Source organism: Megalobrama amblycephala, linkage group LG4, assembly GCF_018812025.1.
Source record: "Megalobrama amblycephala isolate DHTTF-2021 linkage group LG4, ASM1881202v1, whole genome shotgun sequence".
NCBI lineage: Eukaryota > Metazoa > Chordata > Actinopteri > Cypriniformes > Xenocyprididae > Megalobrama > Megalobrama amblycephala.
This window is the reverse complement of record NC_063047.1, coordinates 22,902,825-22,974,913: the sequence shown is the minus strand read 5'-3', so window position 1 is coordinate 22,974,913 and position 72,089 is coordinate 22,902,825. Positions and strand designations below refer to the sequence as shown.

The 72,089-nt window shown below is 38.8% G+C and overlaps 1 protein-coding gene across 5 annotated transcripts; it reads right to left on the bottom strand.

The window, feature by feature from the left end:
* Window positions 1–13,900: 13,900 nt before the first annotated feature.
* On the bottom strand, window positions 13,901–59,075 carry LOC125267076. 5 transcript variants are annotated; one of them, XM_048188377.1, is made up of 11 exons: window positions 27,475–28,454; window positions 25,244–27,185; window positions 24,734–24,930; window positions 24,501–24,614; window positions 23,767–23,844; window positions 23,466–23,603; window positions 21,388–21,537; window positions 18,569–18,750; window positions 17,808–17,872; window positions 14,802–14,897; window positions 13,901–14,147 (listed from the first exon to the last, which is right to left on the bottom strand). In XM_048188377.1, exons 2-11 carry the CDS (start codon window positions 25,651–25,653, stop codon window positions 14,033–14,035), a joined length of 1,545 nt encoding a protein of 514 aa, XP_048044334.1. In that variant the 5' UTR covers window positions 25,654–27,185; window positions 27,475–28,454; the 3' UTR covers window positions 13,901–14,032. The 5 variants fall into 5 exon arrangements, with proteins under 5 accessions (XP_048044334.1, XP_048044335.1, XP_048044337.1 ...); XM_048188378.1 differs by having other exon boundaries at window positions 23,466–23,600; XM_048188380.1 differs by lacking the exon at window positions 25,244–27,185 and having other exon boundaries at window positions 27,475–27,492; window positions 28,177–28,454.
* Between the last annotated feature and the right edge of the window lie 13,014 nt (window positions 59,076–72,089).

Sequence of the window (72,089 nt, the reverse complement as noted above, 5' to 3'; positions counted from 1 at the left end):
TCATTTTTAAACTGGTAATGACAGTTAATATTCATAATGAATAATCCTAGTACTTTTTTCTTCAAAGATCGCTCTCTTTATAATGACTGAAGCTGTCAACCATACAGCACGACATTTGCCAAAACTCCCGTTATAGTGACGCTCTTACACTACACAATGAATCTCTTGCTGTATTTAAATTGACTTTGCATTGTTAGTTATGGTGAAAGCAATTTGTGAGAGTTGCTTTGCAATGACGAGATCACAGCATTCATGTGATCAACAGACTGTCATCTGCTCAATGTTAATCACTGCAACCTTCCATGTGATAGGAATAGATCTAAATATAATGCAATAATCAACATTTTTCACGATTCATTAAAGGTGCCATCGAACGTTTTTTTACAAGATGTAATATTAGTCTAAGGTGTCCCCTGAATGTGTCTGTGAAGTTTCAGCTCAAATACCCCATAGATTTTTTTAATTGATTTTTTTTAAGCAATTTTGGGGCATTGTAATTAGAGTGTGAGAGTCAGGCTGCAACCCCTTTGCATTGCTTGCGCTCTCCGCCCCCTCCCGAGCTCTGACGAGATCTATCATTGCATAAACAAAGTTCACACAGTTCACACAACTAATATAACCCTCAAAATGGATCTTTACAAAGTGTTCGTCATGCATGCTGCATGCATACATCGGATTATGTGAGTATTGTATTTATTTGGATGTTTACATTTGATTCTGAATGAGTTTGAGGCTATGCTCCATGGCTAACGGCTAATACTACACTGTTGGAGAGATTTATAAAGAATGAAGTTGTGTTTATGAATTATACAGACTGCAAGTGTTTAAATAATGAAAATAACGACAGCTCGTCTCCGTGAATACAGTAAGAAACGATGGTAACTTTAACCACATTTAACAGTACATTAGCAACATGCTAACGAAACATTTAGAAAGACAGTTTACAAATATCACTAAAAATATCATGTTATCATGGATCATGTCAGTTATTATTGCTCCATCTGCCATTTTTCGCTATTGTCCTTGCTTGCTTACCTAGTCTGATGATTCAGCTGTACACATCCAGACGTCCTGCCCTTGTGTAAGTGCCTTGAACATGAGCTGGCATATGCAAATATTGGGGGCAGTACATATTAATGAGCACGACTGTTACGTAACAGTCGGTGTTATGTTGAGATTTGCCTGTTCTTCGGAGGTCTTTTAAACAAATGAGACTTATATAAGAAGGAGGAAACAATGGAGTTTGAGACTCACTGTATGTCATTTCCATGTACTGAACTCTTGTTATTTAACTATGCCAAGGTAAATTCAATTTTTAATTCTTAGGGCACCTTTAATCTCGACAGCTGTAATAGTAAATATGTAATAAAAATATTCGAAAGGATTCCACATGTTTCATTTGCAAAAATGTCAGCCAATCACAGCAGTGGGCATTTACACCGAAGTCTCACAGCAGACACGCCCCTTCAAATAGAGCGTTCAAATCAGAGGCCTAAAATCAGGGTAGAAAATTGCCATTTATTTCTAAATTATACTAATTATACTACAATTATTTGATGTAAAAATCATATTAACATTATTAGTGCACCTCAGCAAACATTATAAAATAATAATAACAATAATAATAATACATTTCCTGACCCCTTTAAATTGTGAAAATTGACTGACTTGATTATTGAAATCAATTCATATTGCTAATTGGAGCATATTGCTTTTTTATTTGCAGTGCTAAATACACATTTAAAAAAGATTAAGATTTAATATTAAGGTATATACCAATTAAAGAAAGATATTAATTTAGAGAGAGAAAACTTACCTCTGGTGCACATTTAGTTTCATCTATGTGTCATTGTTCCCCTTTCTAAAAAGATGCCTCGACCTCAAGTTTTGCATAGTACACTCTTATTAAAAAAAATGTTATTTCCTACACACGTTCTGAGTGTGCTCAGGGATGACATATACTGAGTTCAGTTCAACTCTTAAAGGGTAAGTTCACCCAAAAATGAAAATAATGTAATTTATTTCTCACCCTCATGTCGTTCTACACCCGTAAGACCTTCGTTCATATTCGGAACACAAATTAAGATATTTTTGATGAAATCTGATGGCTCAGTGAGGCCTCTATAGCCAGCAAGTTAATTTACACTTTCAGTGTCCAGAAGGGTACTAAAAACATATTTAAAACAGTTCATGTGAGTTCAGTGGTTCTACCTTAATTTTATAAAGCGACAGGAATACTTTTTGTGTGCCAAAAAACAAAACAATGACATTTCAGCAATATCTAGTGATGGCCGATTTTGAAAATACACGATATTGCCAAAAGTTTTGGGACGCCTGCCTTTACATGCACATGAACTTTGACATCCCATTCTTAATCCATATGGTTTAATATGCAGTTGGCCCACCCTTTGCAACTATAACAGCCTCAATTCTTCTGGGAAGACTTTACACAAGGTTTAGGAGTGTATTTATGGGAATTTTTGACCATTCTTCTATAAGCACATTTGTGAGGTCAGGCAGTGATTTTGGCAAAAAGGCCTGGCTTGCAGTCTCCGCTCTAATTCATCCCAAAGGTGTTCTATCGGGTTGAGGTCAGGACTCTGTGCAGGCCAGTCAGGTTCCTCCACACCAAACTCGCTCATCCATGTCTTTATGGACCTTGCTTTGTGCACTGGTGTGCAGTCCTGTTGGAACAAGAAGGGGCCATCCCCAATCTGTTTCACAAAGTTGGGAGCATGAAATTAAGAGATGGGGAAGCATTAAGAGTTCCTTTCACTGGAACTAAGGGGCCAAGCCCAACCCCTGTAAAACAACACCACACCATAATCCAGTCAGGCAAGTACTGTTCTCCTGGCAACCACCAAACCCAGACTCATCCATCAGATTGGCAGACAGAGAAGCATGATTCATCACTCCAGAGAACATGTCTCCACTGCTCTAGAGTCCAGTGGCAGCGTGCTTTACATTGCACTTGGTGATGTAAGGCTTGGATGGAGCTGCTCGGCCATGGAAACCCATTCAGCTCTCTATGCACTGTTCTTGAGCTACTCTGAATGCCACACAAAGCTTGGAGGTCGTAGCAGTTGACTCTGCAGAAAGTTGGGGATTTCTGCGCACTGTGTATCTCAGCATGCGCTGACCCCGCTCTGTGATTTTACGTAGCCTACCACTTCGTGGCTGAGTTGCTGTTGTTCGCAATTGCTTCCACTTTGTTATGATACCACAAACAGTTGACCGTGGAATATTTAGTATTGAGGAAATTTCACGAATGGACTTATTGCACAGGTGGCAACCTATCACTGTACCATGCTTGAATTCACTGAGCTCCTGAGAGCAACCCATTCCTTGTAGAATGTTTTTAGAAGCAGTCTGCATGCCTAGGTGCTTGATTTTATACACCTGTGGCCATGGAAGTGATTGGAACATGAGCCAGGTGTAGGTGGAGCCAGGGGATCCATTTGCCCAAGTGATGCTGGAAACTGAAAAACCTGAGGCTTATCCATACAACAACAGAATGGTGATAGAGGAGAAGTCGAGGAGCTGAAGGGAACCAGCAGAGGCAGAGCTGGTGGACTGGCTGAATCATTAAGTGGAGGTGGGAAAGGGAGGCTGGGTGGGATCAGTGATGATGACACCAGCTTTGTATAGGGCGACGAAACAGGCTTTCTGCTGGGCAGGACCAACATCGACGAAGACGCAGAATATTTCGAACTGGGCAGGACCAGCAGCGATGATTAAGAGACAGGAATCTTGGTGCTGGGCAGGACTAGCGATGATGCCAACACAGAAGACTTAATGCTGGGCGGGACCAGCGGGGATGGGAGATTTAGCAGAACATCAATATTCAAATCCTTATAATATTTATATTCTGCATAGTCAATCTTCTTTTGCGGTTGGGTATTCTGTAACATTTAGTCCTCAGGATGAAAAAGTTTCTAATAACAAAAACGTATTTATTTAAACAAAATGAACACAGGTAATCCACTGAGAAGGCAACGTGACAGCGTGAACACAACAACACGATAATACCCAACAAAGGAATAGAAAACCAAGAGGAACTTAAATACACAGTGCCTATGAACTACAGACTACAGACAGTGTGCTCGTTAATGAATGTCCATGGTAAGAGATGACTGGTGGTAAACTAGAACAAAGGAAATGGTAACAAACTAAAAGTCCATGAAAAGGAAACTAAAAACAAACAGAACATGACAATTATAATATATTAATGTAAAAATTACAACCTATACAGTGCTACTGAAAACCAGGGGGAAAAAAAAAACGTAATGCAGTAATGTTTTTGGAATAACAATGCAGTAAGCACACCCCTGAACTAGTTGAAGCACACTTTGGTTTTATTACAGCACTCAGTCTATTTAGATAGGAGTCTTTTAGCTTGGAACATCTTGACTTATTTTTCCTACTTTTGTTTGCAAAAATGTTACAGATCTGTTAAATTGTGAGGGCATCTCCTGCAAACTGCCTTCAGGTCCCACAGTTTTTCTATAGGATTCAAGTCTGGGCTCTGGCTGGGCCATTCCAAAGCACTGATTTTTCTTTGCTGAAGCCATTCTTTTGTTGATTTGTCTCTGCCCCATAGCCCCGACAGATGGAGAATATGGGTGATAGTTGTCACATGTATGGAGCAACCATGCATGCTTCATAAGCTCTTTGAGGCCCATGACTCTTGTAGTAGCATACAACCAATCTAATGTTTATGAACCAGAGTTTTGGAAATATTTGGTTGCATTTTACTTGGGCCTGTGGTTTAAAGGGGTTTTGTTTTGCTTCCAACCTTATGCAACACAACATGGAAAGAGCTCAAAATGAAGTCAAAATACTCTGGAAATGTGTCATCAAATGATATTTAAGAATTAGATTCCTATCAGGATAAAGAAATGTAAAATGTGTGTAGCGATCTATTTTCAGTTGTTTAAAGGGCCTCTATTAAGCCAACCTACAGGTTCATCATTTTGTTTATGGGGTCTACTAGAAGATGTTTATGTCACGGAAATAAAAATGGGATCCACAAGCAAATGCAATCAAGGAGTTTATTAAAAGTAGAAAATATTGCTCGGGTAATATGTCATCAAATGATGTTTAAGAATTAGATTCCTATCAAGATAAAGATCTTTAAAATGTGTGTAGCAATCTATTTTCAGTTGTTTAAAGGGCCCCTATTACGCCAACTTAAGCCCGGGATACACTGCACGATTTTTTGCTGTCCCAGACGAAACATTGCCATCGTGAACCAATCATGGCGATTTCTGTGATCGTGGCTCTTAATCTGTGGTCCTATGCCATACAGTGAAAGAGGTTCAAAGACGGCCGTATTCCCTGTCTTGCGACCAAAGATAGCCTACGATAATTTTCTGACAGTGTCAGAAATTCAGCATGATCATCGCACAGTGGTGTTTGCTGCTACGACCTACATCTATTGACCAGCCAATAAAAATGCGACATGAAATCAATACGACATGGTGCTAAAACTTAAAACTGCTTAACTCAAGTTCTTTTCCCTTCTTATTTTGCCGCTTCCTGTTTTTTCAGCACATAAAAACGTCTCGGTTACGTATGTAACCCTCGTTCCCTGAAGGAGGGAACGGAGACGTACGTCAGTAGTGACCGACGAATTGGGATATCGCTTAGAGAGCCCTATCAGCTTCGTGTGAACTAAAACAAGCCAATGGAATTGGCGTGCGATATTTGCATAATGCGCACCGCGCCCGACAGGTGTATATAAATAGGAAGCGGATGCAATCGCACTCTGTTTTTCGCTGAGGAGACAACTGGTGTCCGCACTACAGCGAGGGTACAGGAACTGTGGCGACGGGACGTACGTCTCCGTTCCCTCCTTCAGGGAACGAGGGTTACATACGTAACCGAGACGTTCCCTTTCAGTCGGTCACGTTCGACGTACGTCAGTAGTGACCGACGAATTGGGATCCCAACTAAAGCGCCACAGTTACGAAACCCCTTCCAGTGCCCAGCACAAGCTCGGCTACCCATAGCACCAGCTGGAACGGTGAAGGGGCGAGCTTACGCCGAGAGAGTTTACTGCTGTCTTACCGAATACCCACTAAGTAAACTAGACTACACTGGGGAAGCGAACCCGTAAGGGACGCTGCGGAGGCCACTACCTACCCAATGGGGGAGGAGTTTACGTGGAGAATACACATATGGACTGGCCCGGGGGGCAGTACGCATATGGGGTCCCTGGGATGGCTCCACCTGGGTAGGGGGAGACTCATCTGACAGGTGACAGCAGAGCTGGCTCTGCTAAGGGAAAGACACGGGCTCGCCGTAGGGAGTTTAGACCCGTGGACAATTACACATATGGGACCGCTCACGTAGAGGAGTCACGACATATGGGCCCCAGCCAACAGACAGCGTCAGCGACGGATGTAGGCCTGGCATCAGACACTCCGCAATGTCCGAGCCGAAGGGGGAGGCGGAGGAACTCGACAGGGTTCGCCAAGCGGGGAACACGACTGGAGTAAAAGTATGCACGTATCCGGCCCAGGGGGCGGGAATGGCATTGCAAGCCGACACTTAGAGCGGGTACAACACGTCTACCGACTAGTGGCTGCAAGTACACGTGAAGATACCGGCTCTACACGTAGGCTATAAAACCTAGCGAACGTGTTAGGTGTCGCCCAGCCCGCAGCTCTACAGATATCTGTCAGCGAGGCGCCATGAGCCAGCGCCCAGGAAGAGGCCACCCCTCTGGTGGAGTGGGCTCTCAACCCGAGCGGGCAAGGCACGCCCTGGGATTCATACGCCAAGGCGATGGCATCCACTATCCAGTGGGCCATCCTCTGCTTGGAGACAGCCTTTCCCTTCTGCTGGCCTCCGTAACAGACAAAGAGCTGGTCTGAGGTCCTGAAGCTTCGCGTTCTGTCCACGTACACACGCAGAGCGCGGACGGGACAGAGCAAAGCTAGGGCTGGGTCTGCCTCCTCCGAGGGCAGCGCTTGCAGGTTCACTACCTGATCTCTGAAGGGAGTGGTAGGAACCTTGGGCACGTATCCAGGCCGGGGTCTCAGGATGACGTGAGAATCACCGGGCCCGAATTCTAGGCACGCTTCGTCGACCGAAAACGCATGCAGGTCCCCTACCCTCTTCAGGGAAGCCAATGCGACCAGAAGGACAGTTTTTAGAGACATTACTTTCAGGTCGACTGATCGCAAAGGGCTCAAAGGGATGACCCCGGAGAGCTGTGAGAGAACCAGGGTCAGATCCCAAGAGGGTACGGAGGAAGGGCGAGGAGGAATTCAGTCTCCTCGCCCCCCTCAGGAACCTGACGATCAGATCGTGTTTCCCCAGGGACTTACCCTCAACTGCGTGGTGATGTGCAGCGATAGCGGCAACATACACCTTCAGGGTGGAGGGAGACAGCCTTCGCTCCAACCCTTCTTGCAGGAAGGAAAGCACAGATCTGACCGAGCATGATCGGGGGTCCTCTCGGCGAGAGGCGCACCATTCGACGAACAGGTTCCACTTCAAGCGCGTAGAGACTCCTAGTGGAAGGAGCTCTAGCGGAAGTGATGGTGTCTACGACCGCTTGCGGGAGATCACTCAGAACCTCCGCATCCCGTCCAGGGACCACACGTGGAGGTTCCACAGATCGGGACGCGGGTGCCACAGGGTGCCCCGTCTCTGAGTCAGGAGGTCCTTCCTCAGAGGAATCGGCCAGGGAGGGGCTGTCGCGAGGAGAATGAGGTCTGAGAACCAGGTCCGAGTGGGCCAGTACGGAGCCACTAACAGAACCTGCTCCCCGTCCTCCCTGACCTTGCACAGGAGTTGTGCGAGAAGGCTCACTGGGGGAAACGCATATTTGCGTAGACCCGGGGGCCAAGCTGTGTGCCAGGGCATCCGAGCCGAGCGTGCCGCCGGTCAGGGAATAAGAACCACTGGCAGTGGGCAGTTGTCCGGGGAGGCAAACAGGTCTACCTGGGCCTCGCCGAAACGCTGCCAAATCAGCTGGAACCGCCTGGGGGTGGAGCCGCCACTCGCCCGCAAGTGGAGGCTGCCGTGACAGCTCGTCGGCCGCACGGTTGAGCACACCTGGGACATGAGTGGCCCGAAGGGACCTCAGATGCTTCTGACTCCACAACAAGAGATGGCGGGCGAGTTGCGACATGCGACGGGAGCGTAGACCACCTTGATGGTTGATGTACGCAACGGCCGCAGTGCTGTCCGAACGGACCAGTACATGCTTGTCTGACAACAGCTTCCTTGAAGCGGGCCAGAGCAAGACGTACCTGCTAGCAACTCGAGGCAATTGATATGCCAATGCAGCTGAGGCCCCGTCCAAAGACCCGACACTGCATGCCCGTTGTACGTGGCCCCCCATCCCGTGGCAGAGGCATCTGTGGAGACCACAGCATGCCTGGACACTTGTTCCAGGGGTACTCCGGCCCGCAGGAACGAAGGGTCCGACCACCGGACAAGGGTGCGGCGGCAGCTCGGTGTCACGGGGACACGGAGCGTGCCGCGCTGCCACGCCCATCTCGGGACCCGGCCGCGGAGCCAGTGTTGAAGCGGTCTCATATGGAGCAATCCGAGCGGCGTGACCGCGGCTACAGATGCCATATGCCCCAGGAGCCTCTGAAAATCTTTCAGTGGAGCCGCTGTCCTGCGCTTGAGCGAGCTCAGGCAGTTCAACACCGACTGGACGCGCGTCTCACCGAGGCGCAGTCCGTGCGACCGAGTCTAGCTCGAGACCGAGATAAGAGATCCTCTGCCCGGGGGCGAGTTTGCTCTTGTCCCAGTTGACCCGAAGACCCAACCGGCTGAGGTGAGCTAAAACCATGTCCCTGTGTTCGCACAACTGCTCTCGCGAGCTGGCCAGGATCAGCCAGTCGTCGAGATAGTTGAGGATACGAACGCCCTGTTCCTTGAGGGGAACAATGGCCGCCTCCGCAACCTTCGTAAAGACGCGGGGGGACAGGGCCAGCCCGAAGGGTAGGACTTTGTACTGATATGCCCGACCCTCGAACGCAAACCGCAGGAAGGGTCTGTGTCGAGGCAGAATCGAGACATGAAAGTACGCGTCCTTCAGGTCGATTGCTGCAAACCAATCCCGGGGACGGACGCATTCGAAAATGCGCTTCTGCGTGAGCATCTTGAACGGCATCTTGTGGAGATACCGGTTCAGGACGCGCAGATCCAGGATTGGCCGTAGCCCACCGCCCTTTTTCGGTACAATGAAGTAGGGGCTGTAAAACCCCGACTTCATATCGGCTGGAGGGACCGGCTCGATTGCATCCTTCGCCAGGAGGACAGCAATCTCCGCCCGGAGAACAGGTGCACTGTCCAACGACACCTGAGTGAAGTGGACACCCCTGAAGACCGGGGGACGCCGGGCGAACTGAATCGCATAGCCGAGTCTGATAGTGCGAATGAGCCAGCGGGACGGGCTGGGAAGCGTGATCCACGCCTCCAGACTCCGAGCCAGCGGGACCAAAGGCACCACAGACGCACCGGGGGTGGGGCAGCAAGGTAGAGTGGGACCCAACTCGGACGGCATGGGAGCGGCCCGGAGTGTGGTCGAACTCTGGGAGGCAGCAGTGCGTATGGGAGACGGCGCACGGGGCGCGGGCTGCACCATCACACTGCCACCTGCTGGCGAAATGGGAGGGGGCTGCGAGTGGCGAGGCGGGGCCTGGCACACTGGCAGGCGCACCCTGTTGTGACCTGGAGTTTGAGGAAACTGCTCTTTTTGTGATAAAGTGGGTACCGCTGGACTCCGGGGAGCCAGCGGCGGTAGATGGACAGACATCACAAATTCCCCCCGGCCCTCCTCCGGGGGTGGGAGAGAAGGTGGAAAACTCTCCCGAAGAGCAAGATCCTTCCCCTCCAGGTTGCCCGTCTCAGGGCCTGTGACTTCCTTTTGCGTTTGCCACCTGGCTTGGCTGAGACGGGCTGGGCACCACGTCCGCGACCGGCACCCTGCTGCTTGGCTGGTGTAGGCTGCTGCTTTGCCGAACCTTAGCAGGGGCGGAGGACGACGCAGGCGGGCGCCCTCGGCGACGGGCGGGCTGAGGCTGAGCCACGGGCGGGTGGGTGGAGGCAGCAGCGGACCGCCGTGGCATGACGTGTTTGATAGCCTCAGCCTGCTTCTGTGCGGCGGAGAACTGTTGGGCGAAGCTCTCCACCGCGTCGCCGAAGAGGCCGACCGGGGACACGGGGGAATTCAGGAACCGCTGCTTGTCGGTTTCCCGCATGTCCGCCAAGGTCAGCCAGAGGATGGCGTTGCTGGACTACCAAGGGTAGACATCGCATGACCAACAGCGCGTGCTGTCACCTTCGTTCGCCCGGAGGGCAAGGTCGGTGGCAGCGCGCAGCTCCCCAAGCAGTTGTTGGTCAGGCCCTTCCTGGGGCATCTCCGACAGCGCTTTTGCCTGGTAAACCTGCAAAAGGGCCATCGCGTGCAGGGCTGAGGCAGCCTGCCCACAGGCGCTGTAAGCCTTCTCAGTCAGACCGGCTGAGAACTTACAGGCCCGGGACGGGAGACGCGGCTCACCACGCCAGCCAGTGGCCGTTGGACACAAGCTGCATCGCAACGGACCGCTCGACTGGCGGGATCCTCGCATACCCCCTGGCTTCCCCGCCGTCCAGGGAGGTGAAGGCGGACGAGGGACCAGGCCTTGCACGAGCACTATACGGTGTTTGCCAAGACCTGGTCACCTCATCGTGCACTTCCGGGAAGAAATGGCATTGGGGCAGGACGCTGGACATGACCAGCGCGACCCCCCCCAAGTACCAATCATCCAGCCGAGATGGGCCGGGACAGGGTGGAGGGTTCCACTCGAGCCCGACACACAAGGCGGCCCGGGAAAGCACAGCCGTCAACTCGGGATCCGACTCGGCCACCGCTACCGTCCCGGAGGGCGGCAGCGCGTCCGGATCTTCCTCCCCCGAGGACCCTGGCTCACCTTCCGATGCAGAGATCGACATCCGGTCCGCCGCAGGTGCACCAAAGGTAACGGCTGGACAGTCCGTAGAGGGCCCAGCGGAAACCAACGGCGGCACGACGGGTTGCGGTGCTGATGAGGCGGCAGGGGCCCGCGGAGCGTTTCCGCTCGGCGGGGAAGCCCTGACCGTAATCCTCAGGTCACCCTTCCCATACACCGCCGAACCGTCATTCCGGCCCGGGCCGGAAAAAACGGTCGAACGGGGCATAGGAGAGGGGACCCCCGCTTCCTGAGACCTCAGGAAGGAGAGTCTAGACCTCAGCACCGCGATAGTCATATTCCCGCAATGGGAACATGAACCATCCACAAAAGCTGCTTCAGCGTGCTGAACGCCCAAACACGAGATGCAGCAATTGTGCCCATCAGCAGGGACCAGGGAACGACCGCACCCAGTAACGCACAGACGAAATGACATACTGTCAGGGTTCGTCTGTAAAGCTCTTTTAGAAGGGGAAAGATCAGCTCACTTGTGCTGAAGCACACAGGGAGTGACGCGATGTGCTCAGGTACACCACTCCCTGAACACACCGAGGAACCGGCCCAAATCGCAACACGCACACACACTTTTAGAGTGTTGCTGTGAACAACAGCAGTTGAGAGCTTATAGCTCGGCTCCTCGGAAGCTCGCGACCTCGCTGGAGTGCCTTCACTACCAACACAAACAGCGCGCTGTTAATCCTCTTCTGAGGCAGTTTTAGTTTCAGTTTAAACGAAGAAAAGTCTTGAAGCAGGACACCAGTGTATGGCTCCGAAGCGAAAGACAGAGTGCGATTGCATCCGCTTCCTATTTATATACACCTGACGGGGGCGGTGCGCATTATGCAAATATCGCACGCCAATTCCATTGGCTTGTTTTAGTTCACACAAAGCTGATAGGGCTCTCTAAGCGATATCCCAATTCGTCGGTCACTACTGACGTACGTCGAACGTGACCGACTGAAAGGGAACTACAACTGCCAAAGTGTGATTCAACATGTTCTTTTTGTTTACCACTAGCGCATGCTGATGAGGTTTTATTCTTCTATAGAAACTTGCATCATAGCCTATGAGTCAATAGGTGTCTTCATTGTACAGTCTACAAGTATGTCATACCCAAGTTTAATAGATCCATGTCACATAGTGTGATTTGTAATGATCTTATAGGATTGCTAAAATCATGCAGTGTATCCCAGGCTTTACAGGTTCATCATTTTGTTTATGGGGTCTGCTAGAAGATGTTTATGTCACGGAAATAAAAATGGGATCCACAAGCAAATTCAATCAATGAGTTTATTAATAATAGAAAATATGAACACAGTAGAGAGATGGTGCAGATTGCAGGTGGGAGCTGACAGGCTTTGGCAGCGAGGAACATTCTGCAGTGGGCTGGATATCAAACGGCAAATCCAAAGAGAATCCAAGAGGTGCAGGTAATCCAACAAACACGAGAGGCTAAACAAAGCTGGAACAGGAACTAGACAGGACAGCAACAGAAATGGCAGACATGAACCAAAAAATGATCTGACAAAGACCGACTGCAACACAAGGGATTGTAGCTGTCACAGGTAAAGGTGTATTTTCTTTATAAATATTTCAGTTATTTACTTTGTTAAAGGGTGTTTTTTGTATTACTAGTGTTGTGTAATGTATTATGAATGTTCATTTGGAAATTGTATTTTGAGTATTGCGATACTTTGGTAATGGCAACACCTACAGGTGAACATTGTGTAGAGTTGTAACCTTTCATGTAATATAGCTAACTGGGTGAATATCAGAACCATCCCAGCAGGCACCGGACGTCAATATAACGTCAGAATGACGTTGGACCACTACGTCAGAAAGACGTTGCATTTTGGTTGAAAATGAAAATCTGGTTGACGTTATAACCAAACGTCAGACAGACGTCAATCTCCAACGTTGTTCAGACGTTGCATTTTGGTTGAAAATGAAAATCTGGTTGACGTCATAACCAAACGTCAGACAGACGTCAATCTCCAACGTTGGTAAGACGTTGCATTTTGGTTGAAAATGAAAATCTGGTTGACGTCATAACCAAACGTCATACAGACGTCAATCTCCAACGTTGGTAAGACGTTGCATTTTGGTTGAAAATGAAAATCTGGTTGACGTCATAACCAAACGTCAGACTGACGTCGATCTCCTACGTTGGTAAGACGTTGCATTTTGGTTGAAAATGAAAATCTGGTTGACGTCCTAACCAAACGTCAGACTGACGTCAATCTCCTACGTTGGTAAGACGTTGCATTTTGGTTGAAAATGAAAATCTGGTTGACGTCATAACCAAACGTCAGACAGACGTCAATCTCCAACGTTGGTAAGACGTTGCATTTTGGTTGAAAATGAAAATTTGGTTGACGTCATAACCAAACGTCAGACAGACGTCAATCTCCAACGTTGGTAAGACGTTGCATTTTGGTGGAAAATGACAAATTGATTAATGTCAGAAACCAACGTCAGACTGACGTCAATCTGCTACGTCCAAAATATGTTGCATTTTGGTTGAAAATTTAAATCTGGTTGATGTCAGAACCCAACGACAGACTAACATCAATCTCCTACATCGGAGACATTGTGCTTTGATGGAAAATAAAATCAAAATCGGTATCTGTCAAAAACCAACAACAAATTGTCAAGCTGTCAAATTCTAACTTTAAAGAAAGATATGGTTAGTATGGATTTTGTTGGCATGACATTAAACCTTCAATTTTGTTGTAAAATAAAAATCAACATTCAGAGAGAAAAAACAACAACAAAAAAAACATACCAAGAAACTCTAACAATAAGATCAGAGAGAGATCAAGATCCAAATTATGAAATTTTAAGACATTAGCAAAAAGAATATTTTAACTTAATTTGAAAATGGAATTTACAAATGTTTGGTGGTTTTATCAGAAAAATGACAAAGAGATGAACTGGATTATAACAAATATGATTTATTTATGTTTTATTATTAACATTATTGGAACAGAACATTTTAAAATAATTTAACACCATTATTTTAACACCAACCTTATTGGACCTGAATATTTTTCAAAACATATTAACATCAGTATTCACAGCTTTTTTTTCTGCCACCTCCACCCACCCTGTCTGGGGCATATTTTAAACAAAAGGCGATGGCCGCTGCAATATTTGCCTCCGTCTCTTTTGTTGTTTTCTGGACACTCTCTGTAAGAAATATTTGAAAATGAAAATTCATAAGAAATATAGGATATGATGCACTACAGTAAACATTGAATTTAAGCATTAACTACTTCTATGCCTTCCACAGAGTATATTTAGACCACATAAATTTATTGGATTGGCTTTAAATCAGTTCCCTGAGAAAACAAAGAAATATCTACCTTAGCTTTAAGAGCCATGCATATTTAACATTCCTGAATTGTACATGCAAGTCATCAACATATCAGTATGGATGCAAAAACAATTGTTAGAGTTCTGAACAATAAAGATTTCAAACAGAAAGGTAGGCTGGCAACAGGAATGACCTGCCAGTTAACAAATAGCATATATACAGCTATGGAAAAAAATAAGAGACCACTTAACATTGATTTCTGAACCTGAAGTGGTCTCTTAATTTTTTCCATAGCTGTATATGAACGTTTGTGTGATTTCTGTGCGACAGATGAGTAACTCTGAAAAATTGTTTAGACAAGCCCACAGAGTTACCACAGTTTCACTAGAAAACAATAAAAAACATTACGCTAAAACAGTGCAGTGTTGATCACAGCTGACTACAATATGTGGTTACTGGTTTCACAGTGATGCGACACTAATATTTGTATTATTTATTTATTTATTTATTTATTTATTCATTTTTACCTGTGACAACAGTGTACAGATTGAGCTTGGTGAAAGCAAGCTTCCCCTTCCCCCCCTTCATATTGAAACGGGCCATGACCATCGTTTGTCATCAACCTGTGGATACAAGAGTAATGCCCAAATAATTAATTATACATGAGAACATTATGAGGCAGATGTTATTGTTTGTGTAATGGTTCATCATATCTAGTATAATGCAGATATCATAAAGGCCCTCCGTTTGGTGCTAGATTAAAAGTCATGGGCTCAACCCAAACTGGCAGGTTTTTATCTTATTGCAGAACAACTGATATTGTGCAATTTCAAAATTTCAACAACTTGGCCTGGAGTTAATGCTAGAAGTCAGTAAGAATGTGTATAGAAAAATCTCAAAACATTTAATTAGGTTTGTTATATATACACAAATAGAGAAGTAAAACAAAAAAGGCAAACTAACAACAATCAGGTGAGCAATATATGGCTATTAGATGGTCCCAAAAGCAATGTGCTGGGATATATTTTACACTATGAAATCTGTTATATTACCAGTCTTCAATAATTGTATAAGGAGTTGGCAACACAAGCACATATTTGCAAACAGGGCTTGACATTAATACAGCGTTGTCCTGTATGTAAGCATTCTGAATCACGTTCTGTATTAAATCAATATAAGCAGTGTTTGTCCCAAATTGTAGCCTTTTACAACTGTAAGTTATTTTTTTAAATTAACTTGAGCATAAAGTTAATGAATATCATATCATTTAATGAATTTGAATCAGCTTTGCATATTTGACAAATGTGCTCAAAATAGCAGATTAGGAAAAGAGGTAGGGAAAAAATAAATGTGAAAAAGTTGTGTGCGCAACTGTTATGGTTGCTATGTAACATGGCAGAGAGATGGTCAAGGTGGATAGGTCCAATAGATTCAACAAAGAATGAAATTTGAATCAACATCAATGGATAATATGGATGGATTATTTAATAAATGTTTATCTGAGCAGATGATCATCTCACATCAGGTCTTGTAGTTTCTTTCTCACTTGCAGCATGCAGAACAGTATACTGACAAGTATTGGTGGGCGGTATGACCAAAATTCTTTTTCACAGTATGAGTAATTTTATTTCACGGTAACGATATACATTACAGTATAGTTATTAAGTAGGCTTTTCTTTTTCTTTTTCTTTTTAAAGCTTATTACATAATGTGGAGATTAGTTAACTGAAAATTGATCTGAGAAATAACCCCCAAAACAAAATTTAATGCAATTATAGTGTTAAATGAGAAAAGCACCAAACATACATTACAAAAAGTAGTTTTAGAAATATGCTTTATAGTTTGATTACCATCATTCTTCAATACATATATTTTTTTGTGTGAACTTTATTTTGATACCTTAATTTTTTTTTTTTTTGAAGACATAGTACTCCATAATAAACTAGAACTGCCACAAGGTGGTGGTAAATGCCTTATTGCGCAAGTCAACTCAGTCATTCATTCATTCCTTTATTTGATTATTTCAAACGACTGATTCATTCAGGAATGAAGTAATTACTCTTATTTGACCAGTTAATCACTAGTTCAGTCGATTCAAACAAAACAGATTCATTCAGAAACGAAACAGCATTATATGTTTGAAAATATAAAACAATTTTTCCCTGCTCAGGATTTCTTTGTGGGTCCTCCTCATCTGCTCCTTCACCTTTCTTCATGTTTCTTTAATAAACTCACAGTATGTGCCACACCCACTTATTTACATGTTGCGCTATACATGTTATGGTGGACATGTTATACTATGATTACCTCATACCACTTAGCCATACTGACAAGAAAATTATTTTGGACATAATGCAGACCTGTATCATTTTCCTATCCTAGACTAGTTTGGCATTTGGCAAAACATAACGTGCTTTTCCAAATTAAATCATGAATGACTGACAAGCAGAAGTCTGCAGTATCAGGTGCTCAGTTTTTATTCATTCTCAGCATTGAGAAACTAGCCTACATGTGTTACATTACAGTGTTCACAACTAAAGTATCTAATTATGTTACGTTAATTTTTTTATGAAAAGTAGAATGTTAGTTATGGATTAAAAGTAGCTACCGTTGGCTCATAAGACTCAAATATAAATTATAACTGTAAAATAAAAAGTACTAGGTTTAAATTTTGTTATAGATAGATAGATCCAGAGTGTTTTTTGCTACTATCAAATTCAATGTGGACCAGCAACTGTTTGGCTACATTCTTCAAAATATCTTATTTTGTTGTTCAGCACAAGAAAGAAATTAATACAGGTTTAGGACAACATGACAGTGAGTAAATAATGACAGAAATTACAATTTTAGGGTGATCTATCCCTTGACAGTAATGACAGAAGGCTGCATGTTTAATAGACCTACTGTCCCTTTAAGACATGCATGCATCTAATATACAGGCATATATATGTTTTTCTCTCAACTGTTTACTTCCATTTTAGACCTAACAAACTTGTCTACATGTAAACCTTGTGTTTTGACAGTATTAGTGCAAAAGATAAATTAGTTCAATAATCAGGCGCTGTTTGACAGTCTTTGACAGATTCGGGTGAATGTGGCACTCAGAAAAAGCACAGGTCAGACCAGCGTGCGAATGAAACATTTAAAAGCACATGCAAATAATGAGAGAGTAACTCCTGTGAGAGTAACTCTACCGCTGAGTCAACACTGATGTGAATGCATGTGGTGTTGTATAGTATACGACGGAGGCGCCAGAACTACAGCTGATTGAATGTGCGCTGTAGCACGATTCAACGACATTTCTTCAAAAGCAGATCGTGGAAACATTTTTTATTGTCCGCGATCAAAAATCATCATATAGCACACCCCTGATAGACAGATAGGTAAGTAGGTAGATAGATAGAAAACTGCCAAGCAGTGTTTCCTCCATAACACTTGATAAAAGATAGTTAACTTCAACTTATCTGACAATATCAAGTGGCAAGATGTAATAAGACATGATTCTGCTGAGGACTGCTAATATAACAACTTACTTCTCCATGACCCTCTTGACATTGTCCTTCAGGTGCATCCCTCCAACATTGGACAAGCTATCAATCTGAAATCATAGGTTAAGTATTTTAGTTTAACCACAAAAAAGGTTAACAGTGTTCAGTACTCTATGTCTCAACACATCACATTATAAAAATTACGGTATGCAGATATTGTCATGGTTTCCTTCTGTGGCAAAACGAGGAACAAGGAGACAAGGGTAAAAGTCAAAGAAACAGTCTTTAATCTTCTCAAATTGAGTAACACAAGCAGTGTTGCCAACTGCTTTCAATTGAAAGTAGCTAAAACTGGTAGATAAATGTCACTAGATGACATCATAATGGTAAATTCACTGATCTATGATGAATATAGATTAATGGGCAAGATAAAAACTTAAATAAGGTTTGTTCAAGAAGTTGCTATATTTGTCCCTAAACTTTTGAGAAAAAACAAAAAACTCAAAAGGGGTTGAGAAGTAGCTAAATAGGCAACACTGAACACAAGACAGGCAGAGAAACACAACATCGACATTAACACCAGACGCTGGACAGTGGAAACACAAGGTTTAAATAACAAACTAAACGAGGTTATTAATCAAACACCGGTGGAACTGAATTAACTAAATGAGGACTTAACTGGAAAAGGAAAACCAAATACGGGCATAAGGGAACAAGAGGGAGAACTAAGTCATGGGGAGCACAAAGACAGAAATCACACACAGACAGTCCTAAGGCATGACAGATATGAAAAGGTATAATCTTACCAGTCTCAGCTTCTCATCCAAGCAGTTGAGGGATTTATCAAGGATGTTAAGTTCCTCAACAGTTGAGGACTGGGCAGGAATCTTTGAGACAGTATGCATTTCTGCATCCCCCACACTTTTCTTTAATGTGCGGATGTCTTCACGGATTTCAACAAGCATCTCCATTACTTTTCTCTGGAATTCTAAGACACAGAAGCCAATGATAATCATAATAAGAAACATTATCAATGCACAATTTCACCACTACAATTACAACTAGAGCCCTATGAAATCTGTGATGTGGATAATGAAACATTAAGCTGAAAACCTTGTTTTCACCTGTATTTAGCGTTGACCACTTGTGATCTGTTGTGTTGATTTAAATCCTGTCCCAGAGAACAATGGATGCACTTGATCCAAATGATTGATCATGGTGTTTGTTGTTGTATTATATTTTAATACACACAAAGTTTGAAATCAACATGATCTCCATTTGAAATAAAATGATCACAAACAAAACTTTTGCATGCTCTCTTCTTTTTTTTTTCACATCAGCCATATGTGTTTTGGTGTAAGCTGCACATGTGTCTTAAATTATGCATGTCATGATGACCGTGCTTAATCGAATAAGGTCTATTGATGAAAAGATTATATTTACATTTACATTTAGTCATTTAGCAGACGCTTTTATCCAAAGCGACTTACAAATGAGGACAATGGAAGCAATCAAAAACAACAAAAGAGCAATGATATATAAGTGCTTTAACAAGTCTCAGTTAGCCTAAACGCAGTATACGTAGCAAGGGCTTTTAAATAATATAATAAATAAAAAGAAAACAGATAGAATATAAAAAGAATAGAGCAAGCTAATGTTAGAGGTCTTTTTTATAATTGTATAATAAATGAAAAGAAAATAGAATACAAAAGATTAGAAAGGTAAGTTTTTTTTTTTTTTTTTTAAATAGAATTAGTGAGTGCAAAAGTTAGAAGGTCAAATAAAGATGGAAGAGATGTGTTTTAAGCCGATTCTTGAAGATGGCTAAGGACTCAGCTGCTGGGATTGAGTTGGGCAGGTCATTCCACCAGGAGGGAACATTTAATTTAAAAGTCCATAAAAGTGACTTTGTGCTTCTTTGGGATGGCACAATCAAGCGATGTTCACTTGCAGAACGCAAGCTTCTAGAGGGCTCATAAGTCTGAAGTAATGAATTTAGGTAAAGGGGTGCAGAGCCAGTGGTGGTTCCCTTTCAGTCGGTCACGTTCGACGTACGTCAGTAGTAACCGACGATTTGGGATATCGCTAGAGAGCCCTATCAACTTCGAGAGAATAAAAACAAGACAATGGAATTGGCGTGCGATATTTGCATAATGCGCACCGCCTCCGACAGGTGTATATAAATAGGAAGCAGATACAATCGCACTCTGTCTTTCGCTGAGGAGCCAGACTGTTGGTGTCCTGCTGAAAAGGAAAAACCTTCTAACTGAGAGAGAAGAGAGAAGCCTGTGAAGAGGATCGGCTGTCTCTGTTGGCGTTACGGCATAGCAGCGAGGTCGCGAGTCTTCAGGAGCCGAGTGTTTCCATTTGAACCCTACAGCGGCCATTCTAGAGCTGGGCCCTCTTCCGCCTTCACCTCCCTTGATGGCGGAGAGGCCAGGGGTTATGCGAGAATCCCACCAGTCGAGAGGTCTGTCGCGATGCAGCTGTGTCCGACGGCCTCTGGCTGGCGCGGTGAACCGCGTCTCCCGTCCCGGGCCTGTAAATTCTAATTAATTCCTAATTCCTAATAATTTACTAACCCCAATGCCATCCAAGATATCCATGTCTTTCTTTCTTCAGTGGAAAAGAAATTAGTTTTTTTGAGGAAACAATAGCAACTGAGTTGGTTGCCATTGAAGTCCATTATATGAAGAAAAAATCCTGAAATGTTTTCCTCAAAAAACTTAATTTCTTTTCCACTGAAGAAAGAAAGACATGGATATCTTGGATGGCATTGGGGGTGCGCTAATGATTAAAAATGTTCATTTTGGGGTGAACTAATCCTTTAACCTTCCACTGATTCATAGGTGTGATTAGACAAAAAAGCAGGAAAACATAAGGCGCAGACAGCATGTGTGATTATCCGGTAGTTAGGACATCGCACAAGTTTTATGTCAACACAGAAAACATTTCATCACTGGATAGGTTTATGTCTGCTGAATGTGCTGAACGCTTTTCAGAGAAGATAAGGCAACGTTATTTTAGTACAATTCTCACCCAGCGGTAATTCAGGAAAAAAATCTCTGATTGCTTAATGTGAAACATCGGTCTTCCGACCAATCATCGTGTCAATTCTCAATTGATTTTGATGGTAATATCAATTTTGATTAATATGCGTGAGGGCGGGAGGGAGAGCAAGACAGTTTGTAGACTGTGAGAGTGTGCACGCGAGGCCGGAGGAGGATCTCTCTCTCGCTCTCTCTCAGTAACATGCGCGGATGTCTGTCAGAATTGGCGCAGCAGTCAGTCATCTTATCTACATCACTCACTGAACAAATAAGGTTTTCCACTTATCACTCCACGCCGGTTCTGTTACTGAAGAATCCAACACGAGACAACGATATGGCGCAACCAAACTGTTTCATGATTGGCTGGTTGCGCATCACTCCCTAAGTTGCTAGGTTACCAGAGGGCGAGTGCCTTTGTTCATGCAACCAAACCTGCTTCGCAACCTCTGGTTTCTTCCGACGAAGAAAAAAAATAATTGAACGTTTTATCGAACACTTTTTTTATTGACACCGATTACATGTCTATCGCGATACATATTGTTATCGTTTTATCGCCCAGCCCTAACTATACTTACTTGCTTCTTGCATTGGGTATGGGGAGCGTTTTTCATCTTGTTTGGAGCTGCTGGACTGTCGATCAACAGGTGACCCAGATTGTCTGGGTTCTCCATCAGAATGTTGTCTGGTCTGGTTTTTTGATATGGCCTCCTTAGTTTGCACAGGGGCTACAAGAATCAGAAAGTAAGTTTACATGTTAAGACAAATGCTTCAGCTAACTTCAGGTAATTTTTTTGGATAAATCATTTATCTAATTGATTAATAATAATTAATAATGAGACAAGTTCGAGTTTCTTAAAACTCTGAATATGTGCAAGTCTGACTCTTCAAGTCTTTACTTTAGCAAGAACTGTGGTGGTGTTCTTTTCTAAAATTAAGTAAATATAGACCTGCAAACAACAACGTTTTGGAGAACATACAGCTTTTTCTCATCAAAGGGAAGGAGCTGATGGGTCAAAATTACTCAATACACAATATTTCACTATGGGTATGAACAGGGCTCCAAACAAAAAAATTGGCTCCTATAAGAAAAAACAATAATTTTTTTTTAGGTGCCACAGAATAAACGTGTTTTATTTATTTTATGATTATTATTATTTATTTATTTACATTTTAACATTTCAATCATACTGTCATGTGTTTATGTCTCATCTTTTCTTGACTTTATAAGCATTTTAATCCATCTCGTAGATGACCTGGGAACTATGGGTTCACTTAAAGTGGGAACTAAATGTCTTTTCCAGCTTGAAATTTACAGTCACAAAGAATTGTTCATTACACAGAATCTGTACCAGTATCATGGAGCATAAGCATCACTTGGCCACCGAGTGTAGCTTGGGCTCCTCCTACCTGAGACATTTCAGTAAGTTGTACTGTAGGCTCTCTTATAAAATAGCCTACCTTTTGATGTTAAATCATGTTCACTATGTACTATATTAGTAAAGAGAAAGATTAAATGGGTTCCCTTTCCCTTGAACTGAGGCGCTAAAGCGACCGCGCCTGCCCCATTAAGGAGCGCCAAAACTGTATTGTTTGAATTTCGTTACGAATTCTGAATAATTTTAAAGCTGGTACTTTTTATTAAAAAGTGACAAAGCACAGAGCTTTTTGCGATTACTGGACGGCAGCTGCACTTCAAATAATGAAGTTCATGCATTAAAAGAACACAGACCAAGATCTTGTTTAGAAGAAGCCATACTAGTAATTATTATAAACAAGAATTGTTAACGATATTGCCAATATCCACACAGCTGACAGCTTTACCTGTTCTAGTTTGTTCAAGTTGTGCATGAAATAGACGCTGTATTTTCTGCACTTTCCCTTCTTATGTCTCCGTCATTTCTCTCTCGCTGCACAGCGGAGCTGCGTTTATCAGACTGTGTGCGTCAGCACTGATGTGCGGCACAGAAGAGGACTGTCTGAACCTCTCTTTTTCCACTAAAACTTTGATGTGCATTGTCTCAGTTTAATACGTGAACATAACTTTTATAACATAAAAGATTTGATCTCAAAACAATTAGGAAAAAAGGCATTACTTTCAAATTGTTAAGTTATAACTGTAAATATATACCAAGATAGCAATAACACTCGGGCTGATTCTGGCTGAAATGCGTCTCTGTCGGTTCAGTCTCGGCATCGGTGAGAAGATAATGGGCCAGAGCCACACCGACTCTACAAAACACTTCTGTCTGACAGACGGCTTTTTCCCTATGGGCTGATCTCGGCTGAAAGCTGTTGTACACGCGCCAGGTCCACACTCGGTGTAGTTGTGTGTATTAACCTTCGGCCCGAGTTCGTTTTATCACAGACGGGGCGCTGCTAGAATTAAGCAAATCATCCGCCTGAGAAAACTTTTTTTAGCGGTTAAATCCTGAGGAGCTTTTGGTGAGTAGTCGCCACTGGCGACCTAAGCAAAAACGTCACTCGCAAATTAATATTTATGGTCGCAAATGCGACTGTTTTAGTCTCAGTTTGGAGCCATGAATCACTTTCAAACTAAATATTTCTGAAATTGAATTTAGGACTTAAATAAGGACCTGAAGAAACCTTTTTTGTCTAAGATTAGACTGAGGTTGGAAGTAATAGGATTGCCAACCCTGTGCTGTTGAAGTCTGCTTTTTTTGAAGTGGCAATGGAGAGCCAGAGCTTGATCCACTGGATGAAACAGAAGATGTAGAGCTTGCATTGGAGAGCTTGCACACCTTCCTTGGAGCAACAGGAAGTTCTAGCTCTGCTGACAAAATATTTTACTGCTTATTTAATGTAATAAACTTTTAAAGCAAAGATAATGCATAAGAAAGATAAAAAGATCATCTTTTTTTACTGCCCCCCCATACTCTATTGACAAGTAGTTACCCTGTTACATGTATAAAAAAAAAAAAAATAGAAATACTAACCTTCATTACTGTTAGGAAGCTGACGATTTCCAAGGTTATCTTCTTCTTCGAATTGTGGATCAGTGTCACAACTATGATCTGATTCAAGAGACAGATATAAACAGAAATTGTGTTCAAGCAAGAAAAATATACATTTTCAGTGATTGTGACTGCTAACATGGTGCGTGATAAGAAGGAAAGTTGTGGGAATGTATAGTTATGTACGCATCCTTTCTACTGCTAAATTTCCATCATCCCTTACTCTCCTACCAGAAAGAACATTGGAGGAAGCAAGTGGTGGAAAAGTAGAAAAGTTAATAACAGAATAAAGAGAAAAAAACAAAAAACAGAAATATTCCAGTCACTGGAATACTGGAGCACTTTCAATTAAACTGATAATTTTAAATGGACAAATTGAAACCATATCAGCTTTTGCAAGAGTTTGAAACAAGAAATCTGAACTTGACATGCTTATGGCCATCTTTACACTTTAGGTATACAAGGACCACAAAAGATGTGTTAAATAACTTTGAGGCGCACAGCGGTATACTATATATATATTCACATCGCTGCCTTTCATTTACATTAACTGCAATGTAAACCTACAGAGCCTGAGCATTTGAGATTGAGGATCATGGGAATCATTTTCAGCCTCCAATTCACAGGCTTTCAAGCAGAAAAAAAAAATCAACCAGCAATATAGCATATTTTTCTCAAATTGTAAATGACTGATAACTGCAAAGTAAAAGGCATACCTGTCAAACAGTCTTCAAATTTCTTTGATATTTTTCTTCTTTTTGCTTCCAGTGAACCTTCTTCAGCTTCTGTACTACTTGTGAGTTCACAGTTGTCACACTCTTCAAAGTAATCTATAAATCAAAAATAATGTAAAGAATGGCAAAGCAAAAATGTTGTCAGTGAATAACATTCATATGGCAGGTCAATTATTAACATGCACATAATAGATGTAATGTGTAAAATTACCTACCAGATCTCATCTTCTCTTTCACAAGTGGAAACTTTCTCCAACTATCAGATGGTGGCCGTCGTTCCTTCAAATATCTTGTTGCATTTGCAACATTTGGCCAGTACAATAACATGTTCTTTGGGTCCACCCAGCTGTCCGGCACCGTCCCTTCCTCTTGCCTTTTCTTCTCTTGCCACACTGCCCTTACCCAAGCCATCCTGAAACAAATACTACTGACATAAATAAAAAATAAATTTAAAAAATAAATATAAATAAATATATAGATAAATAAAAATTAATATCAAGTTATAATATTAAGGCACCTATAAAGTAAAACAGTAACTTTATACATTTTAAATAACACATATAAAATAGGGATGTGCACAAGAAGTTAAACCTTTCTGTTATTAATCACAGGTGAAACAAATGTTATATATTTCACAATAAATTTATTACATAAGGAAAACTAATGTAAATTAAAAATGCTTTTTATACAGTAATTATTGTTAATTCACACTATATAGTAATTACCCTTTTTTAGTCTTTTCGCTCCATGCTGTGCAATAAAGGCATAAGTACATATCCTGTTTTGAAGGGTAGACAAGCCACTTTACGGTTAATTTCATCAACATCAAGAAGCCTGCGACGTTTCTGGACTCTCTCCAAGTTTCTAATATATACAACGTTAATAAGCTTGGAGTCACAAGGCACTGTAAAAAAGCTTTCCATGTTTTTTTGGGAAATGACATCACATAACAAATTGCCATCATCACGTTTTTCTTTAACAAAGGCAAAGTCTTCATTGTGCAAGAGGAAGCATCCATTTCTCTTCTTTTCCGAAACAAAATGCCAACTTTTGTTTGACACCTTGTTTCTGTGGCTTTCTGCCCTCTCTTGTTCACAAAGTCTCTTTGCGACTTGACTGATGGGATTTTTGGCATTTCTCACTAGTTTCTTCAGAATTTGCAGATGATTTTCAAAAGGAAATGCAGATATGTCATTGAGAGAACACATGAAATGTCTAGAGTCATCTGACAGATGTTTCAAGTTATGAACATTATGCACCAAAAAAATTGGTGTGTAAATGTGCTTCGATTTTTCAACAAAATAATCTAAAAGTTGTTTAGCATAGTCCATGTAAGCAGAACGCTTCGTCTCACAGGTGTCCAAAAGGATTGATACAGCTACTGTTAGGCAGAGAAAGTGTTCATAAACATCCTTGTGTAACACTTTTTTCAGAACTACAGGTCCAGTGTATAGAAGGAATTGCCGCAGCTCTGTGGCTTTCCACCGATCTAAATCTGTTAAGGGTCTTGGTTGGCGAGCAAATTCACTGGGTAGCTTTCCAGATAAAGACACAAGAAGATTTGAAATCTCTCCCACTTTTCTATGTGACAGTCTACATTCAGGTGGTCCTTTTCTTAAAAAGCACAGCAGTCTTTTTACAACTCCAAGACATACAAGATGCATATAATCAAGAGGAAAACCTGTTACACATCTTATTCCCACATTAAGTAAAGGGGATACTCCAACATGATGATTAACATAAAGTCCATTAGAGAAATCCCTATCGGTTCTTAATGGGTAGTCTTCCAGGAGCACGACTCTTTTGTTCTTATACTCTCCCTTAATTGTGTATCTTTCACAACAATCATATCCAGTGTGTCCTTTTATACATTTTAAGAATGCTCGAGCTGGAGCATCACAAACAAAGGCTTTGATGCACACATGGATTTCTTGGCCATTCAGAGTGATAGGCTTTCTCTGTAGTTCTTTGTATTCAGCTAAAAAGTCTTCAAGATAATCATCAACAGAGTTAGGTTTATGTTCACCACAAAAAATGGCAACTATAAATGGTTCAAAGTCACTGAAACGACAGATGATTGGCCATAACTGGGAATTAGATGACTTGAAAAGAGGGATTCCATCTATGTTCACTAACAGGTCCACAGAGTTTGAACTTTCTAAATACTTGATGTTCCGATCAAGAATTTTCACAACAGAGCATTCAATGCCAAAGTAGGCATACTGTCCACCACACCTGTCTTCTATCTGGATTTGACGAGGTGTTTTCAATAATGTCCTAGAATCCTTCGGTACTTCTAAACCTTCATCCTTCAAAATACCAAGCAATTCATTAATTTGGCTTCTTCCACATTTACTTCTTGTAGCCCAGGAAGCAAGCTTTTCTTGAAAGGTTACTTCATCCTCTTTTGCAGATTCTACACCTTGTTCAGAATCAGTTGACACATAATCTTTGTATCCAAAATCTGAATCTGTATCACCAAGTTCATCTGATTCCTGTGAAGTACTGTTTTCCTCTGCTGCCAAATTTTCACCACCATTTACATCACACTCATTTGGATTATCCAAATTGTCATGGCTATCATCTTCGCTAGTACATTCCAGTGCAATTTTAGCAGCTTCTGAGCGAATTTTTCCCCAACGTTTAAGATAAGACATGCAAAATGTTCTGCACAAAAAGACAAGCCCAATGTCAAACACCAGATTACATTAAATATTAATTTCATTAAATTCAATTAAATTCAACTGCTAGCTAGCAACTGGACAGTGCAAAATGATAGGCTAACAGAAGAGCACACAAGAAAACCCACTATGAGTGATAAGGTTACAGAAGAATCAGATTAACTACCTTCAATCTATTAATATTTTTAATTTAATTAATGTAATATATTAATTTATATTAAAACATCGGTGTTCTAGCGGCTCATTTATAAGTGAACAAAAAAATATAACGTTACCTTACAACGATATGGCTTCTTCAGACCATGGCAAGGAGATAAATGCAAAACAAAGCAAAAACAAAACAAATGTTATAACCTCATATTTCATAGCTCCACAACATCTAAAATCACACAATATCAAATACTAATAATAGATCTCAGTGATAAACTTGAACCCTAAATATGAAACTAGATCTTAGTAGAAAAAGCTGTTTTTGCTTAAAATGTATTTTTTTTAAAAAGGAGAATGTGTACAAATCTGACAGCTATAACGGAGATAGCTTACTCCAAAATTAATCAAATGTTTGATTGGAAGTGGATGTCTTGGATTAAACGACTTGAACGTTACAGCAGAATATTCTGCATAACTAATGCGCTTGAAAAAATAGAAAGGAAAAAAGCATCAAATCGAACGAATTTCATGAAGCTTACATTATCGGAAGAATTGTTAAAACAAACAAATATAATAATGAAAACCCTCGGTTTTAAGTTTAAACTTTATTTAAAATGTTTTTCAGGGCTAACGTTAGATGGCTGTAATGACTTAATGTGGATTTTTATTTCAGGAATATCCCATTTTCTATTTAATTAGCTTTACCCATCGTCTTACAAACACGTCGATGTATTCTTTTCAATAACGTTGATGTATTACATGTAATATCATTAGGGTGTAATAAACACTTTTACATCATACATAATCAAATTTCCAGATATACTCACCACAGTTGAAGCTGGCTAAGTGCACTGCAGGCCTCCTGATAAATTGATTCCCCCAAAAAGACCGCCAAGAGTCGCAAAATGGCGCAATAGCGCGGCATCACCGCGTTTACGTGATGGCTTGGGCATGGGGTCATGGGGGTTTGCAATTTATAAAAAAAAAAAAAACTATATATATGAGATGATAACAATTTATAAAATTCAATTTGAATATGTGGCTATCCACAAAATCCATACACTGCAAAGTTTAACCATCATCATTGATGGATAAGATCGATATGAAATGATTTCTAATTTTACATTTTTAACTAAAATGTACTTATACATATATATATATATATATATATATATATATATATACACATTTATATATATATATACAGGTCCTCCTCAAAAAATTAGCACATTTCTAATTTTACATTTTTAACTAAAATGTACTTGTGTATATATATATATATATATATATATATATATATATATATATATATATATATATACAGGTCCTTCTCAAAAAATTAGCACATTGTGAAAAAGTTCATTATTTTCCATAATGTAATGATAAAAATTAAACTTTCATATATTTTAGATTCATTGCACACCAACTGAAATATTTCAGGTCTTTTATTGTTTTAATACTGATGATTTTGGCATACAGCTCATGAAAACCCAAAATCTCAAAAAATTAGCATATTTCATCCGACCAATAAAAGAAAAGTGTTTTTAATACAAAAAAAGTCAACCTTCAAATAATTATGTTCAGTTATGCACTCAATACTTGGTCGTGAATCCTTTTGCTGAAATGACTGCTTCAATGCGGCGTGGCATGGAGGCAATCAGCCTGTGGCACTGCTGAGGTGTTATGGAGGCCCAGGATGCTTCGATAGCGGCCTTAAGCTCATCCAGAGTGTTGGATGAGCAGAGCGTCTCTCAACTTTCTCTTCACAATATCCCACAGATTCTCTATGGGGTTCAGGTCAGGAGAGTTGGCAGGCCAATTGAGCACAGTAATACCATGGTCAGTAAACCATTTACCAGTGGTTTTGGCACTGTGAGCAGGTGCCAGGTCGTGCTGAAAAACGAAATCTTCATCTCCATAAAGCTTTTCAGCAGATGGAAGCATGAAGTGCTCCAAAATCTCCTGATAGCTAGCTGCATTGACCCTGCCCTTGATAAAACACAGTGGACCAACACCAGCAGCTGACATGGCACCCCAGACCATCACTGACTGTGGGTACTTGACACTGGACTTCAGGCATTTTGGCATTTCCTTCTCCCCAGTCTTCCTCCAGACTCTGGCACCTTGATTTCCGAATGACATGCAAAATTTGCTTTCATCCGAAAAAAGTACTTTGGACCACTGAGCAACAGTCCAGTGCTGCTTCTCTGTAGCCCAGGTCAGGCGCTTCTGCCGCTGTTTCTGGTTCAAAAGTGGCTTGACCTGGGGAATGCGGCACCTGTAGCCCATTTCCTGCACACGCCTGTGCACGGTGGCTCTGGATGTTTCTACACCAAGGTCTGGAATCGGTCCTTCTCCACAATCTTCCTCAGGGTCCGGTCACCTCTTCTCGTTGTGCAGCGTTTTTTGCCACACTTTTTCCTTCCCACAGACTTCCCACTGAGGTGCCTTGATACAGCACTCTGGGAACAGCCTATTCGTTCAGAAATGTCTTTCTGTGTCTTAGCCTCTCGCTTGAGGGTGTCAATGATGGCCTTCTGGACAGCAGTCAGGTCGGCAGTCTTACCCATGATTGCGGTTTTGAGTAATGAACCAGGCTGGGAGTTTTTAAAAGCCTCAGGAATCGTTTGCAGGTGTTTAGAGTTAATTAGTTGATTCAGATGATTAGGTTAATAGCTTGTTTAGAGAACCTTTTCATGATATGCTAATTTTTTGAATTTTGGGTTTTCATGAGCTGTATGACAAAATCATCAGTATTAAAACAATAAAAGACCTGAAATATTTCAGTTGGTGTGCAATGAATCTAAAATATATGAAAGTTTAATTTTTATCATTACATTATGGAAAATAATTAACTTTTTCACAATATGCTAATTTTTTGAGAAGGACCTGTATATATAAATTCCAAGTAAAAAGCAGCAATCAATCTGATTAGCTATTTTATTTAAAAAAAAATAATAATAATATAAAGAACAGACCAAATTAAAGAGCAAAAAAATTAGTTATACATTGCATTAAACATTAATTACAAGACTCTACAATAAACAGTAGTAATGTTTGCATTGTCTTCATGCACTTACTGTACTTTCCAACACATATATCAACAAGTTTATGTTGTTATAAGCAATGTTTCCAGCCCAGAATCGACTAATCAATAATAACTGTTTTGATCATCTTGTCTTAACAGGTTTGGGCTAAGTGTTTGAATTGCATTATATTGTAAACAAGATTGGATATTAATTAATAATAAACATTATGGGTCAAAATAAAGTCATAACACAAGATTACAAACACATTGTAGGGTATAGTGTCAGACAAAAAAAAAAAAAAAAAACCCTTCTGTTTACTGTCAAAACTGCCAAGTGCCAATCCATTGACAACAACACAGTTGGAAATTCATGTATGTATTTCATTCCTGATAGCTGTTGTCAGCTATGACCATTGAAAATGACAAATGAATGATGTAATATTCACTTATCACTAAAACAACCTCTGTTTTGTTTTAGATGACCTAACCTTTATGCCCGATCAGAATTCGGTCTGCAATCCTTTTTGTGAATTTCCTTTGTGCATAAATGCTGCCTCCAGAATCATTACCTGAAAGGTGAGGCTGTCCACAATTACAAATGTGATATTTATTTTATACAACAACCTCACTATAAGTCTGAGCGGTCTTTATTTGACTTGACTTGTTTTGATTTGATTTGATGAACAAACACTTTTCATCAACAAACCAAAACTTCCATATAATCTCATGAACAAAAGTACACTGTAAATTGACATTGGTTACGTCCACACAATTGTAAGTTAATGTTGGCTTGAGACATTGACTTGAAGTTGATTTTTTGTTACTTTACTTGATGACTAAATGTCAGTGTTTGACATTAATTTGATGTTGGCTTCAGATGTTGGCTTAAGTTTGAATTTCAGTTAGTTAATACTACAACCTTAAAACCAACACGATGTCTAATGTCAAGTGATTTTGGAATTTGAAATTGTTCGGGAATTACCATTATGATGGTAAGGAGACGTTGGGTTTTGGTTGCCATACCTGATGACTAAATATTATAATTCAATGTCAAAATTGACGTTGACTTGAGACTTTGGATTTTGGTCACCATACCGACTAACTACTTGCCAGTATTTGATGTCAGTTTCACATTAATTTTAAATGTTGGCTATATGTTGGATTTTGGTTACTTTACAATCTAACCTTAAACCCACAAAATATCAGTGTCTAATGACATAAATATTGTACATCAAATTATCATTTTAGTATTAGACGTTGAACTGATATTGAATTTAGGTTACCTTGCGTCTCAACCAAGATGCAACCAAATATTGAAGTCTTATGACGTTGTGTGCTAGCTGGGTCTCTTTAAAAAACAGACTATGCATTATTTGATGTAAAAGTCAGCTATATTTGTGTATAAGACGTTGATTCGATGTTAGATTTTGGTTAGTAAATGCCACAACCTAAACTAACAAAAGATCAATGTCTAATGATGTCATAGTTTGACGTTGAGTAGACGTTACCACTTTGACGTATAGAAGACGTTGGGTTTTGGTTGCCATACCTGACGACTAAATGTCAATATTTGACGTCAAATTGACGTTGGCTTAAGACGTTGAGTCGATGTTGGATTTTGGTTAGTTAAAACCACAACCTAAACTAACAAAAGATCAACGTCTAATGATGTTAGAGTTTGACGTTGAATAGACGTTACCACTTTGACGTATAGAAGACGTTGGGTTTTGGTTGCCATACCTGACGACTAAATGTCAATATTTGACGTCAAGTTGACGTTGGCTTAAGACGTTGATCCGATATTGGATTTTGGTTAGTTAAAACCACAACCTAAAATAACAAAAGATCAACGTCTAATGATGTTAGAGTTTGACGTTGAATAGATGTTACCACTTTGACGTATAGAAGACGTTGGGTTTTGGTTACCATACCTGACGACTAAATGTCAATATTTGACGTCAAATTGACGTTGGCTTAAGACGTTGATCCGATATTGGATTTTGGTTAATTAAAACCACAACCTAAAATAACAAAAGATCAACGTCTAATGATGTTAGAGTTTGACGTTGAATAGATGTTACCACTTTGACGTATAGAAGACGTTGGGTTTTGGTTGCCATACCTGACGACTAAATGTCAATATTTGACGTCAAATTGACGTTGGCTTAAGACGTTGATCCGATGTTGGATTTTGGTTAGTAAATGCCACAACCTAAACTAACAAAAGATCAACATCTAATGATGTTAGAGTTTGACGTTGAGCAGACGTTACCACTTTGACGTATAGAAGACGTTGGGTTTTGGTTGCAATACCTGACGACTAAATGTCAGTATTTGACGTCATTTTGACGTTGGCTTAAGACGTTGATTCGATGTTGGATTTTAGTTAGTTAATACCACAACCTAAACTGACAAATGATCAACATCTAATGATGTTAGAGTTTGACGTTGAGTAGACGTTACCACTTTGACTTATAGAAGACGTTGGGTTTTGGTTGCAATACCTGACGACTAAATGTCAGTATTTGACGTCATTTTGACGTTGGCTTAAGACGTTGATTCGATGTTGGATTTTAGTTAGTTAATACCACAACCAAAACTAACAAATGATCAACGTCTAATGATGTTAGAGTTTGACGTTGAATAGACGTTACCACTTTGACATATAGAAGACGTTGGGTTTTGGTTGCCATACCTGACGACTAAATGTCAATATTTGACATCATTTTGACGTTGGCTTAAGACGTTGATTCGATGTTGGATTTTAGTTAGTTAATACCACAACCTAAACTAACAAATGATCAACGTCTAATGATGTTAGAGTTTGACGTTGAATAGACGTTACCACTTTGACATATAGAAGACGTTGGGTTTTGGTTGCCATACCTGACGACTAAATGTCAATATTTGACATCATTTTGACATTGGCTTAAGACGTTGATTCGATGTTGGATTTTAGTTAGTTAATACCACAACCTAAACTAACAAATGATCAACGTCTAATGATGTTAGAGTTTGACGTTGAATAGACGTTACCACTTTGATGTATAGAAGACGTTGGGTTTTGGTTGCCATACCAGACGACTAAATGTCAATATTTGACGTCATTTTGACGTTGGCTTAAGACGTTGATCCGATATTGGATTTTGGTTAGTTAAAACCACAACCTAAAATAACAAAAGATCAATGTCTAATGATGTTAGAGTTTGACGTTGAGTAGACGTTACCACTTTGACGTATAGAAGACGTTGGGTTTTGGTTGTCATACCTGAGGACTAAATGTCAGTAATTGACGTCAATTTGACGTTGGCTTAAGACGTTGATTCGATGCTGAATTTTGGTTAGTTAAAACCACAACCTAAAATAACAAATGATCAACATCTAATGATGTTAGAGTTTGACGTTGAATAGACGTTACCACTTTGACGTATAGAAGACGTCGGGTTTTGGTTGTCATACCTGACGACTAAATGTCAATATTTGACGTCATTTTGACGTTGGCTTAAGACGTTGATTCGATGTTGGATTTTAGTTAGTTAATACCACAACCAAAACTAACAAATGATCAACGTCTAATGATGTTAGAGTTTGACGTTGAATAGACGTTACCACTTTGACATATAGAAGACGTTGGGTTTTGGTTGCAATACCTGATGACTAAATGTCAGTATTTGACGTCACTTTGACGTTGGCTTAAGACGTTGATTCGATGTTGGATTTTAGTTAGTTAATACCACAACCTAAACTGACAAATGATCAACATCTAATGATGTTAGAGTTTGACGTTGAATAGACGTTACCGCTTTGACGTATAGAAGACGTTGGGTTTTGGTTGCAAGACCTGACGACTAAATGTCAGTATTTGACGTCAATCTGATGTTGGTTTAAGACGTTGATTCGATGTTGGATTTTGGTTAGTTAAAAACATAACCTAAAACCAACAAAATATCTATGTCAAATGACGTCGGTATTCGACGTCAAATTAATGTTGTTATTAGACGTTGGATTGACATTGAATTTTGGTTACCAGACGTCGCGACCTAAATTTAACCAAATACTAACGTCTTATGACGTTCTGTGCCTGCTGGGATGAGGAGATGTACACAAACTAAGACGTGTCTGATCGAGAAGAATTTGTTCAGAAAAAAATGTCTCCAAATGTCTCTTAATGTCGCCTGGATTTCTGATTAGAAGGCGCACACGGTATGTTTGTTAATTTTTTGGATTTCATCTGTTAATTCGCAAGTTAAAGGGTTAGTTCACCCAAAAATGAAAATTCTGTTATTTATTACTTACCCTCATGCCATTCCACACCCATAAGGCCTTCGTTAATCTTCGGAACACAAATTAAGATATTTTAGTTGAAATCCGATGGCTCCCTGTGGCCTTCATAGGGAGCAATAACATTTCCTCTCTCAAGATCCATGAAGGTACTAAAAACATATTTAAATCAGTTCATGTGAGTACAGTGGTTTAATATTAATATTATAAAGCAACGAGAATATTTTTGGAGCGCCAAAAAACAAAAACAAAATAATGACTTATTTAGTGATGGCCGATTTCAAAACAATGCTTCAGGAATCATCGGAGCACAACATGAATCAAGTGTATCAAATCTGCTGTTCGGAGTGCCAAAGTCACGTGATTTCAGCCATTGACATTTTGACACGTGATCTGAATCATGATTCGATACACTGATTCATTGTGCTCCGATGCTTCAGGAAGCAGTGTTTTGAAATCGGCCATCACTAAATAAGTAAATGTAATCTCCAAAAATATTCTCATGCTTTATAATATTAATATAATCGCTTTATAATATTAATATTGAACCACTGTACTCACATGAACTGATTTAAATACGTTTTTAGTACCTTTATGGATCTTGAGAGAGGAAATGTCATTGCTCCCTATGAAGGCCTCACTGAGCCATCGGATTTCAACTAAAATCTTAATTTGTGTTCCGAAGATGAACGAAGGTCTTACGGGTGTGGAACGGCATGAGGATAAGTAATAAATGACAGTTTTCATTTTTGGGTGAACTAACCCTTTAATGTGCTTTGTGTGTTGATAAGATTTAATAAGCTACAAACTTGTAAACCGTGGTATGGACAGAATACACTCAACCATTATGCATCTAAATGTAATTTTATTTTACTTCAGTTTTTCACAGTGTCATGATGTAAAGATGTCTGTCACAAGAATATGGCAAAGAATATACACTAACAAGAAGCGACACTGAATAGAACGTTCCATTGCAACAACAGCGCCCAGCAGGGGTTCTATACTCTTTGGATATAGGGAGATATGATGAGTATCAGGTGAGTTTGGCCTGATTAACTTGTCAGAGCAATGAGTTGCCCAGCAATGCTGAAAGGCAATCAGGCCACAGACAGAAACACAACACATGCAAGGATGAACACACAGACCCATGAACAGTGACAGTTTAAACAAACTCATATTTCTTATATAATTTACATTGCTGCAGCTGTTTTCACCCTCTGGCGAATTCCAAGCGGAAGTGAACATCCGTAAGCCCTACTCCCTTTGAAGGGCAGAGCCCTTGATGTGGGGACTTTGAAGAGAGCAGGGCACTTGTGTGCCATAATGTAGCTATTTGGAATGCACTTGGCGAAGGGAGCAATGAAAGACAATAATTTCCTCATTATCTTCACCTGGGAATGTTCCCATTGACAACGCACCATGTGTTAAGTGTGTGTATGAGTATATTTCTTTGCTAAAACTTGCTGTCTCATCTTTGGACCCTGCATTATCTAGCACATTTCTTACCTATGAAACTTATTTAAACATAACATGACAAAAATGTGTGAAATATTATCACAAACAAAAGAAAACAACTTGAATTACTCTGCAAGTCAACTCGAACTCTCCCGCCATCTAGCTTTGAAATAAATCACAAGGATTTGCTGGTGTCACATGACCACAAACAATAAAAATACTTCCTTGAAGTGACCATTGCATGCACCCTTTACTAATGATCTTGGGATCCAGTTGTTCACTTTCATTTGGAACACCCCTATGGCATCCCCTTCCCAAAAAAACTGCCCGATCAAAAGTTATTGCAATATCTTTTTGTATGGCAAATCAAAGCTGCAGGTGCCTTGTTGTAGCAAGCTAAATTCTCTGTATCACTGCAAAAATGCTTTTCTTAGTATTTTTGTCTAATTTCCAGTCCAAATATCTAAAAATTCTTAAATCCAGATGCTTTTACTAGATAAATAAAATAACATTTTACTTTGGGACAGAAACAAGATTATTTTTCTTACCCCATTGGCAGATTGTTTTAAGTAAAAACTTCATTTGGATTTTTTTTCTTTCTTTCTTTTTTTTTTTTTCCCAGAAAACAAAAAAATATCTTATGTAATTTTATTTATGTAGTTAAAAGCATCTGGTTTTAAGAATTTTTAGATATCAGGACTGGAAAAAAAAGACAAATATGACAAATAAGTAAGAAAAGCATTTTTTGAACAAAATAAAATAATGTGTCGTCATGAGCCGCAGGGTTTAATTTGGATTTGTCTATGTAAGGTTTTTTCGACTCTTATTGATCCAAGTTCCCATTCACTCCCATTATTTGACAGACAGACGGCAGCGGTTGGAGTTAAAAATCATCATTTGTGTTCTACTGAAGAAACAAAGTCACCTACATCTTGGATGCGCTGGGGGTAAGCAGATAAACATCAAATTTTCATTTTTGGGTGAACTATCCCTTTAAGTGAGGAATATAACAAGCGAGTCGTCACGACGAGGCAAATAGATGTGCTCACAATACAAGTTATAGGCAGTGCTCAGCTACAATAGAGAGGGATTAGAGGAAGTGAAAGGATAGGTTTTTTTTTGTTTTGTTTTTTTTAAAAAGATGAAATGAGATCATTGCCGCTATTAGTGGCGCAACAGTGTTCTCTTGACGCTCGTGCACAGTGTGCAGTCTTCACACGGACGAGTGCTTCAATCTATGCTGTTGCGGATACTCTATTCATTTCAGTGAAATCACAAAACAAAATGCACATAAACGTGTCCCTGCTCTTGATATACAATCACTCACGAACATCTTTGGTTTTAATGAGAAAAAATAAAATAAATAATAAGAGGGCAGATTAGAACCCAGAATCTCTGGCACGCTGAACGAAAATTCTACCACCAATCCATCTGGACAATCTAACATTAAGTGCGCATCCACATATTTATTGACTAATGTAAATACTCTCTAGACTAACAATATAGTTATAGTATGCTAGATATAAGGACGAAAATATCATATTAAAAATGAGTTCTATGTCAATAAATTTTGTACATTTATTAATGTAATAATGCAATTACAACACACCACACACATTCCTCCTGTCCCACCCACTTTTTAAAACAAAGTTACGCCACTGGTTCAGTGACCCATTTTTGTGTTGGTTCTGATGTTTGTTTTGGATCACTGTCCTGATGGAAGATCCAACCACGACCCATTATACGACTTCTAACAGGGAACAGTCAGGTTTTGATTTTTTATTTGTTGGTATTTGATAGAATCCATGATGCCATGTATCTGAACAAGATGTCCAGGACCTCCAGCAGAAAAATAGGCCTAAAACATTAAAGATACAGAAGTATATTTCATTGTACACATGGGATACTTTAGCTGTGTGCACCAAACCCATCTTAAGTGTTTGCTGCTAAAAAAGCTAATTTTTTGTTTCATCTGACCAGAAATAAAAAGTACCCCATGTGTACAATGAAATATACTGCTGTATCTTTAATGTTGTGGGCCTATTTTTCTGCTGGAGGTCCTGGACATCTTGTTCAGATACATGGCTTCATGGATTCTATCAAATACCAACAGATAAAAAATCAAAACCTGACTGTCCCTGTTAGAAGTCTTATAATGGGTCGTGATTGGATCTTCCATCAGGACTATGATCCAAAACAAACATCAAAACCATCTCAAAAATGGGTCACTGAACACAAAACCAAGCTTCTGCCCTGGCCATCCCAATCCCCTGACCTGAACCCTAAAGAAAATGAGTGGAGTGAACTGAAGAGAAGCAGTACCAACATGGATCTGGGAATCTGAAGAATCTGGAGAGATTCTGTATGAAGGAATGGTCTCTGATCTCTTGTCAGGTGTTCTCCAAACTCATCATGCATTATAGGTGCAGACTCAGAGCTGTTATCTTGGGAAAAGGAGGTTGCAAAAAGTATTGAATAAAAGGGTTAATTGTGAGCAGTGTGTATTAGAGAAAAACATTTCTCTCGTAATGAGATTTTCCCCCCATTTAAAATTATTATTCTCCAATGAAAGGTTGGATTTGTGTAGATTTTTTAAATAAAAGATCAAAAGTTTTAACAATGCAGATTTATTTTCACAGCCTTCTTTGAGCATATTTACCAAGGGTATGAATAATTTTGAGCACAACTGTATGTATGCATCAAAATAAAAACATTACAATAAAAGAAGCATTTGTCCTGAAACGGCTGTCATGTAAGGAGCAAAATATCAACTTTTACATAATTAACTAATTGTGAACTCAGTCTTTTTTCTTTTTTTTTTGTTAAACACAGAAAAACTTTACATCATACAAACAGTAGTATGGAATCCCAAACCAAATATTCACAAACCTTTTAACTAAATCATTATATGATATATTCCGATTGTCAAATATGTGGAAGTGAATGTGTTTTGTTGTTTAACACCTTTTATAATGATCATGTTAGTTAAAATAGAGGATCTGTCAGATTTACATCACGTAAATTCATCAATTTTAAAGTAAAAATACATAAATGTAAGTGGCTGGTAAACTGGGAGAAGAGAGTAAACTTTATTGTTTCATAATGTATCTGATATGAATACAAAACTTTGTCAAATTATAATTGAAAGGATTATTGCAGCTTCCATATCAGTGTATGGAATTTGCATTTAACAAACTATAAATGTATTTTTTATATATAGCCTAGTACTTCATTTAAATGTCTATTTAAATGTCTGAAACCTCAAATAAACATTATGCGGTTGAAAACACTGAATAGTTTGAAATGAAAAATGAAAAGCACTGGAGTGCGTGTTTTCGTAGCTGGAAGGCAGAGTTTGCACTGTACAACCATGTTGTTTGCATTTTCTTCTTTGAAAAAAATAAGCAGCGAAACTTCCATGAATTGAAAGCATTTTCCCCGCGGGAAGCATCGTTTCAACTAGCAGCAGTGATTCAATCTGCGTCTGAGGAGATTGTACACGGGTGTTATTTGCACATGCACCTGCAGATGGCTCGTGTGAGTCAACACTGGCAACAGAACCAGGAAATACTGTAAAATCAAGCAGCGCTTAATATAGTGTTATTATGGCTCCATATAGTGTTATTTAGTTTTAAAGGGACATGAATCCTCCCATTTTACCCTGGTTGTTCACACCTCAAAGCTCAAAAACTCAAAGCTCAAAAACTGTTAAAATGTGCGTGTAAAGCTCTGGAAAATTGAAGAAGAGTGGAGAGAACAACCAATGAAGCACAGACATAGAACACACTCATTATACAGAATAATGAATATTAATATATGAGCACGGAGAAAATGACAACAAACTCCCAAGCACAAGGGAGAAATGTGAAAGAATATTTAATAGGGCTAATAATAGGCTACTTTGATTACGTTTACGAGCAGTCTCATGATAAACAACACTTAGTTTAACACAGAAAAAATAAAGACATAGTTTATTTTTTGTCCATTTTTCTTTGAATTTTCGATCTAAATCAGTCTTTTGTCTATCAGAATAATCGTGTCATCACGTTAATATACATCATTGTATCAGTGTCCAGTTTGCACATATAATTCATTTGAAGAAAAGAAGACTTAATGAAATATGTGTGCATACACCGTGCTGGTTCATGTTTGGTGCAGGAGAATATGTGAAATATGACTATAAAAACTTTAAACACGGATACTTTATTCTGTATAGCAATAATCCATGTGGCTAGTGTTGTTAACTCTTAAATGCATACCTCGGGTCTTTAGTGACCCGGGACGCCATTCACTACCCTCTTCCTCGTTCATTTTTTAAAGTTAGACATCAACCTTCTTGGTATTCCTCAATCAATTCATTATAAAGAATATAACAAGAAAAAAAAAATCATAAAATTATAAAAGAATGCCTATTTTTGTATTCATTTTTTGTAAAAAATTGTATAGGGTCGCAAACGACCCCGAGGTGTGTATGAGTGTACGTATATTTTTTCTGCACAACAATAATTGAATCTTAGATGACGGAATAAGTGCAATTCACCTTTATTCCACAAGGTGGCAATGTCTGATACACAATGCTGAAGTGACGACTCATTCAGACAGAAAACGAAATAATAAGAAAAACATGAAATGGCTCAGCGATTTACTGCAGAGCAAGTAGGCCCTACTGAACGCAATCAAATATGACTGTAACTGTTACTGAATGGATCTGGTGAAGCTGTTAGCAATCAAAATATTGATTTTGAAGCTGTTGAAAATTATATAGTTTTGAGAATACGTTTGAGATCGCGAATGGGCTCATATTTGCGACCTCAAACATAAAACTAACCCATTATTTGCTGAATTTACTGGGAAATGAGCTCTGACAAAGAGTGATGATGGCAATAAACATCTGCTCAAACAGAGCCCTTTCAAGCTCCAAAAGGTAACAAAATATGCTTTATTTTATTCTTCTGTAATTGTTACTCTATTATCAGAGGAGTTTTTGTATTGTTGCGACAGAGAGAGATCCTTCCGTGTTAGATATTGATCCAGGTCGATAAAGACCCGAATATATAAGAATGATTGGCGTCATGCATTTAACGGTTAAACACAACGGTTCAGAGCTCCGAGCTGAAACCAGTCATATGCGCGCTCCGTGTGTATATCATAACAATCGTATTTTTCATGTGTTCATATCCAAACTCCAGTTCTGACCGCATCACGGGCAAAATACAAACAATACTCATGTGCTGCTGTGCTGGGGGAAACATACGGCTCGAGTGTCCGAACGCAGAGCAGGCAGAGGTGAATGAGCCACACTTTTGTGACATTTGAATTCTCTGCTGTAATGCGATCTTATGCGAACATAATTTCCATTTGTCCTGGTAGATTACAGCAGAACAATCCACATGCACCCAAACTTCGAAGCAGATCTGCTCTGGTCGCGTCGCAGGAAAACGCATTTTTGTGTTGTAGCACTGAGGAAACGAACACCAATGACCCATGTCTCTGAATGACAACAGAGGCAAGAGAAATGATACTTCCTCATGCATAATACCACAATTATAATCTTATGCATACTACAGCGCAGTGATTAGATTGAATGAGCTTTATGTCATGAATAAATGCAGAAACTATTGACGTCAGCATGTTCGACCAGCCCATACTAGGAGCCAACCAGCACTCCGGATCTTGCCGCTAATACACGATGACGTCAGATTTTGTGACGTTGCTCCGACTTTGCTTTTCAAACCGAAAGACAGAATTCGCCTTATAAAAAATACAAAAATAACTAATTTCAACTTTTAAATAAAATTAATGAGTACCTTTAGTGTTTTCAATGATGTGCAGCCTATACATATCTGTTCACAGCTCAAAAAATGTGTTCTGGGGTTTCATGATCCTTTAAATGAAACCATTGTAATCCTGATAGTATTCCCTTTTTTCAAAATGTAACTGTAATCTGATTACTACATTTTTTGATGTAACAGTGTTATGCAATCAGAATACAAAAATCTAGTAACTGTAATTCATTACAATACATTACAGTTACATGTATTCCTTTACTCCCCGACCCTGCTGTAGCCTATATGTACGCTGGTTCCTTTCTGTGTTCTGACGGATGTCCGAATCTCAATCAAATGCAAGCCCAATCCAAGCCCAATCCAAACCAGACGATGTTCTACGGCCATGTTCGGAATAAACGTTAGCCTATCCATGTCACACAGTACAGTTAGGGTGATATTATATGACTTAACCCGTGATATAAGATTTTGGCCATATTGCCCATCCAAGTAATTCATCCCAGTATCGCAGGCTCGTCATTAGGCTACACTTCTTGTATTTCAACCACACCACAAGGTGTCACTGTGGCCTCAACACTTTGCCCTCGCCTACTCTGAGCTCCATTCCTATGTTTGAGGTAAACCACGCCCTGCTCATTACCCTATGGACAAAGAAATGTAAAAATACATAAATGTAGAAATAAAGAAATGTAGAAATGAATAAATGTGGAAATTAACAAATATGGAAATAAATACATGCATGCATAAATGTGTAAATAAATAAAAATCGTCGAAATTAATAAATGTATAAATAAATAAAAGAAAAACAAATAAATGTGGAAACAATAAATATATACATAAATAAGGAAATAAATGTATAAATAATTATTTATTTTTGTTTTTTTGCTTTTCTATCTATTTCTCTCTCTCCCTCTCTCTCTCTCTCTCTCTCTATATATATATATATATATATATATATATATTATTTGTTTATTTTTGCTTTTTTACATTTCTTTGTACATTTATTTATGTATTTATTTATTTATTTTTAATATTGGCAGGTTTGGGATTCCATAGTATGGAAGCAGTGGCGAGAAGAACTAAGGTAGCCTACACAGGTGACATATACAAGATCCAAGGAATAAGGGGGAAAAAATGTCTTCTTAGTCCCTTTGGATGTAAGAATTGCATGCAAAAAATATGGTCTTAATTTTTACAGAATACCGTCGACAAAAAAGCTCTTTGAAGCTAAATGCAGACGTTTAGGGTTACGAGCCATTAAACAGACAGACTGGATTGATGAAACCTGTGATGATTACACTATTAAAGCATGAATTTGATGCAAACAATAGAGCTACATAATATTCACATACACAGTTCACAGGGGGCATAACGTATTAGCCCTAAAGTTACAGCATTAAATAAAGTTTAAACCTATAACTATTTACATAGATAACATTTAAACCAACATTTTTATCTCCCAATTAAGACTTTATAACTCGCAACTTTGAGTTTATATCACAATTTTGAGGAAAAAAAAGTCAGAAATGCAGGATATAAACTAGTTTTGAAAAAAAAAAAAAGAATCGCAGGACATAATCAAATTTTTCTTTAAAGTGCGAGAAAAAACTTTTTAAAATAAGATGTGTGAGTGTATTTCTCTGCTGTCAACTTTAAAACTTGCATATGCACTTAATATCAAACAATTTTACTGTTGGACTTTTATTGTTCTGATGAACTTGCTCTGATGTTTCAGACATTTTTATCTACAAAATGAATTATTTGGCTTTCATAAATTTGAGTGGATACATTTAATTCTTTAATATGTTCTGACTCTGTTGAAGGGCTTGTCATCATGTCAGAGTGAGCTCTGCGAAGATGTTTTAATAATGAATTGAAACTGGGCAAGTTTAGGTTTTGACTATCAGAGAGTACATGTAGTTATACTTCCAATAATGCAGAATCATCTTTCTTGTTTGTCTGAAATATTTTGAAAAGTTTGAGATCAGTAAGATTTTTTAATGTTTTTGAATGTTTTAGTGTCTCTTCTACTCACTAAGACTGTGTTTATTTAATCAAAAATACAGTAAAATATTAATATTGTGAATTATTACAATGTAAACTAATTGAATATATTTTAAAATGTAATTTATTTCTGTGTTGGCAAAGCTGAAGTTTCAGCATCATTACTCCAGTCTTCAGTGTCACATGATCCTTCAGAAATCATTATCACTAATATGCTGACTTGATGCTCAAGAAACATTTATGATTATTATCAATGTTGAAACCAAATGTGTACAAATTCTTTTTCAGGATTCTTTGATGAATAGAACATTCAAAAGAACAGCATTATTCTGAAATATTTTTTAACATTATAAATGTCTTTACTATCACTTTTGTTCAATATAATGCATCCTTGCTGAATAAAAGTATTAATTTCTTTCAAAAAAAATAAATAAAAATAAAATCTTACTGACCCCAAACTTTTTCACTGCTGTTCTTTTGAACTTTCTATTCATCAAAGAATCCTGAAAGAAATGTACACAACTGTTTTTTGTATTTTGTGTTTTTTGTACATTGATAATAATCATAAATGTTTCTTGAGCATCAAATCAGCATATTAGAATGATTTCTGATGGATCATGTGACACCAAAGACTGGATTAATGATGCTGAAAATTCAGCTTTGCCAACACAGAAATAAATTACATTTTAAAATATAATAGAACAAAAAACAACTATTTTAAATTGTAATAATAGTTCACAATGTTACTATTTTTATTGTATTTTTTATTAAATAAATGCAGACTGTGTGATCATAAGAGACTTCTTTCAAAAACATTATAAAATCTTACCAATCCCAAACTTTTGAAATGCAGTGTCTTGTGTCTTGTTTTAATTAGGCAGTGACTGCAATTTTGCAATCAATTCCAAAACCAGTGTTAGGGGTAACGCATTACAAGTAACTTGAGTTACGTAATCAGATTGAGTTACTTTCTCAAGTAACTAGTAAAGTAACGCATTACTTTTTCAATCATAACAAAATATCTAAGCTACTTTTTCAAATAAGTAACTCAAGTTACTTTTTCACATTTGTTGACTGACAGCTCTCCTGTCTCCATGTAGAGAAATAAAGTGCAGAGGTGTTGTGTGCAATGTGTAAACATGATGCTAATTGTAGTTCTTGCCTAAATGTGAACATGCATTTAGTCATCTCACTTGCACAAAAACATTCAAGTATTCTTCAAAATGAATAAAAACAGTGAAATGCAATCTCAAGAATTTTACGCAAACCTGTAATAATGAACCGTATTAAATTACACAAATATACTTTATATATCTAATCTCACTTTATTAATCAGTGTCTTTGCTGCTGACCTTCAATGATCTAATTCAACCATACTAATAAATTACTTTAGATTAGATTTAGAAATAAGAGTATTGAACTTCCTTTTCCTTTATCCTATTCTTCTTTAATCCATCATGGCAGCACAGCTGAAATGTTTGAGCTGCGACCTCTACTCTACAGGTGTAAATATGCATTTCCTTCAGCCTGAGGCTTATTCATTTCACTTTTGGTGTAAAAGGGCCAAAAAACATTTGCTAAAAATAGAACTTTTTTTAATTAAAAAAACTTTTTTTATAAAAAAGTAATTACGTAATGCAATTAGTTACTTTTTACCGCCTCCACCCTTTCATGGATTAACTGAGCAAAGAGGTCCTACTGGTACCAGATTACTAGCATATACAGTCAGCAACACTTCTCCCAGATGCCGTAGATGGAAAAAGATGAATGAGGATCTTCAACAAAATGTATCAGCTCATCTTGATGAAATTAAAGGTGCTCTAAGTGATCCTGGGTGGAGTAACTTCCTGTTGACGTTTGAAGTGTTGTCAAACAAAACAGAGGCTAGCTAGACCCTCCCTCCTCCTCCTCCTCCCCCTCCCCTCCGTGCTTCCTGAAACAGTCATGAACGCGCATTTAAAATCATTCTTGTTGGTTATTGGCTGGAGCATGTTTATTATGATTCGTGGTCCAGGCTGCACCAGTTTGTTTTTGTTGCCATTTTCGGAGCTTGTGGCGACTACTGTTACATATCCCGTGTCTCCCGGACTCCATTTCCCAGAATCCTCTTGTCTCCACACCTGCACTCACTTCCCTTGTCATCTCCCCATCATCACGGATCACCTGCACCTGGACTCTATCATTATCACTCCCTTTATAATGGACTCACTCCCTTCACTCCCTGTCCATTCTTAATGTTATGTAGTTTGCTAAATGTGTGTATCCTGTATGCTTTCTCCTGCTTTATTGAGTAAAACCCATTACTGTGGATATCCATGTTACTCTCATCTCTCCAACACACCAGCAGCGGTAACAGAAGAACGGACCATAACCGACTGGACAACCACAAATTGAAACATGGGTTTGTTTCTGGTTCCCGTGGCTCCTGCTCCCCCTCAGCCTCTCACAACTACATCAGCGGCTAACCGGCTCATCGGGCTCTTCCAGGTTGGCTGTTCACTGGAGAGGTATGTGGAGGAGTTTGTAGAGCTAGCTTTTCTGACTAACTGGTCAGATGCACGTTTGAACGCCCTGTTTCTGGACGGACTGGATGATGACACTATCCGTTTTGATGAACCTAAAGATTCTTTTTCCTTGAGCGAAACCATTAATCTAATTTTGTATTTAAACGGATCTAATTTCCTTGTTGATGAGGTTCAGGATATGTGTCCATCTCGTCCAGTCCCTCTAGAAACAGAGGTGGCCAGGCCAGTTAGTCAGTCTCCTTCTTCCTCCGCATACCCCTCCAGTGAACTCCTCTCCTGTTCCATGCTGGACCCTCACTCCTCTGCGGGGTCCAGAAGGCGGAGGAGGAAGAAAAGCTCAGCTCTAGTCTCTACGGAGCCCATTCCAGACCCGCTGAGCCCACTCCAGTGCCAGTGGGGGTTTTAATTGTTTATGAGGGGATGGATTGGACCCCTCTAAACACCGCCGAGCCCTCAGCTCCAGCCGCCGCCGAGCCCTCAGCTCCAGCCTCCGCCGCCGAGCCAGCATCCCCAGCCTCCGCCGCCGAGCCAGCATCCCCAGCCTCCGCCGCCGAGCCAGCATCCCCAGCCTCCGCCGCCGAGCCAGCATCCCCAGCCTCCGCCGCCGAGCCAGCATCCCCAGCCTCCGCCGCCGAGCCAGCATCCCCAGCCTCCGCCGCCGAGCCAGCATCCCAGCCTCCGCCGCCGAGCCAGCATCCCCAGCCTCCGCCGCCGAGCCTGCATCCCCAGCCTCCGCCGCCGGGCCAGCAGTCTCCGCCGCCGAGCCGGTAGCTCCTTGCTCCACCACCAAGCCTGCTCCATGCTCCGCCGCCCAAAAGCCCACTCCTGCCCACAGAAACACTCCCTTCCTCAAACACAAGTACCCGTGGGTGGGTGGGATACATGTGGTTGGGCCTCAAGGAGCTCCAGGGCCGTCCACGGCCCCTGGCCCGCCATTGCTGCCCGCTGCACCTGACCCGCCATGGCTGCCCGCGGCCCCTGACCCGCCATGGCCGCCATCGTCTCCAGACCCGCCATGGCGGTCTGGGCTCAGAGACTCGTCCTGGAGACCTCCGGTGATGTCCGTCCCTCTCCCTGCACCGGCGTGAGGTCTCCAGGACGCCCACCCCCCTCCCCGGTGTTACATCTACGGAACGAGGTCGCGCCTACCGGGAGGGGGAGGTACTGTTACATATCCCGTGTCTCCCGGACTCCATTTCCCAGAATTCTCTTGTCTCCACACCTGCACTCACTTCCCTTGTCATCTCCCCATCATCACGGATCACCTGCACCTGGACTCTATCATTATCACTCCCTTTATAATGGACTCACTCCCTTCACTCCCTGTCCGTTCTTAATGTTATGTAGTTTGCTAAATGTGTGTATCCTGTATGCTTTCTCCTGCTTTATTGAGTAAAACCCATTACTGTGGATATCCGTGTTACTCTCATCTCTCCAACACACCAGCAGCGGTAACAACTACAGAGACCGTGTTTTTTTTACAGTGTGTTCAGGGGACAGGCAGCTAGCGGATAGTGAGGAGATGTTTGCTGTATGTGACAAAATGTTTTGGCCTAAAAATGCGTGACATCACTTAGAGCACCTTTAAGAAGCAAGACACATGCAAATGACGAATTTAAAACAATTTTACTTGAAATTAGTGCTTACATTTCTGACAAAATAGGAAGGGATATGCCTCATGATTTTTTTTTTCAGGTTTGTCATATTTTTTTTTTTTTTTTTTTTTTCACCATGACCCTTTAGTGGCTGGATCAGATCAGTGGAAATCTGGGGCCGTATTCACAAAACATTTTATCTTACCACTAAGAGTTCTCCTAAATAGCGGTAAAAGTTCTTAGCTAAGAGTTTTCCTTAAAACCTATTCACAAAGCTGCTGAGACCAACTTTTACTAAGGAATAGACTGAAGTCTTAAGCTAAGAGTAAGGGCAGGGTTGACCTCGTTGCTATGGAGTATATACACAGTGATTGGCTGATGGGGGAGGAGTCAGTGATTTAATCATAGAAATATTGTAGAATGTGGTGTCATGTTTCAACATTAAAATAAAGGTTTTAAAATACAAATGTTGCCCTATTTAACATTTTTTTTTTTTTTTTTATAAAAATGTTGCCATAGTCAAAATAAAATGTTGCCATTGTTGCCATAAAGGTTTTAAAAAGTAGGCTAAGTGTCATTTAATTAAACTAATATATACAGTTAATTGTCCACCTCTTGGATGTCTGCATCTCAAGAGAATACAGAATTCAAGCGACAAATTATGTTTTATAAACAAAGTTTGAGAGAAACACATTCAAACAGTCTTTCTTATCAGCTCGAGAGGAGGAATATATACACAGACGAGAGCCGACTCGCCTACAGTTACTTCGACAGTTTTCTGCATCCCTCCGCCAACCCGCTCCTCACTCTCGGCTGGGGATATGGGGAGAACTTTGGGTTTGGGCTAAATTCCAAGCTCGGAGCCCTCGATCCCCTTGGACAGCACACCAAATATGCTTATTATATATATTTTTTTTACTCTATTCAATCATTTGTAAGTGTGAACTCATGAAAACCATTGTCACAGGTAATCAGACAACATTTATTTATTTGTTAAAGATTTATTTTTGGCGTCTCATTGTAGATTAAAATCTATAAATCAAAATGTATTGCATTTATGAAGAAAAGGTTCAGCACCCAAGGCTCTATCGCTATTGCCTCAATACTGTACAGTGTCTTTAGGTGGATTAGGATTGTTTGTGATTTGGTTTTAGTGACTTAGGAGTCCTCTTGACTACTCCTAACGTTTCACAGATTTAGGAGCTAGTTTTAGCGCTAAAATGCTTTGTGAAATACTCTTAGAGCAAAAATTTAGGACTCCTAAAATTAGGACTGACACTCCCATTATTTTTAAGAGTTTCTCCTAAATCAGCAAGTTAGGAGCTACTTTTAGCCTTAAGATGTTTTGTGAATACGGCCCCAGACCTCTTTGTGTGGGTTATGCTTTCTTTTGTAGGACTCTATACTCATACAGAAATCTCACTGCATTATTATAGTATTTGCAAAAGTTTGGAAATCTAAAATTGTTGTCTCTACTAATGAGCTGATGAATTGACAGCAGAGAGGATGAACAGCTGCTACATCCGGATGGACACTACATCTACCTGGACTTCACTGTTCAAATATGGACCTCAAAAATTTTTACTGTACACCCTAATCTTACAGTTCAGTTAATGCAGTAATGTAACCACTTAATTACTGACATTATAGTTTGACTATAATGAAAAGAATGGCCTCCTGGTGTTGCCTGTTTGTTTCCAATGTTTTATCTTTTTTTTTTTTGTTTCTTGCCACAGTCACCATTGGCTTGCACATTAAGGGAATAAATATATTTTGTCTGACTTTATATTAAGTTTCTTTGACTACTACTACCATTGAACACATACATTTGGTACATACATTTAACATTGTACTTATATATAAAAAAAAAAAAAAAAAAAATACCAGCATGTAATTACAGCTTTAATTCATTTCTGTAATTACAATCTTTTCACTGTTGACCCCTTAACCCACCCTTACACCTACTCATACCACTAAACCTGTCCCTAACCTTACCCATATCCACCTCAATAGCAGCAGAAGTATTTTGCAATACAACATCAACACAATAAGTACATTGTATAAATTATTATTTTTTTAATGTAAATACATTAAACCTCATTATACCTCATTATACATTATACCTCATATAAAGTGTAGCCAGATATTTTTTTAAATATATACTATGTATTTTGTCTTTTCTAAGTATTATGGCACAATTAACTTTTCATTTAAACTGCTTAGAGGTGGGTAACATAAAACATAAATATACAAATAAAAATGGACTTGACTTCAGTTGTTTGATTAAGAAGACATACCAAATGTGCACTGTTGCACTGTGGCTCCAGAAACAGGGTTGAGAAGCACTGCACTAAAGAAGAAGATATAAATAAGTGTGTTTTTATGAAGCATTTAATGTGCCATAATATAATATAGATCTGTGACAGTTTGCAGTTTTAAGCTGAAAGAATTCACACGTCTTGAATGTGTCACAGAAACTGCAATGTTGCGATGGCAAAAACACAGCCAAACACTGTAAAGCAAAAATACAAAACACAGCTACCTATAATTTATTTAATCAAAATTAACAGATTCTTTCACTGTGTCTGTAATGAAGCCTATTTAGTTGGGTTTCCTTTCAAATAAAATTCTCCCATTATTTGTTCAGAGCAATGAGGTGTTTGTCCAGTTGAAGAGTGCCCTCTTGTGGGAACATTTTGTTTGTCTCCCAATAGAAACAGTAAAGAACAGTTTTACTACACACATTAACAATTTAATATATCTTATGTGAGGATAGCAAGAATAAGCATTAAAATTACAGATTGTAATCAATCGTTACATTTTCTTTTAAATGTATGGTGACAAATAGTCTAAACTCATGCTTAATATGGAGCTTAAAGGCTATGTGACTAAATAAAATAAAATCATTAGATTGGAAAAAATGAAAATAACCACTAAATTCCCTGTCTATAAAAGTAACAAAATTGTATAAAATTTGAATTCTTAGACAAACATTTTGCTCGCATTGTCTTTTTAGTTTTGCCATTTGATCACTTTGAACCAATGGTGCATTGAATCTTTATTCATGAGTTTGGCAAAAATGTACACTACCGTTCAAAAGTTTGGGATCGGTACGATTTTTTATGTTTTTAAAAGAAGTTTCGTCAACTCACCATGGCTGCATTGATTTAATTAAAAATACAGTAAAAAACAGTAATATTGTGAAACATTATTACAATTTAAAATTCCCATGATCCTTCAGAAATAATTCTAATATGCTGATTTGCTGCTCAAGAAACATTTCTTATTATTATCAATGTTGAAAACAGTTGTGTACGTTTTTATCTTTTTTTTTTCTTTTTTTCTTTTCCAGGATTCCTTGATGAATAGAAAGTTCAAAAGAGCAGCATTTATCTGAAATACATGCTTTTGTATCATTATACACTAACCTTTAAAAGTTTAGGATCAGTAAGAATTTTTATTTTTTTGAAAAGAAAATAAAGAAATTTGTTCAGCAAGGATGCATTAAATTGATCAAAAGTGTAAAGACATTTATAATGTTATAAAAGATTATATTTCAAATAAATGCTGTTCTTTTGAACTTTCCATTCATCAAAGAATCCTGAAAAAAAATATATTGTACACAAATATTTTGTACAATTGTACACAATAAAGGTTTCTTGAGCAGCAAATCAGCATATTCGATTGATTTCTGAAGGATCATGTGACAATGAAGACTGGAGTAGCCTAATGATGCTGAAAATTCAGTTTTGCCAAGACAAGAATAAATTACATTTTAAAATATTTTCAAATAGAAAACAGTTATTTTAAATTGTAATAATATTTCACAATATTACTGTTTTTACCTTTTGCTTCAAATTACTTTAAGTTGTAGGCTATAATAAATTGGATTTTTAACAGTACTGCAATAAAAACAAACAAACAAAAACAAATTGTCATTATGTACACACCCTCATGTCATTACAATGCATGATTTTCTTTCTTCTGCAAAACACAAATGAAGTTATTTTGAAGAATATTAATCAAACAGTACATATTGGTTACCATTGACTTCCACAATGACAGAATATCTCAACATATCGTCCCACGGAAAAAAGAAAGTCATTCAGTTTTGGCGTGACATAAAGGTGAGTTAATGAACTATTAACATGATCCCTTGTTTCTTTCTATCGCCTAACATCAGATCACCCACAAGATGGCAGCAAAAACTTAGATAATCTAGTAGAGACCAGTGGTTTTAAATTCACTTTGTTTGTCTCCCTTATGAAACTGTGGCGGGACAGATTACTGTGGAGTCCGCCAAACCGTGAAACATTTAAGTATAAACTAGCCTACTGTAAGGAAAGTGCCCCATAACTATCTATGTAGGCTACAGTCATGCAGCTACGCAAAGAGACCACAGTCAAAAATTCTAATTGGCTTTATGTCCAGACACTTTTAGTGCAGTGAAAGAAGTTAATATATATTTACATTAAAATAAACGCTGGAGTGCGTGCTATTACTCGCCACACTGCAAAAGATTTACAAAAAAAAAATTGTGAAAACCTGTCTAATTTATAATTATAGCCGATGTGGCGTGGTTTTTGGTTGAATGTTTTAATCATTTTAAAATGAAAATACAGGCTAATCGCTAAGTTGCAGTACAGAAAATATAGCATATGCTACTTCTGCATCTGGACAACTAAACTTAACTGTTCTCAACGTGTAGAACAACAGACTGATGCGTGCCTGTCGAATATGGAATCTACACTAGTTACCGAGATAATGAATCGCAGCAAAATGAGGGCGCAGCTTTAAGGTATTTATTTACATCTGTGTACTATGATTTCGTATAAACATGTGCGTTCATTTGTTCTGAGAGAATCACACATCCTGTGTTTGCCTGATTCAGAGTTGACTCAGTAATAGTGAATCAGGTTTGAAAAATGGCGGGGGTTTGTTTCTGTGCTCCACTTCCTCCCTCTGCCTTCATTCAGAAATATATGTCCGCTCTCATCACTCTCTGTCTGCGTGCCAGCCCAACGTGTTTGTGTACAAATGTTAATGTTCAAGTGTCCGTGACTCATACTACTGAAACCCATAAACCACACAGAACTGAAGGATAATATGGTTCTGCCCTGTTAGTTGGTTAGGCTGCATCCGTCTGTGAATAGCACTGAGTCCAAACAAGTGCTACAAAGGACAAGAGAATAGCTGTGGTTTAAGTTTAAGAATCGATTATAGAAAAGCGAAACAGGAAAAGCGAACTAGTTTTCTTAAAGGAACAGTTTACCTGAAATTACATGTATGTTTGCATTTTACTCTCACATGACTTTATTTTGCAGAATTTCAGCTGCGTCTTAACAAAATAATTTGTGAATATAGCCGTCAATATTCACAGATGACATAAAAGTATTTTAAATGTGGTCCTAAATTTCAAGTCTTTTGAAAACACACTGATTGAGTTGTGGACAGCAGGAAAAGCAGTGCACAATGCAATAAAATGCAACTATTGAAACATGTATGCATAAGAGAGAAACAATAGATGTGTTTATCAGCTCTCTAAAAGGAACACTTTAAGAAATGTCCATAAACATTGGGCTTAATATTGTTAATATTAAGGAATTTTATATATTTTTGGAGGTATTTTGAATTATGCATTGCATTGTGTTGTTTTCTAGGGTTAAAATTACTAAAACTTGTATATATATTTTCCATTTGTCCTTTTTTGGAGAAACACTTTCAATATCATTTGTTGTGGACAGCAAAGACCATGTGTCCAATCAATCTTTGCTTTATTTTAGGAAAATTATATTTTACTTGGTATAGAGACCAGTTAAATTAGGTAGATTCCAATATGAACCAGTTGCATGAAATGCTCTCAAAATGAAATTACCCAAACTACATTACCGGCTTCACTTGCAAAGTTAATAAACTTTGTGTATGCCAACCAGAATGTGTGATTTTTATATTTTATTGATTAAATGTGACATTTTCCACTTCCCTTCCTGTCTGCACTTCGTACTCTGTTAATAAATATAGAGTGTCATCAAAACACTATACATTATATAAAGAGTGTTTATATAATGTATAATCATATCCCAACTATTTTGGTATATTTTAATTTTATTTTATTTTCACAGTATTGTTTTTGTTTTATTAATAGTTTGGCCTTATTTTTAAAAGCTATTAATTCAGTTATCTGTACCTTACTTCATATATATATATATATATATGTGTGTACACATGTGCAGCTTTGGTCTTCTTGAATTGGGAAAGACTCTCCTTTTACTTTTATGATTACAATTCAATATTTAAAATCAGCAATAAAATGTGGCAACAGATATGCACATTTCATTAATTCAATCCAGAGAGAATACAAGTGTTACCAACAGAAACACAGTGCAAGAGGGTGAATATTTGTGACATGTGTGCATGAGTGGGCGTGGAAGGCAGGCCTGTAAAAAAGAAGGAAGTGCATGGAGAAAATAAGAGAGTAGTAGTTCGAGTGCCAGCAGAGCACATGCTGAGCAGAAAAAAGCATTACAGCTGTTCATTCATACTTCTTCCTCTGCCTATTGCTCGAGGTGTGTACATGACAAATGCCTCGGAAAGAACAGACTCAGTGCCAATGAAAAACAGCCTCAAACAAGTTTATATTCAGTTAGACAGGATGTTGATGGCAAACTGCTTAAATGTTTGCTCTGTTTGTCATCAAGACATTCCAAAAGTGGCTCCTTTTTAGTTCATACTGAAAAAAATATATAATTTGATTAGTGAATACCCACTGACTCACAATGACTCGTCTGTAAACAGCAAGAATGGGGGAATTAGTCATGTTATTTGCATGGTATATAAGTGGCATGATTTTGCATTTAAAACATGTCTCAGTAGACCAAATGGCCCATTGTGAAAACACAGGTAAGTAAAATGCGCCAGAGGCTGTGCTAAATGGTGCTGTGCTTTTACTCTTATTTGCAACACAATATGCTTATTGACCAAAGCAGGGGTGCTAATAGCGGCAGCATCACACCTCGCTTTGTCTTGTAAATGTAAAGAAATTTTAGCCTACAGCCTTCAACAGGAAAAGACCAGCCTTTCACAAGTCTCAGAACTTTAACACTATTAAAGCTTCTCTTTAAATGCATGCAGTCATGTTTGCTATATCAGACCAGAGTTATTTATGATCATATTTATAACAAAAAAAAAAGGCTGTTTCTATGTTGGTCATAAACAAATAAATATAACGTATGTTGTTGAGACTAGATATCAGGCTGAAAGGGTATTAAATGTGTATGCACTACATGCGTGACTTTAAGTGCATCATTATACTAGCATATGAATAATGTTATGGTCATAAATGGTGTTATGATGAATATATTTTTCATGTTCTCACTGTTTCTCATCAATGAATATCACGATTTCATGATTTCTTAGAATTAAAGGGATAGTTCACCCAAAAAGAAATCATTTATTCACCCGTCATTCTAAACACACACACACAGAGAGAGAGAGAGAGAGAGAGAGAGAGAGAGAGAGAGAGACAGAGAGAGAGAGTAATTTGGGTCCAGTGTCTTTTGCCACCTTATTCTTCAAAATATCTTCTTTTGTGTTCCACAGTAAAAAAAAAAAAAAAAAAAAAATGTATACAGGTTTGGAGGAAAATGATGGTGAGAAAATTATTGGAATTGTACTTTCGATTAAATTGATTAAATTATTCGTTAAATAATAACATTATGACTAAAGTTTGAGATTGTTACTGGACTTTCATTTAAGCATTCAAATAATTTTAATGACTTCCCACATAGTGGTGATCAGAGGCCAGTTGCATAAACGTAAGCCACTATGTTAAGACTGTCTTAAGAAGTTTGGCCAGCTAGCAGTTAACCAAGGGGTAATCAGTCTTACTTTTCCAATTCAAATTAGACTGATCTACCTTTTTACCTTGTAACTGACTTTAAAAAGTTAAGTCCAGTCTTTAAGAAAAAATTTACATGACTAACTTTTAAGACTAGTCCAAGCAGTTTATGCAACTGGCTACTGTAGATAGATATAGCTGTAAAGAAAATGCATAAATACTAGTCTAGAACAATAAATACAAAATACAGCAGATCTCATGGGAGATTTGGAAAAACATTTTAGGCCTACTAATTTTTTTCTTGTGCAAAACTCTAATTTAGAGGTCTCTAAAATGAAAATGTTTTTTAAACTCTAAAAAAGTCTTGACCTGGAGTAAGTGTGTACATTCTGCTTGCGAAAATACCCTAAAATTACGCTAAAAAGGGTAATAATACATTTAAAACCCTTAAAAAAAGGCTCGGTAACAACAAAAAACCTGTAACAACATTACAAACAAAAACGGTTGGTCAAGACAGTCTCTGTCGTGTCTTGATTGGCAGGGCACTACCATCAATGCAGCTTATTGGTTACTGACAATTCAAATGCACGTCACTGTCTCCGCCTCCTGTTGATCTATTTCCCGTGTGGAAGACCCCGTGAAATGCCCCTGAAACTCCCGAAGGCGATTGTTGTCTTTCATTCATTCGCAGCTCGCAGACCGCGCTGGTTTACACGCTTTGGACTTCTTCCCAACCGCTCATTTTAAAAGGGTAGGTTTTAAATATCTCTTATTCATTTTAAGTTATCTTTAGTATTATTAAATCTCTGCAAAGCAGAAATAAGAAAACAAAAACAGGAACAAGGTGCTTTGTTTTAAAAGGCGGCGTTTTAAAAGGATTAGCAAACACTAAACAGATTGGCGGGCTCGTGTGGCGCGTTTTTCGTCGGATTTTATTACTTACGAGAATCTGCACAATTTACTCAGCCCACACTCTTCTCAAATGAACTCTATTTATACAGAAAACCTTGCAATTCTTTAAAAGGTACAGTTTTGGGGGGTTTTGAAACAAAGGGCCAAAATCGTTTGTTTTAAATCGTTCAAACGATGTTTTTCACAAAGATCTGGTGTCTTAATTCGTCTCTGTTTCCTATTTATAATATTTTAGTCGATTAAATCTCTTCGCAGTGTAAACAACAGAATCTTGTTTTCACACGCTCGGGGATTTAAAAGGGCGCGAATCTCGCGCTGTGTGTTCGTGTTCCGGTTTGCACTGGAACTGCGGGGTATCCGTAGAAACCGCCGTTCTCCTTTTAGCTTTCTGTTTTAAAGCTCCGCCGTAGCACAGCGAACATCGACGAATTTTACTTCTGCCGTTTTAAGGTATTAAAATCCGACCGTTTAAACGGACACGTCGTGATTTAAGCATCTTTGCTTATAACCGACATTGTGTTAGGATTTACTTCGCGCGAGCTCAGGCCTAGCGCGTGTTGTAAACAAACGAGAAGCCGGTCGTTCAGTACGGTTTCATTACACGCACTGTAAAGTTCATTTTACTACACTTTTTAGTGTATACTAAATGTTCGCGTACTGTATATAAAGTTTATGTTGTATCACCAGTTATCGTGTTTGTTAATCGATTGTGCTAATCCACCGACTCTTTCCATGCAGTTTTCCAGTAAGACAAAATGAGTGATTCCGGCAAGGACACAGTGGCTCCTAAAGAGAAAGACGGAGCAGAGAAAAGAGGACGTGGAAGACCACGAAAACACCCACAGGTATTGCAGTGCAATCAGGGGGCGTTTTGATTTTCAATGGGATGGTAGATTTTAGATTGGTGACATGGAAACACTATCCTTGGTTTGTATTTTAGGTTGAAATTTAGGTTTTTGTCTGTACTGATGAGGAAATCTGAACCCTTTTTTAAAAATGTGATATTTAATCTTGTGCCAATCAGATGCTAAATGTTTCAGCACTTAACTGATAGGCCATATTAGGGTCTTTGTTTTGGTGCATCTACAACTCGATTGCACACGCTTAACATGTGCATTGGTCATCTGTAGTGGCAGGATGACCAAGGCCTGTAACATGATCTCTTTAAACCAGCAGTAACCCACTTACTGTTTCATCTGCTCACTGATTGGCTGTTGGGAAATGCCAGCATCTGATTGGTTCTTACATCTGTCACTCATAGGGCCTCAAAAGTGCATTGGGTTTAAAGTTTCTATTACTCACCCTTGTAATCAGAGCCTTTGAATAGTAATCCATGGCCACCATCATACAAGATAATTACTCATTATGCACCACTATCTTAGTTTCTTTAGAGTATGGTGGGTTTTTTTTTTTTTTTTTTTACCAAAAATTAAGCCACCAAAATGACTTGCTCATTACCCCTGTTGTAACAATACCCTGTTCATGCTGATTTTAGCCATGTGGACAACACCCATATGTCACATGCTCAGTTTAATTGCCGTATATCTGAATATATATATCGGTATGTTATGCAGAAAGCAATAACTCTTGCAGATTCTCAATTTGTGGTTTTGTAGGTGATTAATTTCTGAAATCATTCTGGGTGGGGTGGGGGGTATGCAACATTTCAGCAGAGATTCGTTTTGTAATTCTAACGGTATAATTTGTAAATGTACATTTGCACTAAAGACGGCACAGCTAATATATGCAAATGCAGGCCTTGTTTGGTACATTCTGTAGTTAAAATTGGCACATGACTAAGGAATACCTGTTAATAATCATCGTTCTTTTCATACACCCTTCTCTCTGACACAAATGACATAAATGCTCGTCCACATACTGATGTAAACTTGGTTTCCTCTCCCTGAAGAGACCAAAGCTTTTATATGCATTACTTGCAGCTGGCTCACACCATCCAGATGCATACACTGCACATTTAACTGGTATAATTCTGATAGTTAGGCATTGGTGGTCTACAGTGTATTCGATTCCCTTTTGGCAACAAATGACTGCATGCCACCTGTTGGTCTTAAAGTAGCAACCAGTTGTGTTAACTATGAACAGCACATGCTTTATAAGTTATCCACCAGTATATGGTGACCCACACTTAACTTGTTTGTGTACATGTAGAAAAAAAAATATTCTGGTTATTTACCCCATTTCAATCTTCTTGCAGCAGGAGCCAAGTGGATCACCTACACCGAAGAGACCTAGAGGAAGACCAAAGGGCAGCAAAAACAAGCCCAGCTCCATGACATCTAGGGGCAAAGTGAGTAGACGTTTCAGTGGTTTTGTGCACAAAGACAAGTAACTGACAAACTTGCCCCCTACTTAAAAAAAAAAAAAAAAAAAAAAAAAAAAAACATAATAATAATAATAATAATAATAATAATAATAAAAGTAATAATAATGTACTATAGTGGAAAGTTCTTTGGATAATGTTCTTCACACTAAGAAAAAAAGTCTAAGATCTGTTCACTGCAATGTTTCTATTTGGAACCAAAAATGGTTCTTCTATGGAATCATTGCAAAAACTCCTTTGGAACCTTTTATTAACATTTTTTATTATTATTAATGTAAACATTCTTGTTTAATTTCTTGGTGCCTTATTGTTGGTATGTCTTTTTTTTTTTTATATATATATATATATATATATATATATATATATATATATATATATATATATATATATATATATATATATATATATATATATATATAATGTTGTGTGATCAGAACAGTCTTGTTTTCGAGTCTGCAGACAAAACCAGTTGCTTAATTCCGGTTGAATCTCCTGACTTCCTGCTAGCTTCCTGTGGCGTAGCCAGTGCTGTGCATTGCAGGTGCACAATCAGCAGAGCAGTCTCTGAGATAACCCCACCCCCTGCTTCCACTCTTCTTCCCCACCATCTATTGTCATGACAACAGCTGTCCCACCAACCCCTCCCCCCATAAGCACACTGCCTTGTCCTTTTGTGTGTGCGTGCGCATGTTGCTGTTTCTCTCACCCGCTTGTACCAGCTGTCTCTCAGCTCCGGACCAGGTGGCTGACGAACTGAAGTGCACTGCGTGCTGTTCATGTCCATTTCCAATATAATAGCCAATGAACCCACTGCCCCTGGGCCACCTGCCAGCACAAGCCCAACGCTGCCCTCTACTGCTCATCTGCACATGTAGCACCATGCTTATTCTCTCATTCTCTTTCAGAAAGCAGCAACGGCTTCGGCACCTGCAGGGACAAAACGCCGTGGACGACCCAAGAAAGCTGTAAGTTCTCATTTGTGTTCTCTTTCGTGCCTTTAAGGGTTTGTTCTGTGTGGCATTCTAGCAAAAACCACAAGGCTAAACGAGTGTTTGTGTGGTAAGTTGCCATGGGCAACAATGAAAATATTTGGCTGCTTCTCACGAGAGATTTCTTGTAGTTCTCTCTCGCTCTCCATTTCTCCTGTAGGTCTTGTTTATAAGAGCAGATCAAATATCTTGAAAGCTTTTATTTTGCTCTTAAGTCAGTTTGGCATGTAATCCAGCAGAACCCAGTGCCGCCCTCCATTTCCTCGACAGCTCACTGTGTAGTCATCACCCCTGTGTCTTTGTAATACATTCCTGTCACATGAGGCACAGTTCTGGCATTGCAGTTTGATTTTCCTCATTCAAACATGTCTGCAGGAATCCAGCAAGTTGAGTCACAGAAACCCCAGGCTTTGAGTCACACTACTAGTTATTGCAGCCCTGCTTTGAAAGCCAGGACATTTCCTTCACTTAATCATTCCAACTTCAAACATGGAAGCTCTGTTTTGATTTTAATAGCATATATGCAACATGTTTAAAACCCTTTGTTATGGTCAAGTTTAATGTTTTAATGGAGAAGTGTTATCGCGTGTTGTCTTTGAGCATTTGCTCAAAGTGTTAAGTTGGCAGCAGTCCTATTTTGTGACCCATAATTACACAGAAGACTGTATTAAATTAATGAACGCAGCGGAAGTTATGAGTCACTGGGCCTGTCCAAATACCCACACTTGCGTTCTTTGCACTTGACCAGTTTTCTACTTGCATGATATTTCCAGTATTTGGCCAAAGTGTTCAAGTGGCCGTGGAGTCTACAAGTGTGTGTAGAACTTTTGGTTACCAAATGGCGCACACTTAGAGCGGTTGTGAAAATGCAAGTGTTTACTGAACTTTAATTTTATTTTCAGTAAAAAAAAAAATATATATATATATATATATTCTAAATGTTCAGTAGTCCCTGTGTAACAGTTTAGTAATTGTGGTGCTTCTGATTAAGTGATTAAAAAGCAGTTGCAAATGTTGTACACATCTTTGCACCAATACAATGTGCAACACTTTGTTTTACTATCAAATTATACATAATATCTAATAACTTGCAGTGAAATGTTTTCTCAACATCTTGTGATTTTGGGGCATGTGAGTTCCATGATGGGATATGCTTAGCCTTGAATACTGCTTCAAAGTGGTATTCGAGATGGTGTGTGTTAAGGGCACTGAACTTTGGGGGTTTTTAAGACCTGGGGCAGTCTTGCGCACTTCCTGCCGCATCAAGTGGGTATTCGGACAGGCCCATCGAGACATGACTGAGATTCATTAATTCTTTTGTATTTGAGATGATAGACAGTAGTTGTGTGAATTTGTGACCATTGCATTTTTGTATTTTGCATGCTTTAACGCAAATATGTAAATGATTTTCTCATTTGTTGTCTTCAATACAGGAGAAGGAGGAGCAGCCATCTAAGTCCTCTGAGGAGGAAGAAGAGGAGGAGGAAGAGGAACAGTAACTAGCAACTCGTGCTACCTCACAATCCAACGTTATTTCTTCCTGTTGACCAGAGCTGGACTGACCCCCCCCCCCCCCCCCCCCCTTACACTAGTGCCACCCTAGCCCTCCAATTCACCTTACGCTCTAGCGCCCCCTAGTGTCAGGGAGGCTTGCACACTTCATGCGCCTTCTCTGTGTAACACCACTGGAAAAAGACTCAAAATACTGTATGTCCATTCATGGATGCATGCACATGTGTATGCCTGTCTGTATATGTCTCGCACTCAATGGGTAATTGGTCGAAAGCGTCTGTCGTTATACTGGACAAAGATATGCTCTGATGGTGGCTTGACACAAAGCGATTTGCAAAATACTGAAGTTTTCTCTTTTCGCAAACAACAGTTTCAGGCCTTGAGAATTCAAGATTATTTTTACAAGTATAAGATATGGTAGGTTGTGTGAAATTCATGTCATTGTGTACTGGACAAAGGTGAATTGACCTACTCGTTTGTTTTTACTTGGGTTGTGTGTGCGTGTGTGGTAACTCAATGTCTCCAGTTAAACTTTTTAGCTACTCCGTGATTCAAGCTAGAAATAAAATTTGAGCGTATTTTTGAGTGAGTATAATTTAGAGGACTTTTAACTTGTAATCAACATATCATTGAATGCTTTGTTGTGAAGCCTTTTTTTTTTTTTTTTTTTTTTTTTAACACCCTCTGCCATCTCGCCACCATCATGATTACACTTTCTGTGATTTAAATTTACTGGCACACAAAGGCTACGTAGTCAGCCCATTTCTGCCCGTTTTCGGTGTAATTCCGCTTACTGGATATGCTAAGGAACCATTTGCTTGATGATTGGTTTTAATTTTGGAAGTGACTCAGCCTTTTTTTTTTTTTTTTTTTTTTTTTTTTTTTTTTTTTTTTTTACCACCAACTTAAGTTGGGCAGCCTGATCCTTGTTCCAAAAATGCACTGCAATTGATTTGACGCCAGCAGTGCTTTTATCAGCCCCAAATCTGTTAATATTGCATGCAAAAGTTAAATGTTGTGTTTTTTAATAGAAAATGCTAGATCATTCCATTTAGCTTCCCAACCATGTCACTTCTGTCCTATAATAGTCCACTCAGACAACGTTTGTTTGGTGTGGGTTGTTTTTTTTTTTTTTTTTTTTTTTTTTTTTTTTTTTTTGACGTGTTAAATTCCATGTCAGGGAACGCTGATCGGTCCAGTGACTGGGTCTCCTCTCAGAACTTAATGCTGCTACAAACATGGTTAATTAAACCCGGAATACTGCAACCAGGTCAGTTCTACTCTGGACTTGACCGTCACGTTCATACCTCACTTTACAACAGCCTATGACGGATTACTCTTCTCTTTCCTGACGACGTTCAGCTGGTCTCAGTGCAGCCTTTGGCAAGAGTGTGTGTTTCTTTCCAAGTGCAGTGTCTGATCCATTTCTAACTGTCTCCAGTGTGGGATTTTTGTTGCTTTTATTTTTGTTTTAAACTGGTTTTGCTTACAGCAGTGTGCATCAATGAACAGAAACTTTCATGTATAAACATCTGGACACACCACAGGAATTACTGCATTGAGTCACAGAGATGCAAAACAAGTTCAGACTGTGGTAGAGATATAGGTTTGTGTGTTTTTAGTTTATTTTTCTATACGTATGTTTGGTGCACTGAATTGACTTTTTGATTTGTTGTATCATGGACAAAATGATTTAGTGTGGCACCTAAAGGTTAGGGCTTTTTCTTTTCTTTTTTTCTTTGTGATAAACTACATCCTGCTAGTTGCTTAGCTCTGAGCCCCCATTTATTAGATCATGATGGTACTATGGCTGTTTGACAAAGTGGTTTTTAACATGCCCCCTCAATACTGATGTCTTGTTTTTATGTGCCCGTGCACACAACTGGTTTGGGATCAGTCTTTTCAATGTATACACTCTGCATTTTCTATTGTGGACTGCAGGAATTTATATTCAAAATGGTAATAAAGTTAAGAATTCGTACATATCTTGGTGTGGCTGTATTTCTTCAAGTTATTGCTTGGAATGAATGCATCTCTATTGTAAGAATTCAGTGTGACTAGACATGAATGTTTCCATCTCAATCCTTTTCTCCTAATTAGCCATAATGACATTATATTCTTCACTTGGTTTCTATTTTTCCCTGCCAGAGTCAAATCATCTTGGTTCAAAATCTCCAAAGCTTATAACATGTTATTTAGTTAACTTATATGTATATACAATTTTTCCATTGTGGAATATAATTTAGACTTTGTAAGATGTTTTTTTTTAAATCTCCCTCTGAAAACAACGGTTGTGGGTATTTCAGGCTTGCTTGTATCAACTTGTACTGTAATACCTCACAAGTAGGCTATATATATATTTTTTTTTTTATCAATATTCATAATTTCTGAATGTAATAAAATCTTGGGATCAATGTAATTTTTACTTTAGACATTTAAAAATGTATTAGATTATAAACTCCAAAAGCGGTCATATTGTCATACATAAAACACAAGTATTAGCCTATTTCCGTAGAGTACATTTTTAAAAATCTAAATCCAGTCTTAAACTACCTGCGAAATGCAACAGACTTATATTCATGTTATTATTATATTTTACTGAACAAAGCTAAAAAATGTCCAAGGCATTGGATACTATACCAGAGAACAGTCATCAGTTTTGGAGGTAAAATGTTCTTGACAGTCACTTGTGAGATTTTATATATATATATATATATATATATATATATATATATATATATATATATATATATATATATATATATAGAGAGAGAGAGAGAGAGAGAGAGAGAGAGGTGGAAATGTCCCACGGCGTCCGGGGAGTGAATTTCGAGGGGGGACAGCGTTCCAGTTCAAATTGGTTCGATTTTTTAGGGAAATGAAGGGATTTCTGTATTTTATTCTCTCAATAGCCTACGAAACTGATACTAATTAAGCACAAAACATAGCACAGTAAAACTGCATGATTAATCATTAAAAGATCGCGATCTGGATTCAAACACACACGCGATCTTACTCAGTGCTCGAAGTGGGCCGCACCGGCACTTCTAGCTATATTTTAATCTGTAGCGTACCCTCGTTTTTCTTGCGTACCGGCACTTCTCACATGTTGAAGGTACTCTAAACCTCACACCGAAACTTAGAATCAGGCTGTTAATTAACTGTATACATCGCGCAGTCGGAGCTTTTGAGTGGCGCGCGTTCACCAGCGCGCTCCAAAAGTCTAAGACTTGTGCGTGCCGTTCCTATGATAACATGTGCAACCCTTTTGAATTCTATTGAGAATGTAGGAAAACGCTATGGAGAAAGTCAAACATGATCTAAAAACTGATGAAAAGAGGAGGAAACATGATGATGATCCTGCAAGCTTTTTAAACTTCTCATGACCACCTTTACTAGAATTTATCACGTTCTATTCTATTTGAAGAGTTCATTTGCAAAAACCGATAAACGCCATTAAAAAAAAAAAAAAAAAAAAAAAAAAAAAACTAAGTGCTGTGCATTATTCTCCATATATAGCACGTTCTGTACCCTAAATCCATTTTGTCAGAAAAGCCGGTTTTGTCCATTGTCAGGCATCGCAAGTTCACATTTTACAGCAGAAGCTGACAAGCGCCCTTGTTGTTTGTGTACAGAAACCATAGAAACCGATAAGTCCGTTTAAGCGAATCAGTGCACAGTATTCAGGTCAGGTGACAAGGCTTCTAGTCACTTCAAAAAGACGCGCTAGCTGAGGGAAGTTTTGTCAAAGCTGACTAAGGCCCCGTCCACACGGGCCTTATTAAACCGGTATTTTTTGAAACCGGGTCCCAGAGTGGAAAAATTTGAAAACGCCGGCTTGGCGTTGTCGTGTGGACGGGGCAATCCGTATATTTTCTGAAACGATGATGTCATCACCCCACGTGTCGACCCTAGTCAGACGCGCTAACACTACAAAACAGTACCAACAACAGCAATAGCAGACTCTACATGCTTGTGTTCGTGCTGCAGAAGCCACTGAACCAAAATAAAGTGTTATTTCTAAGCTTTGCTAAAGTTTGTATTCAGCACGCAAGGTTTATGCGCATGCTCCAAGTCTTCTTCGCTGCTTTAAGTGCATTTCTGCGGCAGAATTACAGCGCCACATAATTGTCTGGCATGTATACTACATCGTTTTGAGTCGTTTCAGTGGTTTCGTGTGGACGCAGATATTTTTTGAGACGAGGAAAAAAAAAAGATCGGTTTAGGGTAAGCTCCGGCTTCGTGTGGACGTAGCCTAAAAGTGATCGAGGATTTATAATTTCGACTCCTGTAAGTCCTTGTACACCTTGAATACACGTCTTACATGCTGAAAAATTGGTTGTTCTTTTGCTTGCGTGTGTGTGCGTGTTTACTTGTGTGCCGATCTGTTTGTTTGTTTGTGTGTGTGTTTACTTGTGTGCCGATCTGTTTATCTGTTTGTTTGTGTGTGTGTGTGCGCGCGCGCTTGTGTGCACATGTGTGTTTGAGTGTGTTTTAAATGCAATTACCGCGGTTTTGTTTAACTATGAAACACGAAATGTGGAGTTATCTGCTTTTGCCAAAAAACGACTGTTGGAGTTATCTGCTTTTGCTAGATTTTTAATTTACCTGTATTTTTTAAAGTTATTATTACTTAATCAAAACAACCCAACTGCAGTTTGATTGATATTAGGCTACTTGGAATGCATAATAAAAAAAAAACATGATTTGTGAGAATTCATAAAAATTGAGTTATCGGTTTAATTTATTGTGCTACATTTTAACTAACTTGTTGAATAATTTATAATCTGTTAAGGGAATAGATTTTTAAAAAGACAGAAAAAAGTTAACATTGTCCTAAACATGCAATCAATAGTCTACCTGTATTATATCCTTTTTGTAACAAATGCTATGGTTAAACAATTACAAGAACTACTTTTTCATAAGGCCAAGTAAGTAAATCAAGAGCTTAAAAGTATGGTTCTTTTTGAATTATTGACTAAACATTGGTTTTCCTCATGTGTAAAATGTGTTCTGCTAATATGACAGATGTGCCCATTAGGAACAAAACCTGGCTGTATTCCACGAAATGAGGTCCGTGTATGTTTTGATAGTTTGTTTTCCAATTTGAAATGAAATACGCAGAAACGACAAAACGGTCGTTTCCCGTTTTTTCGTTTGTTAAAAAAAACGGAAAAACGAGATTTTGACTCGATTTTCGTTTTTTTCGGGTCACGGATAGAAAACGGAAACACGACTTCAAAACTCGTTTTCCACATGTGGGTGGTCATTACACGCCCCTTTCAGCCGATTGGTCTATCAAATCTGAGCCAATGACGTCATCTTCAGTTCGTTCAACAAAATAATAGTCCTCAGTAGATGTCATAAATCGGCTTTCTTCTGTGCAACCTAACGCGTATTTCACAGAAATATGTTTGCACAGATAAAAAGTTTAAAAAACCTACAGTAAATTTAATTAAGTCTGTTTTTAAGGTGAATCATCAGATCCTCCTGTCCACTCTCTCATCACTGGGCATCACAGGTACTCCGCTTCTCTGGTTTGAATCCTATCTCACAGGAAGGTCTTTCAGGGTTGCCTGGAGAGGGGAGGTATCCAAAGCTCATCAACTGACCACGGGTGTTCCTCAGGGTTCAGTTCTTGGACCCCTCCTCTTCTCCATTTACACTACATCACTTGGTCCCATCATTCAGGCACATGGTTTCTCCTACCATTGCTATGCTGATGACACACAACTCTTCCTTTCATTCCAACCAGATGATCCCACAGTAGCTGCACGAATCTCAATCGGTCATGCAGATTTGCACTATACAACATCAGGAAAATCAGGCCCTTTCTAACAGAACATGCAACACAACTTCTGGTCCAGGCCCTGGTAATTTCTAGGCTTGATTACTGCAATGCTCTTCTGGCTGGACTGCCATCATGCACAATCAAGCCTCTACAAATGATTCAGAACGCAGCAGCACGTCTCGTCTTCAACGAGCCCAAAAGAGCCCACGTCACGCCTCTCTTCATCTCTCTTCACTGGCTACCACTTGCTGCTCGCATCAAATTCAAGGCGTTGATGCTTGCTTACAGATCTGCCACAGGCTCAGCACCCTCCTACTTCCACTCACTCTTACGAGTCTACACTCCTACCAGAAACCTGCGCTCATTAAAGGAGCGAAGGCTTGTGGTACCATCACAGAGAGGCACAAAATCACTTTCCAGAACGTTCTCGTTCACTGTTCCTTGCTGGTGGAACGATCTTCCTGCCTCCATCCGGAATGCGGAATCCCTGGCAATATTCAAAAGACAGCTGAAAACCCATCTCTTTCGTGAGCACTTAACCTCATCTTAAAAAAAAAAAAAAAAAAAAAAAAAACCTTCTTATTCCTATCCTTTCACTTCCTCTAATCCCTCTCTATTGTATCTTAGGATAATCTGAGCACTGCCTATAACTTGTATTATGAGCACTTCTTGTCTATTTGCCTCGTCATGACGACTCGCTTGTTGTATTCCTCACTTGTAAGTCGCTTTGGATAAAAGCGTCTGCCAAATGAATAAATGTAAATGTAAATGTAAGCTGTCATTGTGTTTTTAAAATGTAAAATGTAAATGCCTCTACACAGAGGTGGAGATTCCAGGGGTCAGAAAGTAAAAGTCCTGCCATATTTTTATTCCACCCACTGAAGCATTAATGAGATAAATAAGTGATTAATTGAGTGATGATTGAGCATTATTGAAGACACCTGATGATAACAAGCAGAATCACCAAAAGAGAAAATCACAATTTTTAAGTTACCATCATCGAGGTCAGGGTTTGTTTTAGTTGAGCTCTTGATCCTTGACTTTTTAATATTAGATTTTGTTTGGGCAGTTTTAACTGCATTAAAACCAAACAGACAAGCAAAGTTAAAAGATGATCAGGTGTTGTTGGTTATGTTTTTACATAAACATTATTTGATCTGAATCACTGAACTCATTTAGAGCCCAATCTCTGAGTTAGATTTACATTATTGATTACAGCAGAACTGTGATTCTACAGCACAAGATCAGCTTTTACAATACATTTTTTTTTTTTTTTTTTAGTTCTGATTTAAAAAAAAAAAAAAAAGCAGAGCTCATTTAAACACACAGACATCAAGAATCATCCTGTGAATCTCAACAGTGGTGGCCATGATAAAGCATGTTGCAGTGCATTCTGGGAGCCACCAATCAAAATTCATCCATGGCTCCCATCATGCATTGCTGCATGAATAAATTATGAGCTTAATTGTCTTAGTAATTTCATTTATTCTCACTATTAAAATTTTGCTGTTTTTCTGTGACTTTTTAGTAGCTTGTTTTCTAATGTTCAGAGTTGATCTGTTGATCAGAATATGTTGCTTGTCACCTTTGTTGAGATTCACAGGCTGATACTTGATGTTTGTGTGTGCCTAAATTTTTTTTTTTTTTTTTTTTTTTGTGATAAGGACAACTTTAAAAAAAAAAAAATCTGTATTGTATAAGCTGATCTTCTGCAGAATCACAGTGCTGCTGTAATCAATAATGTAAAACTAACTCAGAGATTGGGCTCTAAATGAGCTCAGTGATTCAGATCAAATAATGATTTTGAGAAAACATAACCAACAACACCTGATCATCTTTTAACTTTGCTTGTCTGGTTGGTTTTAATGCAGTTAAAACTGCCCAAACAAAATCTAATACTAAAAGGCAAGGGTCAAGAGCTCAACTAAAACAAACCCTGACCTCGATGATGGTAACTTAAAAATTGTGATTTTCTCCTTTGGTGATTCTGGTTGTTATCATCAGGTGTCTTCAATAATGCTCAATCATCACTCAATTAATCACTTATTTATCTCATTAATGCTTCAGTGGGTGGAATAAAAATATGGCAGGACTTTTACTTTCTGACCCCTGGAATCTCCACCTCTGCCTCTACATCCATTACCAAGCGCATGACATCCTTTGGGCTACTACCACCGATCAATAGGCTATACATAATGATAGACTATTCTCTATTATAGATCAGTGGCTACTGCACTCATTTTTTTTCTTCTTATTTTAATGTTTTGTTTACATTTTATACATTTAAATTCAATCATTTAGCAGACGCATTCCTTGCAGTAGACTATGCAGTCATATTAGAAAATGGGCTATAGGTGGCAACACCATAACGTTATCACCATCGGGGGGCTTTTTAGTTTTCCTTAGCTTATAAATGGCCGTGCTGATTTTATCTCTTAAATTAAACACTTTTATGAACACAGTGAACATTATTATATGTCACAGTTTACTTGCTATCCTCACTTTTTCTGTCTTTCCTTCGCTTTTGAATGAATTAGCTATAAATGGCCCTGAACAATTTACTTTCAATTTCGATTTAACGGCTATTGGCGATTCTGCGTCAATTGCTTTAGTGGACAACAGCAAAACAAAAACTCTCGTATATTAAACATAGAACTTTTATTATCTTTGTAATTATTTTATTATCTTTTATCATCTTTGTAATTATTTTATTTTGTAAATATTCGTGGCTTAAACAGCGGGAAAATTTACTCTATGCAGTTCTGTGGATGTTTTGAAAAACTTAAACTAAACGAAAATTATTGTTGCTTTGTCAATATAATTTCTGTTTTTTCCCCCTGACTTTTTAACTGATGTGATCATCATTTCATTAATTAAATTAGAATTAAACGACATTTGATAAATGTCTGTGAATCATTAAAAAAATCCCAGGGGTTTAGTTTTAGCCTACATGAACAAATAGCAGAATAAACAACAGAACATGAGGATTCATCATCATCACGCACCTGCAGCGCTTCTGTGAATGGAGAACAAAGGATTCAATTATATAAAAGGAATAAATAGCCTATGTCTATGCGCGAAATTTATTTCACTTAAGTAATTAACATATTACCAAAATGAAAGGGGAAAAAATGCGACAATATGAGTGTCGGTTCATTTTTGAGAAGTTCACAGAAAGGAAACCGAGACGGCAGAAAATTTCTTTGTTTATTTTACGAGCAATGTTTTGTTTTTATTGTGAGTACAAAAATAATAGGCCTATTTAACCCTTCACAGATTCGAATGGTGTTACATATATTTGACCATAAATGTCTGAGTATTTTAAGTTGTTTCCGCTTTTAGGATAAGAAAATTCAAGTGAACGCGTCGGCGCCTCACGCGCAACATCATTTTTAGTAACTTGACATCACAGCCTGTTAACTGTCAAAATAACATACATTCAACCAAATATATAAAAAGTTACACTGCTCATTTTAAGTAGTCTGTGTAGGCTACAATAAAAGCGTTTAAATAATAAATATAGTTTAGCCTCCAAATCGTGAATATTGAAACATTTGGATTTGTGTCAAATTAGAGAGGTCCCAGCTAACACACGACGTAACAGTTACGTAATGTATTCGTACTTTTTGGTAATTTCATGACTTACTAACTGACAACGTAACTACGACGTCGCATGCCAGTAATTTCATTACCTTCAGATTACCATCTCACAACGTCGTCAGTACGACCCCCTAACGTTATAAGATTACCAAGGACGTTCCAGATACGTACTCTATTCGTAATATATTGGTAATTCCATGACTTACTAGTAACGTAACTACAACGTTGTATGCCCGTAATATTATTACCATCAAATTACCATATCACAACGTCGTCAGTACGATCTCCTAACGTTATAAGAAAACCAAGGACGTTCCAGATACGTACTCTATTCGTAATATATTGGTAATTCCATGACTTACTAGTAACGTAACTACGTTGTATGCCGGTAATATTATTACCATCAAATTACCATCACAACGTCGTCAGTACGATCTCCTAACGTTATAAGAAAACCAAGGACGTTCCAGATACGTACTCTATTCGTAATATAATGGTCATTCCATGACTTACTGGCAACGTTACAGCAACGTCATGTGCTGGTAATTTCATTACCATCATTTACGCGTTCTTATATGTTATTATTACCAGAATTTGCCATTTAAAATGTGTAATTAAACGTCAGACACAAGACTGAAATGTCCCTTAAGAAAAAAATAATGTTTCCTTTCACCAAATCAGAATATGGATGATTGCTTTTTATATATAGTGACGTGACATACAGCGCGCGCCTCCACGTTGACAAGAGAGTAAAGTTAATTTTTCTGAGAGAAGAATTTATTTTTCCGAGGTGACAACGAATAAATGGCTTTTATAAAAATGTATAAAGTTAACTTTGGAAAGACGCAAAACCTTTTTTTATTGTTATGTTTACGTTAGTGCTGGTGGCCGTTAGAGTTGCCATGGCAACCGGGAAAACATTCAAGCTGCTGGAGAGGACAGCGTCGACGTTTCTCCGTGTTTCTCGTCAGTTTTATAGCAATAAAGTTTAACAACTGCGTCAGATTGTTTAAGTAACATTACCCACAGTCTACCTTAAGTACTTTATGTTAATATTTTTACCTCTGTGATTGAACGTCTGAAA

Excerpts from the sequence above, each read along its gene's own strand:
- LOC125267076 (XM_048188376.1), bottom strand. The coding sequence starts at position 27,175 with ATGTCTTATCTTAAACGTTGGGGAAAAATTCGCTCAGAAGCTGCTAAA.